At 33.7% G+C, this 72,089-nt stretch overlaps 2 pseudogenes; both read left to right on the top strand.

The window, feature by feature from the left end:
- The first annotated feature begins 39,358 nt into the window (after positions 1-39,358).
- LOC149552581 (U-box domain-containing protein 15-like) lies at positions 39,359-62,494 on the top strand (annotated as a pseudogene).
- Positions 62,495-62,502: 8 nt separating this feature from the next.
- On the top strand, positions 62,503-63,223 carry LOC149552580 (uncharacterized; annotated as a pseudogene).
- The last annotated feature ends 8,866 nt before the right edge of the window (positions 63,224-72,089 follow it).

Raw genomic sequence — 72,089 nt, 5'->3', positions numbered from 1 at the left:
AGATACTAGTTTTGTGAGCTTTGACAGATATTTTGCATCAAAACTTAGATTTCTCAAGAGGAGACATCCCTAGGATTCCATAAGCACTACTAGAATTGGTCACACCTAAGGACCATGCAAAAGGGCTATTATTTAGTCATAATTGGGGGGATATAATCTGTTATAATGTATCAATAGTAATAAGAGTATATGGCTTGTTGGGAAAGCCTCATGTGTTACCATTTCATGTGCCTTTGAAGATAGGAATAGCAGAGTTTTTGTGGAAGATATGCACTATTGATGAAAGAGATTTTCCAAAGAAGGGTACCTTCCTTCTAGTTGTTGCTATAATGCATGATTTTGTTTTTGTGAGGAAAGGGTGGAAACATCTCAATTTATTCCTAGATAGATACAACATGGTAGAATCTCATGCCACATTTATCGACCCTAAAGGATTCTATGACCTCTTAAGGGAAAGGAAAAAGGCTACCCACATGGTGCACCAGGTATACTATCCTGAGGATGTTATTAGGAATGTTTTTTCTTTACAAGAGCATGAATTGAGAAAAGAGAAATGGATAGTATTCAGTAAGACTCTAGAATTCATTAATTCTTTTGACTCCAATTATGACCCATTGAAAGATAAAAATAATTGGGGAGCCAAGATGCAAGCATTAATGAATAATTTTGCTATGATAATACAAACCATGAATGAGAAAAAGGCCATATATGCCAAGACTTATCCAGAAAGGGCTATAGAGGTACAAAGGAGGATAAACAATAGAAATATAGTGGCTCTTGGTCAATACACCTTATAGAAAAGGGTAGGTTATGTAATGGTTCAAAATGTGCAACAAGCTCCCCTTCAACAAAGACCAAGGCCAAAAAGTCCATCTGCAGCTAGTGCTCCAAAAAGGCAAATGTTAGAGCAAGGGTCTTCTTCTTCTCAAGTGGAACAGTACTCCCCAAGACAGTCCCCAATCCAAATAGATGATCAAGCATCTTTAAGGGAACAACTTAGAAAAATTGGTAGAGAAGGGGATGTAATTGTTACTTCCACAAATTTGGAGATTGGAGAACCACAAGAAACTCCTATACCTTCCTTGGATCTCACTACTGCTAATTACCAAGGTAAGGAGATAGATCCTATAGTTGCCCAAGCCTCTGAGAGGTTTATTAATGATGAAAATTTTGTCAAGTTGAGAGCCTTAACACAATTTTTGTGGAGATTAAACATAGGAAATTTTGAAAAGACGTGTGAAAAGATAAAGGTAGAGCAACCTGACAAACCGAACTCTATTATAAAAGAAGAGGTAAAGTCAAAATTTTTGAACGATTTTGATCAATTTACTCTTGAGGCCAAAAGGAAAGTGTTGGGTGATGCGACGCACTCCCCTGCCCACAGGTGGTTAATTATGTGGTGTTCCATGTTCACTAATAGTCATGGCTTTTGGTGCAATGGTAAATGGGCCCAAAAGTAGTATCAAGGACATCCACAATACATAATCCAATATCCTGCAAGAATAACTCTCATAACAAGTCTCCAATAGTCTCCCAAATTCTCCACAACTAACAGAGGAAAGAGAAAAAAATAACCATGTCATGTCTCACATGACATACATGAGCACAAACCAGTGATCACAATCTCTAACCAATCTCAAATCCAATGTAGGAAAAAAACTAAACATCCAGGAAGATAACCAAGACCAGAGAAACCATGCAAATCATAACCTATATCATGTCCTTCTACACACACCTCTAGATGTAAATTGTGCAAGTATGATATCCTCCATAAAACCCCAACAAGAACCCTCAACAACACCCAAACCATACCATATAACTAATCATGGATGTAAGCCTCTCACAAGAAGATCAAACTCAATAAACCCATTCCTAAACCAAGGAATAACCATTCCTAATCCAAGGAAAATGCCCAATTTAAAACCATCTCCTAAACTCAACCAGCATAACAACATATGCACATGGAGATAACCAATGCTTAAACATCTCTCAAATGAACCCTCCAGAACTAACTCATGTACCATAGCTCAAGATCCATATCCATGAAAGATAAGCATAAATATAATGCAACTAAGAGAAAATAATGGGCTATACCTCTCAAGTAGCAAACCGCTGAGTAGACCAAGAGTGGGGAATGAGAATGCTCATCAAGATACCCAAGTCTCCAACCAAGACTCATCTAAGAAAAATCTCCTCTCAAGTCCATATCAGGTGACTGCCCCTCATACTTCCTGTTGAAACCATCAACCGTCCCAACAAATTCTTCTCTAATCCAAGAGAAATCAATGTCACCGTCGTCTCTAAGTATCCATGAGCACCTGTAATCAATCAATCCATGCCAACTCCAAATGCAACATAGCAATATCATGAAGTATCCAGCTTATGATCAGTGTACTCAATACCAAGAAACTAAACCAAGATCAATGTCAAAGTTCCAACCATGGCCTCAGAAACATAAACATGACAACATGATCTTACCATCTCAACTAAATAGATAACATGCTCCATATGAACACACCATAACATGTCACAACTCTAAACGTGTATCAAGAGTATACCATGAAATAATAATGAAACCATCCTCACCCCAAGGACAACATGCCAAATAAAAGCATAAACCACACCTTTGCTAAGAACCCTGTGAGTCCTCAAGATGGAATGCATGAGAGGATAAAAGAAAGGGCAAGATATATGAATGATTTATTGCAGATCTAAGGCTTTTGGGTTTGCTATTATGATGGGATGTTAAAAGATTTGGGCATGGGAAATTTTTGGACAAAAGATTTTTTTTGGATGTTTCATTTAAAATGAGGGTTTTGGGGGGTAGCTTGCATAAATGACCTCCTGGGTAAAAAAAAGACCTCACGATTGGATCCGGGTCAACATTTCCATAAATTTTGATATATAATATGCCCTAGTTTGGCCATGTTCAGAGGAAATGAAAGAGTTTTTTAGTTTCAGCCCATGATGGCCATCAAATTTAATCCCGTCGGAATTTTCGTCACTGAAAAAATTAAAAATGAAAAATCGTACTGAAAATGGTAAAAAGACTGTCTTAGTAAAATGGCCATAACTTTCTCTCAGAATATCAGATTTTAGAGTTCTTATAGGTGTTGGAAAGCTAATTGAGAGCACTACAACATGGTGTAGGTTTGGTTCTATGATTTTGAAATTTTTTCAAGTTTTAAGAGCCCTAAAGTCAAATGTTTTTTATTTTGAGCACAAATTAGGGCATAACTTGGGCATACGGAGTCAAATTTTGGTCTTCAAGTAGTCAACGAAAAGCTCTTGGAGAGCTCTAAAATTGGTATCAGAGCCTGGTTTTGGCTTGGTCATGGGTTCAAATCTCCTCGGTGCCTTCCCGACCTGTGTAAGCACCTGTTATGTACGTCAAGGGGGAGATTGTTGGGTGATGCGACGCGCTCCCCTGCCCACAGGTGGTTAATTATGTGGTGTTCCATGTTCACTAACAGTCATGGCTTTTGGTGCAACGGTAAATGGGCCCAACAGAAAGTAGTTAGATAGTCAGGAGTCCTCAATTTACCAAAATGGGATATAGTGAATGCCATGATTTTTTATTCAATAAGGAAACAAAAGGATGTCTAGTTTAAAACTGAAGAATAGTTATTATAGGCTCATAGAGGAGTCAAGTTTAGTGATAACCACCAAGCCCTTGTTATTTGGTCTATTGAGAAAAGGGAAAAGACTAGAATGTAGGAAATTTCTACTTTAGAGCATATTGGTTCATTGACAATTTACAGGGCCGGTGAGGTTGGCATCAAGCAACTAATTGGGAGGGCTTCAAAAATGTTGAAATTTGGTAGTATGGTGTCTGTCTAGGAAGAAGATAAGTTTTCTCAACTCAATGCTAGATTTGAAGAAGTCTTGAAAGCATATGAGGAGAGAGGTATGCAAATACAATCATTAGAAAACAAAGTGACTCAAATGGAGAAGATTCTTGGGAAAAGAAAAATAGGAGAATCTAGTAGACCTAGGATTGCATACCCCCAACGGCCACTTCTTGAACCTTTTAAGTCAACACCAATTATTGAAAGACTAGATACCTCAAAAAGGCCTTAGTTCTACATTGTAGAGGATTTTGAAGTGGAGAAGAATAAGTTATATGCATTGCATGTAGAACTGAACAATCAATATGAAGAAAAGTTGAGGTAGGGTATAATATATTTAGTAGAAAAAATTGAATGGCCATCAATTTTTGACCTATTAGGAGGGATTGCAACTATTAGGGATGAATTAAAGAGAAATAAGGTTAAGTTCAGACCCCTTGTGCAGAAATGGACAGAAAGGAATAATTATATTACTATAATGTGTATATCTATCATCCAGCTGTCTTGTAATCAAATTGAAAAGATTTTTGATTTTTTAAATAAATTGCAAGGTTTTGATGACAAATGAGATTCTTTTTAGAAGAGGTTAACAATTTTTTTTTCTAAGTATATTGCTGAAAAGTTTGATTTGTTTCCTTGTGCTCTAAAAACTGTTTGATAAAGTGAAGGAAAAGGAAGAGTGGAAAAGAGAGTTGGATGAGATATTTTGTGAGAGGATAAATAAAGTCATAAATGTTATGGGAAATGACAAATGAGGAGTTGGTAAAGGTACAATTATTCTATGGTGTTGTCAGGAAAGATCTTGTTGATATAAAGGCAATTGCAAATTCTTTAATAACTATACAAAGTTCTAAATTTTGATTGTCCAAATGACACTGCCTACAATGAGTGGAAAGATAAATTCATTTCTATAGAGAAGATGGTAGAAGATGATGAGGCAAAAGATGATGTTGAAGTAAAAGTTACTTTTATAGTTGATGATGAAGACAAGGAGAATCCTCAGGTTAAAGTAAGTTTGCAGGTAACTGGAGATGACTGGTCACTTTCAAGCTTGATAGCCACTTACTCTGAGGAATCGAAATAATCAAAGAATTGGATCATAGTACCCTTATCTTTCCAAATGATTTAACAGAAAGGGACCCACAAAAGAATGTTTGATGTATAAGTCTTTCTGTTATTCATAGTTTTGTCTTTTTGTGATAGGTGTATGTAAATAACTTTTTGTAAAGGACACCTATCAATCACATTTGTCCTTTTCTTGTTGCAACTCATGCCTATATAAATGATTTTTCAAGGCAATGTGATGGTCCGATTTCTAATGCATTTTAGTATTACACTTAGGACGTTTTCAGTCCATTCTTTGAGAATACTTTATAATGTATTTTCTCTACATATTTTCTAAGAATACATCAATATGGAATGATCTTTATATCTTTTTCTAAGGTCATTTTGAGTTTACTCCAATTGTATACAAATTTTCAAGGAAAATTAAATATAAGTTTTTGAGCTGTCCCCATATCATTTTTTTATTGAATTTTGTCTCCTTTATCATTACCTAGTTATTTTGAGATTGTGTGAGTAAAGCTTGATCAATTGAATGCAATTTATTTAGGTTGTATGTCAATTCATTACTATGATTAATTCAATGAATTAAGTAAATGCTTTTGATGAATTTGATGGGATTTTCATGGTAATAGAAAGGGTTTAGGTAAGAATGAAGTTAAGTAAGAATGGTTGATAATTCTTGTTGTAAAGCAATAGATTAGATCCACAAACTAGAGCAGACTTTGAATCCCAATGGAATAAGCACTGATCAAGATTTACTTAGTATGCAGAATAGATATACTATGAAGAAGCATCAATTCAAAAATCACAATCAGCTTTAATTTACATGTCTTGAAGATTTTAAATGATGGTCAACACTTATTTGAAAGGAATTTTTTAGCCTTAGTTAACCACTATTACTGGGAACACTTGCAAATCTATAGAAGAAATTTGACCTAATCTATTATATGGGATGTGTTGATTCAAATGTTAGAATCATGCATGTATTTGAGGATATGAGATGAGAATTAGAATGAAACTAAAATAATTCTCATATAGTAGTTTCCAGTCTTGAATCATCCCTGGGTATACCCACCCTTGGTTTTGTTTAAGTTGGGTCCAATTGGTGTACACATGTAATTGTTAATGGGAGTTGTCTAATCCTTAAGTTGTGTGAGTAATATCAATTGGGTATTGAACTTTTGTTGTTTAGTAGTTTTAAAACACCAATAGTGCTTATGACTCATCTTGAGAATTTAGAAATTTTAAGGCTTGATTATCAAAATATACAAGAAATTATTTAGGCAATAGATAATACCTCTATTTTCTCAAGGCTTAGACCAAGGCATACAACTTAAGGTCCTAGGAAGATTACTTCCTTTTGGCTTCATTTAATTTTTTACTCTAAAATGCAACTAGCTTAACCTCCTGGCTAATTACATCTCCAATAGAAAGGTTACTAGCATCACACTAAATAGTGAATAACTTCTCAAAGCTAGGTAAGACCTATTGTGGGTCCATAACACATGCCCCATTCCCTGGAGGAATGGGGACCCCTACTTTTTTTAGATCGTCAAACTCATAATTCAAGGATTTGAAGAAAGGTTAGAGAGTTGAAATTTAAAAATTGTAAAAATCAGAAAAATATATATGTATAATATAATATAATTTTGTGCACTTGCACACTTGGCATGATGTGCAAGAGGCACACCATCCATGGTGGTTTGCGACACACACCTATGCACCTATGTAGGGGCATGCCACACACCCTGCATGGGTGATGGGGGTTATAAATACTCTGGGCACCCCATATCACTTCACCATTCCATGTTCTATTTTCAAGCTTCAAAACTATTTTATGCTCTCCACACTTGGTTCTTTCTTCACTGTTGCACTAGCAAGGTGTGTAAAACATGTAGCACTGCATGCATTTCTTTTGTGCCGCATGCATTACATAGCATGTGCCTCCCTCACCTCTTCCACGTGTTCACATATGCAATTTCATGTGTATTTCTTTTGTGCTACACATGCTACATAGCACGTGCCTCCCTCACCCCCACCTTGCACTTGCACATGTTGTGCCATGTGCCTCCTCCACTTCACCATGCCATAAAATTTTCATCACGCACATCATGTCGCTCACGTCCCTTTCCTTGAAGCCTTAACCACTATTTCTCTTAGTGCATTTCTTCAAAACCCTCCACCTGCTAGCATACTATTATCATCATGTTGTTGGGTAATCCATCGTGTGCCTAAGTGTCGCGCACCTTGCACCGCATGCCTTGCGCTTAGCTTTCCCTAGCGTTGTGTACCTAAGTGTCATGCACCTTGCACTTAGTTACCCCTAGCACCATGTGACATGCACCTTGTGCCTTTTTTTCCCTTACACCTTGCACCTTATGCATAATTGACCCTAATGTCTCACACCATGCACCTTGCACCTTGTTTGCCCTTACATCGTGAATGCACTACCAAACCGCATTGCACATAAAATTTAGATTAAAAAATTTTAAACCAATAATAATAATAATATTAAAAATTTAAAAACTTAAAAATAATAAAAAATATAATAATAAAATGAAAGATAGATTTAAAAATAAAAGTGCTCAAATTAAGCATCTCACTTTTGTTTTTCATGTTTATTTTTAAGTTAATAAAATTGGAGTGCTTTTGCATTATTTTAATTTTTAGGTTCTCATTATTTTGAGCTAGTAAACGTTTTCCTTATGTCGTGTAGGTTAAATGGCATCCACATTTGGAGAGAAAATAGAACCATAACCCCTTGTATTCAAGTTCCAAGGCATGTTGTCAAAGTTGAGATTTCATGATGATCATACAGAAATCAAAGACACTAACTTGGGACACATAAATTTGGGAGAGTTCCATAGAATCGACAATAAACTCATAGAAAGATCTGCACTAATATCCTCATTAATTTGTTCTAGGTTGGTGAGTGTAGCTTCACATCTTGTATTAGTGCAATCAACAGAGTTGATTATGACACTGGCACAACACTTTCTCCCAGAGGAAAGAATGGTTAAGAGCATGATTGGAGAAGTCATCCTCAACCTTTGATCTAACAAAATTGAGAGGGTCTTCCACCTCCTGAGGGAAAATCAATTCATCAGATTTTCCTATGAAGCAATAGAGAGGTGGTATAGAGATCACCCCAAAGAAGCATCAAAAATCATCAAATCCTCCTATCTCATTGAGAAGACTCCTTCGGGTAGGGTCACAGGAAAAGTGGACATGACTAAGGGATACATGAAGGAAGATATTGGTTATTCCATCATTCTTTTGAGCAGAGTCATAGGTTTACCAACAGCTGACCACCTTGGTACTTTCATGGTCAACTTCATCGAGACAATTAGGACAGTAAGGATGCCACTAGAATGGGCCACCACACTAAGTGAAAACTTGTGTGAGCAATTGGGGGTACTCAAAGACAAGAAGAAGTTCTATATGACTTCTTACATGGTGTATCTACTTGCAACAAGAGAAAAAAACTACCCTAGTTTGTACAAAAGAGGCTATATGCAAAATCCTAACGCCTGACTCTATATTGTCTACCCTCAGCTGGTAAGGAAAAAGCTCTTAGCATAGAGCAAGGAATATAGAATCATGAATGATTCATTCATCTTCATGATTATTTGATTCATTGAAGTTGATTATACAAAAAGGTTATTCGATGAGGCAAAAGCACAGATAACAACTCTATGGGCCTAATTTATTCAATTTAAGACATTCACGTATCTATGGGTAGCTAGTGCCACTATCAACCCCAAGAAGCTCCCCAGATATCCAAGTGACAAAATAGTGTTATTGGAGATTGCATGACAGATTAAATCTATGTATGAGAGGGTGAAGAGATAGAGGAGATCATGTTGGACATAGCCCTTTCTCATTGGACTGTATCAAGTTAAATGAAAGAAAGATATTCTATCTTTTGAGTGGGAATGGGAGAATTATCCCCTCAAAGAGTACGATTCCCCTAGGCTCTATTTTGATAATATCAGGAGAGTGGAGAGTTTGGCTAGTAAGGAGTTCCACCATGAAGATGCTATTAGAGATCATTGGATGAACACAATAAATGACTATGATGTCCTTATAAGGGATTATTGTAGGATGAATTTGTATCTAGTAGAGAAGGCTCTTAAGTTGAACATCCTAGAGGAAATAAGGCAACATGATTCATAAGAGCTACTAGACCCCTTGTTCAACTTGGACAAAATAGGAGAGAGGACCATCATGAATGCCAAAATTGACAGGGAGGAGAAGGATGATATTAATTATTGGGCAAGGAACATAGTCAGAATGACTAAGGATTAGATCAAGAAGCCTTTTTAGCTTGATCCAATACCTAACATTGTAGTCTTTCATGCTCAAGCTTGCCCTAAGAAAGGTCGAGGGAAGAAAGTCACAATTCCTACCTTTGTAGCTCAGTCTCCCATCAAGCCAGAGATAGTATACCAACTTGATTGTCCAATTGGATACTATCATCCTCTAGAGAGGAAGGGAAAGAACAAAAGGAAGAGGACCTCCCTTCAAAGGATTCAAATAGAGTAGGATAAAGTGCAAGCACCTTCCTAGTAGCAGGAAGAGAGTATTCAAGGATCTGAGGATACTGGTGCTTCCCAAGACCAAGATGACACTCAATTGCCTCCCTTTGTGCCTAGCCAATTAGAAGAGGAAGAGAGTTAGCAAGTTTCCATTCCTCCTTCACAAGAAGAGCCAGCATGCCCTTCTACTCCCATAAAACAAAAGAGGATCAAAATTCAAATGAAGAAAAGGAAAAGGGTGACTAAGAGGATGGTGCCTTTTCCATTTGTTCCTAAGACCATTCCAGAAGAAGAAGAGGAAGGGGAAGAGGAGATAGATGAAGAGGAATGGTTACCCTTGTAGAGAAGAACCTAGCTAGCCAAAGCCACCTAGCAAGAAAGGGGAAGAAGTGCCACAGGCATATTGTGATCCACCCCAGTAGGACCTTTGGAAGTCTCTTCTTTAGAGGATGAAGTACAACAATGGGTGGATGAGCAAAGTGAAGAAGGTAATGACATTTTCAAAATGTTAGATTTTGATTTTATGCCCATTGGTACATAACTAGTTGGGGATAAGATTAGGGATACCCCTATAGGTGAACCTCAACAAGAAGACTGGATGGAAATGCCACTAGATTCATCAGGTCCTAATCTTACTCCCCCATCTCCACCATAAGTCACAGTAGTAGATAAGGGATCAATTATCCCCCACCCCATAGTTCAGAAGAGGAATAGATTCAAAAGGAACCATCATAGGGGGGAGAACCAAAAAAAATGGCAATCAATGAAGTGCCAAAGAAGGGACAAATGGTGGAATATTCTCAACCACCTTCCCAAGACACAAAAAATGCAAGTTGCGGGGCCACTAAAACAAAGGATATTGAAGAAGAGCCCTCACAAACGAAAACAACTCTGAGGAGGAGCAACAAGGGAAAGGAGGTAGTAGAATATACTCATTTGTCCTCGAGAGGTGGATCTTCCACTAAACATATTCCAAGATGTACCAGATCTCAATTTTGAGATACTAAGGAAGACATTTTTGAGATTATAGATATTTTTAAAAAGACTGAGTCTCTGTTGCATGAGGCAAGACTGTTGGCCTTTGTTACCAATACATGGAACTAGGAATTTTTTTCTCAAGTGACCATCCCTTCGAAACATATAGATGCAGAGATCCTTAGCCCCAAAGACTATCAAATCAAAGAGGTCATGCCTGGGAGACCTACATAGGATATAGCCCGATTAATGGTGACTAGGGGAATTAAGGAAATATTTAGAAGCATGGAGTAGGAAGAGGTTGAAATCTGGACACTTCGAAGGTAGAATGAGATCTTGAAAGGATATTTAGCCAAAGTCGTTGGTCCTCTTGATCCTAAGCACCCCAAGGACACATTGAATACTATTCTTAGAGAAGGGGGAGCTATGCAATTAGATCCATTTTTGAAAGCTTGTTAGCAATGGCATGAAAGTTTTGAAGAGAAGGGAATTTTGATTATCTAGGGAAACCTAAAGTTACTACACGCTACATAGGAGAACATGTATAAAATGGTAGCAATTTTGAAGCAAGACTTTAACATCATGGATGAAGTAAGGGCCTAGGGTAAGGACTTACAAGTTTTGCAAGCCATAAAGGGGAAAAGGTATAGAGTTCTGATAGATGTATATATAGTAGAATAGTTAGATTTGATCAATGATTGGATAGAAAAGATCATTGATAGCAATAAAGTAATGGAAACATTACATGCAAAGATCCATAGGCTCAAGGACCAAGCCTGAGAGAAAATTTTGGATGTAGAGAAGCATTATAGCAATGTTTTTTCAGATATTTTTGAAGATGAGGAATGAGAGAAGTTGTTGCCTATAGAGGTAGTGGTAGAGAATTTTAAGAAGATTTTTGTGGAAGCTGTTGATGAAAAAAAATATTTGGCAAGCCTTCAGGACTGAAGAAGCTTTGTTAGAATTGGATACCAAACTTGGGAATTTTGTTGACACCCAAATTGAGGTAGAAAGTTATAGGCAAAAGGTCAAGGACAAGTATGAGGCTTTGGAATTACTGAAGAAGAGTGACATATCATATAATCATTAAAGTTTCTCACTGACAATTGCATCAGTGGAATTGAGGAAGCATTGCTCCTACTTTCATTGGTTACCTACCAATCTCTTTGAAAGCTAAACTCATAGACATGTTTTTTCCTATAGCTTATGTCCATTAGGATTTCAATTTCATCTTATTTGATTTGAATTTCATGTTATTTGCTTTAAATTTCTTGTTATTTTCTTTTTTAACCCCCTTGTTAGAATAGGATTTCATACTAGCTACATTGTTAGATTACATTCATAAAAAATATAAAAGTAAAAAAACATTGTTATTTTTTAGTGTTATTTTTGAAAAAATATGTAGATTCTTCATTTCATTCAAGATCAAAATGAACCAGCAAAGGCCTGCTTGTAAATATTCACATTTATCTTCAACTAAATAGATTCCAATAGGTTACAAGATCACCAAGAACCTTGGAGTTAATTCACAAAATCAGCTTTTCAAGAGAGGAGTTCACAAGAATTCCTACCATTTAGCATCATGTAAAATGATAGCTCAACAGAAGTGGTGCTAGAAGGAGGGCCACACTTTTGATTCTCAGAAAAGAAAGGAAAATTTGCCAAAGTTTTGAAACACTGTACTCTTTTTGCAAGAATCTGTGCTTCACACAAGTTTAGAAAATATTCTAAGCTCTAAGAAATTTAGGTGTGTAGGTGTGTAGCTGTGCAAGTCCATAGGTATGTAGGTACATAGATTTGTAGCTACTCAAGTTTGTAGGTGCACAAAACTCTATGGTGCAAAAAATTCAATGAAGTAAGAAAGTGTCCTTCTGTAGAGGTGTGCTTTTTCTAGAATTAATGCAAACTAGAGGGTTCTAATCTAGAATCCCCATTCCAGCAAGTGTTAAGGTCTTCATCAAGTGCACACAAGTTTCTTGAGCTTACCCACTTCTGCAAACCATGCAGTGACAAGGGAATACCCTAAATTCAACCACTTTCATTCAAACTTTCATCATCTTCTTCAACTTCACCTCCACTCCAACCACCTAGTGGACCAACACATATTCCAATAGCTACACCTCAACAACCACTGTTAGGTATGCCAAACCCTCTGATGGCCTTTTTTGAAAAATTTTGTAGACTCACCGATAAAGTTAAGAGGTGCACTCCATGACCTCCCTAAGAATCCCAAGAATTTTTGCCCAAGATTCATCTATGGTGAGACACAAACTATCAAAGATCACATCAAAGTATTCAAAGAAATTTACAACTGCAAGTAGGTTGCTAACGAGGATATGGTTCTTTGTTTATTCCCCTACTCATTGGGGGAAATTGCTTTCAATTGGTACATTAATTTGCTACTTGGATGTATTGGAGATTGAGATACTTTCAAAAAATTATTCCTAGAACAATTCAAAATGTTCATCAACCAAGCTGTGATACATCAACAATTCATATCAATTAAAAGAGATCTAGTTGAGATAGTTTCTCACTTCAACCATCGCTTTCAAATGGCATATCGCAAACTAGAGATGCCATACACTATACCAGTTGAAGCCACTATTTAGATTTATCTAAATGCTATCAATCATCTTATTTCTATTTTCTTGAGAAGGCTTCTTGTAAAAAATATTGACACATTGAATAAAGTCTTCGCAGAGGCAATTACCTTCACTAAACGAGAAAATCTAAATAGAGGAGGATTAATGCTTCCAGCTCCACCTATTAAAATGATGCCAACATACCTCACTGAAGTACCCATGATGCCTAGTTAATTCATATCTATAAACCCAATTCCATTGCAATAGGCACCTACTCCACAAAATCCCACTATGATGTATCAAGGGTCTAAACCTCCAAAAGCTACCTTCTTTGAGAAAAAAGAAACAGACAATGGATTTGTTTCTGAATTTGGTTAGATGAAAAAGACTGTGTCCCAAATAAATAATGAATTGACTCATCTAAGGTTTTCACAAGGATAGAACAAAAATTTCCAAAGAAACATTATTGGTCCTTACAACAACAATTATGGCCAAAATTATATTAGGAACTTTAGTGGAAACAACAACAATATTGCAAGAAACAGTAATGGAGGAAACCATTTCAATCCTCTTGATCATAATAATGGATTTCAAAGAAAAAACCAATAGTGGAACACTCAGCTAAATAATGGAAGCACTCCTACAGAAAACAACAATAACAATGTTCAGTATCCAGATGTTAATCTATATGACAATAGTCAGAATGCACCCAACCACGATGGTTTGTATTATAATCGGAATCAAGAGATGACTCAAGGCTCGCAAGTAAATGAAAATGCTCCTCTTGTGCAATTTAATGCTATGCTACTAGAATCCTATGATTCTACACAGAATGTGCAGGTAGAACATCTAGCTAGGAAAGAGTTCTCTTTTCCATTTAGTTAGGAACCTAACCTTCAGCATGAAGAGGTGTTTGTTTTTCGTAATGACAATCAAAATACTTATAATCTAAGAAATAGAAAGGAACCTTTGACAGATGGAATTTGTCTAGCTTTACAACTAACTCCTAATTCGAGAGCGAGTAATAATATGGCACCGATTAGGCCACCATATGGAGGACAACAAAATAAAAATCAAGTGAATGTGCCAACGATATTCAAAAATCTCACTTGGTCTACCAAAAAGTATAATGTCATCAAAGACTTGAAACAAACCAAAGAAAATATTTCCATGTTTGACATGTTGCAAAATTGTCCACAATAGTGAGAAGCACTCATGAAGACTCTGGATCATACAAAGGTACCCCATTATGAAAATATTGTCTCTCAGAAGGAAATATCTCAACAAGTCAATGTTGCAAAAGTAATGCCTACTGTGTTCAAAGACAAGGTTGAAGTACCCCCATTTTTTCTCAGCATCAGGATATATGGAAAGAATCTCCACAATTTCTTGATTGATTTGGGAGCCTCATGCAATGTCATGCCACTATAAATAGGGAAAAGGTTAGGGGTAAGTCCTCAACCTTCCAACTAGATAGTGTACAATTGGACAAAACAAAGGTGAAAGTCATCAATGTATTGAAAGAAATTTGAATATAATTGATAGTCAATCCCTAGATTCAAGATGTTATTAATATACATGTGGTTGATATTCCAATGATGTATGGGTTGCTCCTAAGTAGAGAATGGAAAAAATGCCTTAAGAGGATGGTTTTCTAAAGATTTCACTCAACTATGGTTACCATGGAAGGGATTGAACAATCAAATCAAGATAGATGTTGAACCCAAATTGAAAACAATGGTCATAGAATACAATGCTCCAAATGAGGTGGCATTCCTCCAATCAGATTTGGGCTCATACAAAGTAATAGCATTTGATACGATCCACACTAAAACATAAAGCAATCAAGATAAAGAATTCAATATATCAAACCCAAAAGATGAGATCGTGATACAATTCATAGATAAAATGGTGACTAATTTGTAGTGCTTGGGAGAAGAAGCTGATCCTAGTATCTAACTTCTCCACAGATTTTACTGATTACACAAAGTTAGCCACTCTAAATTCAAATGTTCATCATGTCAAGAACTAGTCACAAAGGTGTTAACACATATCATGCAAGGTAAGGATAACCATATTCTAGAAAAGGGACCCATGGGAGATCAAAGTAATATAAACTCAACTAAGTCAACATAGAAGATCAAAGAAGAAATTAAAGATTTGAATTTATCATATAGTGATACCTCTTTAGATGGTGGAGGTTTGTCTTCTCCTCCCCAGGGATGATTAAGATTCAAAGAAGAAGATAGTACATGAAAGGCCAAGGGTGGACTTTGGTCATCGTTCATCCTAAACCCAAAATAGATGAAATTAAAGAATTGATAGAGGAAATTCAAGAAAAACAAGAAAAACATACATTTCCTCTATCAACATGTTACAAATGGGAATCATCAGGCCCACCACATGACAAATTGTAGTGGATCACCAAGAACAATCTTTTAACTCTTGGACACTTTTCTTTGATGGTTCCAAATGCAAATTTGGACACTTTTCTTTGATGGTTCCAAATGCAAATTAGGGGCTGGCACAAGTATAGAATTGGTTAACCCAAAAGGTAAGTCTTTTTACATAGCATATTGATTATAGTTCAAATGCACTAATAACACTGCAAAATACGAAGCATTGATCTGAGGACTTCTCTTTGCACTCAAAAAAGGGTTTAGAGCTATCATAATCAAAGGAGATTATCAGTTGGTTATTCAACAAGTAAAATCATTATACTCTTGCAATGAAAAAAGGTTACTTTCTTATAGGAAAAGAGTATGGGATTTACTAGATGATTTTGAAGCTTTAAACATTAGGTCCATTCCAAGAAGGAAGAACATGGTGGTAGATTCTCTCACTATTTTAGCAAGTGCACTACAACCAGTCAAAAGAATGAAATTGAAAATATTTTCAGTAGAGTTGGTTGTTGTCCCATCTATTCTGGACAATATTACAAACTTTCAAGTCTTTTAGGATGATCAACACATACTTGAATTTATCATGTGCAATGGTCACTTTAAAGGGAAAAAAAATCATGACAATCTGGATGACAAGCCTAAGGATAATGAACTTGAAGATGAAAATGGGATCCTGAATTTAAAGACTAACACTATTCCCAAGGGGATGGTTGAGTTAGAATGCATTTTAACTATGATGAATTAGCACTTAATAAAAGAACAATCCAAGAAAAGGGGATCGAGGAGTGTGATGAATACAACTTAGGAACTGAAGAAGATCCAAGGGTGGTATAAATAAGGAAAGCATGCAATACACAAGAAAGGGAAGAAATGCTCAAGTTTCTTTACTGAGTATAAAGATGTTATCACTTGGAGCTATGAAGAATTAAAGACATATAACCCTGAGATTATAACTCATGACATTCTATTGAAACTAGATGCCAAGCCTTTTCAACAAAGAAAAAGACCTATTAATCCTATTATCAAACCACTAATAATGAAACAAGTTAAGAAGTTACTGGATGTCAAGATCATATTCCCCATCTGCCATTCTACATGGCTGGCTAATTTGGTTCCTGTGTGAAAGAAGACTAGAGAGATCTGCTTTGTGTTGATTTTTGTAATTTAAACATGGCATCTCAAAAGGAAAATTATCATTTACCCTCATGTGATGAGGTTCTACAAATTGTAAATGGTTCAAAAATGATGTCTTTCCTAGATGGATATTAAGGATATAATCAAGTGATGGTTGATGAAGGAGATCAACTAAAGACAGCTTTCACAACTAAATGGGGAACTTTTGCCTATAGGAGAATGCCTTTTGGACTAATTAACATAGGGGCTACATTTTAGCAATCCATGGATGAAGCTTTTAAGCAATTGGTAAATAAGTGTATAGTCATCTACATGGATGATTTAACCATATTTTCAAAATATCAAAGCACTCACATTGCTGATTTAAGATAGGTATTCAATAGATGTCACAGGTATGGCATATCCCTCAATCCCAAGAAATGTTCATTTGGGGTTACTAGAGGAAAGCTCCTAGGTGATATCATTTCTAAAGTTGGGATCTTTATCGATCCTAACAGAATTGAAGCTATTCTAAAGTTTTCACCTCCCCATAGTCGAAAAGAACTGAAGTCTTTCTTCGGGAAGATAAATTTTGTGCAAAAATTCATAAGTAGATTTGTAGAAATAGTTCATCCTCTTAATGATTTACTCAAAAAGGAAGCTAAGATAGAATGGATTTTGGAGATTAAGAAACCATTCAAAGATATCAAAGTGGCCATTTCTATGGCTTTGATCTTAGTAAGTCTTAACTACAAGTTGCCTTTTAAGATATATTTCGTTGCTTTAGAACACTCTTGTGCTGGGATCTTGATGCAGAAAAAGGAAAAGAAAGATGAAAGACCAATCACTTTCATGAGTTTCCCTCTAAATAATGTCGAGTTAAAATACTCAAACCTTGATAAGCAGTCTTTTGCATTGATCAAAGTTGTGAAGAAGTTTCGTCATTACATACTAAGAAGTAAAGTGTATGCAATTGTACCTGATCTAGTAGTAAAGGCACTTTTGATGCAAAATGAACTCATTGAAAGGAGAGGTAAATGGATGGCCATACTTCAAGAATTTGATCTCAAAATTCAACCTATGAGATTAGTAAGAGGTCAAGGGTTGTCAAGAATGATAGTTGATAACCAAAAAAGAAATGAAAAGGAATTCAAGTTTAAGAGTGAAACAAATGAGGATGATTAGAATAAAAAGATTGTATCTCAAGTTGATATTGGTTGAGGTGTGGTGATAGATGTTTGGTATCAAGACATTGTGTATTATCTTCTATAGGACCAATGTCCCAATTGGATGAATAGTTCACAACATAGGGGACTCAAAATGAAGTGTCAGTCCTACATGCTACATGACAAAAGTTATATAAAAGAAACTATGAAGGGATTTATCTAAAATGCTTAGGTCTTGAAGAAGCAAAGGAAGTCTTAGAACATTTTCATGACAAGTATGGTACAAGACATGGTTCAGTAGAAGCAATGACTCATGTGATTTTAAGATCAGGTTATTTTTTGGCCCTCAATATTCAAAGACACTTTCAAGCATGTACGCTCTTACCATATCAATCTAACCAGTGCCAATAGAGAAAGGAACCCAACAATGCCATTACAACTAGTGTATGAGGGGCACCCATTCACAAAGTGGGGGCTAGATTTCATTGGTATGGTTAATCCACCATTATCAACTAGAAATGCATTTATTCTTATAGCTACAAATTACTGCACATGATGGATGGAAGCTAAAACATTCAAAAACTGCACTGCTAAGGTGGTAACAAACTTCTTGGAAAAACACATTATTACCAAATTCAAAATACCATTCACCCTTATGTGTGATAATGGGTCTGCTTTTACATCAGCATTCCTAACCCAATGGGCATTTCAAAATCAAGTCATTATCAAGTTCTCTTCAAATTATTACCCACAAAAAAATGGGGTAGTAGAATCTACAATCAAGAACTTGATCATAGTAATAAGATGATTATTGAAGGAGAACCCTAGGGATTGGCATATGCAACTCAAATATGCCCTATGGATAGATCGAGTAAGAGTCAAAAATTCTTTAGGGACTTCTTCATATTTGCTTGTTTATGGACAAGAACTAGTATCTCAACTCAACCTCAGAATTCCCATTTTGAACTTCATGAGTGGATACGTTGAAGATGTTGACGAAGTACAAATCAGATTGATGAATCTTTTAGAGATGGATGAGAAACTAATAGCTGCATTGGAGCACATGGATAAACATCAAGCTATCATGAAGAGATGGTTTCACAAGAGATACATGATAAAATCATTTAGGATTTGTGACCTCATTCTACTGTGGGATAAGGTGAAAGAAAAGTCAAGCAATTATACCAAGTTTCAATGCTTATGGATGGGTCCTTATCAAATTGAAAAAATCCTTAGAGAAGATACTTTTAGGCTAAATTCCTTACAAGGGGAATTTCTTCCCTTGCCCATAAATGGGAAATTTCTAAAACATTATTTCAAAGCCTAAAAGAAAAAAAAATAGTTAGATTTTATTTTTGCATTTAGTTTAGATTTTTATTTTTGCAAGTGTGTTTATTTTCTGCAAGTGTGTTTGTTTTCAGTTGTGTGTTTTCTTTTAGTCATGGGTTTACTTTCAAAGTTGTGTCAGTCCTAGGGGGTAAGGTACACTTGAGATTTTATCTTGATATATTTCACTAATCACCCTTTGGTTTCAATTTTAGGGAGAGGTATTTCTTTGTCAAAATACCTGGACAACTATGTTTTTTGTACAAACTAAATGATGGATGTTGCTTGCAGAAATATGGAGACTTTATTTCCTAAGTTTGAGGTTCTGAACCAATGAGCTCCCATCACTTTGCAAACTCAAGAATTGACCATCTTAGGTGTTGTCAAATTAAGGTCAAAGATAGCAAGGGATGATTCAAACTCTAATTGGTTCAAACAAGAGGGGTCTTCTTGAAAGGTTGCTAGGATCATTATTTGATGTGAGAGTTTCTAAAAGATCTAAAAGAGAAAAACAAGGGATGTTCACAAAATATCAAATCCAAGAAATGACACCAATGTCCTGGCTACATAGTCTAAGCATAGTTAGGATATTGAAGATTAAAAAAGGGAAGAAAATAAAAGAAAAGAATAGTGTTAAGACTGAAGGATTCTAAAAGATATGACAGGAAAAAAGATATGTTTTCAAAATAAAGTATCTTGTATCCAAAACATTGCTTCATCAAAGAGAAACATTGGGAATTACATGGAAAAATTATTCAAAACTTTCCAAAAAGCGTAAAAGAAGGTGACATCTAGCTAAGAGCCTCAAATTGATTCTCTCATCTGGTCAAGTAGTGATTGATAAATTACCTTTGTGAAGATTCTAAATGAATGAGCCAGGATGAGTGGAAGATTATTTTTGATTTCTCTAAAAACTTTGCTAGATTATATCTCGAGATGTCAAAGGGAATGAACACATGAATAACACACTAAGCTTGAAGGTTTTGAATTCTGGATTCTTTGATTGTAAAGTCATCCAAAATATGCTCAAGGTGTTTGAAGTTCAATTGGTGTTTGACACACGTTGAAAGGATATTTGCTGATGAAGAAATGCCTTGGTCATTTCTTCCTTTTTTTGGGGCTATTTGTTGTGGGTCCACAACACATGCCCCATTCCTTGGAGGAATGGGGACCCCCTGCTTTTTATGGAGCCCCAAACTTACAATTTGAGGATTCAAAGAAAGGTTAGAGAGTCAAAATTTAAAAATCATAAAAATTAGAATATATATATAATATAAAATAATTTTGCACCCATGCACTTGGCGTGATGCACAAGAGAAACACCACCCATACTAGTGTGTGATGTGCACCTGCACACTTGCGCATGGGTGCACTACACACCCCCCATGGGTGATGGGGGTTATATATACTTTGGGCCCCCCATATCACTTCACCATTCCATGTTCTATTTTTGGGCTTCAAAATTTTTTTACACTCTCCGCACTTGGTTCTTTCTTTGCCTCCATGCTAGCAAGGTGTGTAAAATGTGCAACATCACATGCATTTATATTGCACTACGCATGCTACATAGCATGTTCCTCCCTCACCTCCATCACACACTTGCATATGTAGTGCTACATGCATTTCTTTTGTGTTGCACATGCTACATAGCATGTGCCTCCCTCACCTCCACCCCATGCTCGCACATGCTACACCGAGTGCACCTCTTCCACTCCATTGTGGTACATAATATATGCCATGTGCATCACACCTCTCATGTCCCTATCCTTGAAGCCATCACTTCCATTTCTCTCCATGCATTTCTTCAAAACCCCCCACCCGCAAGCATATTGTTATCATCATGTTGTTGGGTGTCATGTGCCTTATGCCTTGTGCTTAGTTTGCCCTAGCATCACGTGCCTAAGCACCACACACCTTGCACTTTGTTGGCCCTAGTGTCACATTCCATGCACCTTATGACTTGTTTGCCCGTGTGTTACATGTGTAGCACCATGTGCCTTGCGCTTAGTTGTCCCTAGCGCTGCATGCCATGTGCCTTGTGCCTTGTTTTCCCTTGAACCAAATAAACTTTAGATTAAAATTTTTAAAAAATAATAATAATAATAATAATAAATTTTTAAATAATAATTAAAAAAATAAAAAAATAAATAAAATAACAATAAATATAATAATAAAATGAAAGATAGATTTAAAAATAAAAGTGCCCAAATTGAGCATCTCATTTTTGTTTTTCATGTTTATTTTTTTGTTAATAAAATTGGAGTGCTTTTGAGTTATTTTAATTTTTTAGGTTCTCATTATTTTGAGCTAATAAATGTTGTCCTTGTGTTGTGTAGGTTAAATGGCATCCACATTTGGATAGAAAATGGCACCAAAACCCATTGTATTCAAGTTCCAAGGTGTGTCGTTGAAGTCAAGATTTCATGATGATCATGCAAAAATTAAAGACACCAACTTGGGACACAAATTTTGGAGAGTTCCTTAGAATCTGCAACAAACCCATAGAAAGATCTGCACTAGTATCTACATTGATTCATTTGGAGTTGGTGAGTGTAGCTTCGCATCTCGTATCAGTGCAATCAACAGAGTTGATTATGACATTTCCATAGCACTTTATCTTAGAGGAGAGAGTAGTTAAGTGTGTGACTAGAGAAGTGGTCCTTGGCCTTTGACCCAACAACATTGAGAGGGTCTTCCACCTCTTGAGGGTAGATCAACTCATCAGACTCTCCTATGAAGAGCAGAGAGGTGGTATAGAGAGCACCCCAAAGAAGCATTCAAAATCATCCAATCCTCCTATCTCATTGAGAAGACTCCTTTGGGTAGGGTCATAGGGAAAGTGGACATGACTAGGGGATACATGAAGGGAGATATTGGTTATTCCATCATCCTTTTGAGTAGAGACATGGGTTCACTAGTAACTGGCCACCTCAGCACTTTCATGGTCAACTTCATTGAGACAATCAGGACAGCAAGGATGCCACTAGACTAGACCACCACACTAAGTGAAACCTTGTGTGAGAAAGTGGGGGTAGTTAAAGATAAGAATAATTTCTATATGACTTCTTACATGGTGTATTTTCTTGTAGCAAGGGCAACAAACTACCCCAGTTTGTACAAAAGAGGCTATATGTAAGATCCTAATGCATGGCCCTACATTGTTAACCCTCAACTAGTAAGGAAGAAGCTCTCAACACATAGCAAGGAATATAGAGTCATGAATGATGCATTCATTTCACAATCATTCGATTCATTGAAGGTGATTATACAAAAAGGTTATTCGATGAGGCAAAAGCACAGATAATAGCTCTAGGGGCCTACTTCATCCAATTTAAGATAGTAACATATCTGTAGGTAGCTCATGCCACTATCAACCCCAAGAAGCTCCCCAAATATCCAAGTGATAAATTGGTGTTATTGGAGATTGCATGGTAGATTGAATCTATGTATGAGAGGGTGAAGAGACAAAGGAGACCCTGTTGGACATGACCCCTAGTCATTGAACCATATCAAGTCAAATAGAAGCAACATATTCTATCTTTTGAGTGGGAATGGGAGAATTATCCCCTTGAAGAGTATAATTCCCCTAGGCTCTATTTTGATAATATCAGGAGAGTGCAGAGTCTGGCTAGTAAGGAGTTCCACCATGAAGATGCTATTGAAGATCATTGGATGAATGCAATGAATGACTATGATGTCCACATAAGGGATTATTGTAGGATGACTTTGTATCTAGTAGAGAAGGCTCTTAAGTTGAACATCCCAAAGGAAATAAGGAAATAGGATTCATGAGAGTTGTTGGACCCCTTGTTCAACTTAGATAAAATAAGAGAGAGGCCCATCATGAATGTAGAAGTTGATAGGGAGGAGGGTGATGATATTAATCATTAGGCAAGGCATGTAGTCAAAATGACTAAGGATTGGATCAAGAAGCCTTTTCAGCTTGAACCAATACCTAACACTATAGTCTCTCATGCTCAATCCCACCCTAAAAAAATAAGAGGGAAGAAATTCATATTTCCTACCTTCATGGCTCTGTCTCCCATCAGGCCAGAGATAGCATACCAACTTGATCACCTAGTTGGATACTATCATCCTCCAAAGAGGAAGGGAAAGAACAAAAGGAAGAGGACCTCCCCTCAAAGGATTCACATATAGTAGGGTGAAGTACAAGCACCTTCCTAGCAGTAGAAAGAGAGTGTGCAAGGATCTAAGGATACTAGTGCTTCCCAAGAACAAGATGACCCTCAATTGCCTCCCTCTGTGATGAGCCAATTAGAAGAGGGAGAGATTCAATAAGTTTCCATTCCTCCTTCACAAGAAGAGATAGCATCCCCTTCTCCCATAAAACAAAAGATGATCAAAGTTTGAATGAAGAAAAGGAAAAGGGTGACTAAGAGGATGGTCCCTTTTCCTTTTGTTCCTAAGACCATTCCAAAAGAAGAAGAGGAAGAGGAGACAGATGAAGATGAATGGTTACCCCTATAAAGAAGAACCCAGCTAGCCAAAGCCACTGAGCAAGAAAGGAGAAGATGTACCACAAGCATATTGCCATCCACCACAGCGGGACCTTTGGAAGTCTCTACTTTGGAGGATGAAGTAAAATAATGGGTGGATGAGAAAAGTGAAGAAGATGATGACATTTTCAAATTTTCAAATTTTGATTTTATGCCCATCGATATAGAACTAGTTGGGGATAAGATCAGAGATACCCCTACAGGTGAACCTCAACAAGAAGATTGGATGCAAATGCCCCCAAATTCACAGGGTCCTAATCTTACTCCCCCATCTCCACCATAAGTCATGGTGGTAGATAAGGGCTTGGTTACTCCTCCACCCCAAAGTTTAGAAGAGGAATAGGTTTAGAAGGAACCATCACAAGGGGGAGAACCAAAATAAATAGTGACTGATGAAGTACCAAAGGAGGGACAAATGGTGGAATATTCTCAACCACCTTCCCAAGACACTGAGGTGCAAGTTGTAGTGTCCATTGAAATAGAGGCTACAAAAGAAGAGCCCTCACAAATGGAAATAACTCCAAGGAGGAGAAATAAGGGAAAGGAGGTAGAAGAACATACTCCTTTGTCCTTGAGAAGCAAGTCTTCCACTGAACACATTCCAAGATGGCTCCAAAAATAATTAATGATGAGTACCTGACCCCAATTTTGAGCTACTAATAAAGACATTTTTGAGATTGTAGAGATTCTAAAGAAGCCTGAGTCTCTATTGCATGAGGTAAGACCATTGGCCTTTGTTACCAATATACAAAACTAGGAATTATTTTCTCAAATGGCCATCTCTCCAAAAGATACATATGCAGAGAGCCTCGGCCCCCAAGACTATCACATGAAAGAGGTTATTCTTGGGAGACCTACATGGGATATCACCTGATTAATGGTCACTAGGGAAATTATGGAAATATTTAGAAGCATGGAGTAGGAAGAGGTTTAACTCTTGACACTTCAAAGGAAGAATGAGATCCTAAAATAATATTAAGCCAAAGTAGTTGGTCCTCTTGATCATGAGCACCTCAAGGACACATTGAATACTATTCTTAGAGAAGGGGGAGCTATGCAGTCAGATCCATTTTTGAAAGCTTGTTAGCAATGGCAGGAAAGTTTTGAAGAGAAGGGCATTTTGATTATCCAGGGGAACCTAAAGTTACTACACACTACACAAGAGAATGTGAATAAAATGGTAATGATTTTGAAGCAGGACTTTAGCATCATGGATGAAGTAACAGCCTAGGGTAAGGACTTATAAATTTTGTAAGCCATAAAGGGGCAAAGGTATAGAGTTTTGATAGATGTATACATAGTAGAAGAGTTAGATTTGATCAATGATTAGATAGAAAATATCATTGATAGCAATAAAGTAATGGAAACATTACATGCAGAGATCCATAGGCTCAAGGACCAAGCACGAGAGAAAATTTTGGAAGCAGAGAAGTATTAAGGTGTTACATGTTTGGATATTTTTGAAGATGAGGAATGAGAGAAATTGTTTCCTATAGAGGCAGTGATAGAGAATTTTAAGAAGATTTTTGTGCAAGCTACTGCTGATGAAGATATCCAGCAAGCCTTTAAGACTGAAGAAGCTTTGTTAGAATTGGATACTAAACTAGGGGATTTTGTTGACATCCAAATTGAGGTAGACAATTACAGGAAAAATTTCAAGGAAAAGTATGAGGCTTTGGATTTATTGGATGTGGCTAAAATTATTGAGATTATAGAGAAATTCAAGGGCAAACATCCAAACATAGCTTTGGGATAAAGAAGACCAAAACCTTGATGCCAGAATTTCAATTTTGACACTTAGTAAATTTTTGAGATTTTTGACCATTTTGAGGTGTGCAGCTCTGTAGATTTGTAGGTATGTAGCTCCACATTTCCACAGCTCTGTAGGTGCACATTTTTGAAAGTTCTACTAACAGTTGACTGCCAATTCCAAAAATAGAGCTTTTGTTGCATCGAGAACATATTCTAACGGTAGTTTAACTCTAACAAACATCCTGTGAAGAATCAACTTCCAATTTTGGCACTTCCAGAAACTTCCACTTTGACTCATAGCTTTCTCCTTCTCTCTTCTCTCATATTTCTTTTTTTAAAACATGTAAAAGGCTCATGCATTCAATTAATGAATAAAATATGGATGGAGTCTTGTTTAGCACCAGTTAGATTGTTAGTTTGTATATAATTAGTTTTTTTTTTTTTTGTTTAAAATCATTTTATTTCATGAATATATCTTTCACTCTCAACACAAATTGAGGAGATGATTTCTTATAAATACCCCATTTTAATATGTAATGAGGGCCATTTCATTTTTCAATAAAATTATGCTTTTGGTGCTCACATTTGGAGTGTAGTAATTGTTGCCTAAATGTGTCATTGTTTTGTGAATTTTGTTCATGGAATCATGATTGAGACAAATGTTTATTACTTTGTTTCTAGTTGCATGTTATTTTAGTTATGGTGTTTTCTATGGATTTACAAATTTTGCTGATGTAACGAGCTTGAGAAGAAATCATTGAATAATGCCTACATAACTCTATGTCTTGCATGAGTGCATTTTGCATGGTCTTGCAATTTTAAGAAGAGTGAAATATCATACGATCATTAAAATTTCTCACCAATGATTACATCAGTGAAATTGAGGAAGCGCTACTCCTACTTTCATTGGTTACCTACTAATCTCTTTGTAATCTTAACTCGTAAATGTGTTGTTTTCTATAGCTTATGTTCATTAGGAGTTCAATTTCACATTATTTGCTTTGAATTTCATGTTATTTTCTTTAAAGTTCTTTTTATTTTCTTTATTAACCCCCTTGTTAGAATAGGATTTCATACTAGCTACACTATTAGATTGCATTCATAAAAAACATAAAAAAATACAAAAACACAGCTCTTTTTTCATGTTATTTTTAAAAAAGTGTCTAGATTCTTCATTTCATTTGATAAAATGAACCAAAAAAGGCCTCCTAATGAAAATTCACATTTATCTTCAATTGAGCAAATTCCAATAGGTCACAAGATTGCTTAAAACCTTGCAATTGATTCACAAAATTAGCTTTTCAAGAGAGGAATTCGCAAGAATTCCTACCGTTTAGCATCATGTAAAATGACAGCTCAACAAGACCAAAATAAGTTGGTTTGTGATTTGTTGTTTCAACACTTCAAAGTTCCTAGGGGCTTCATCAGTCCATTTAAACTTGGCTCTAATCTCACCTTTTATGATCTCTAACAATGGTGCACAAATATGGATAAAATGTTGAATGAACTTCCTATAGAATTTTGCTAAGCCATGGAATATTCTTACCTCTAATAGAGACTTGGGTGTTAGCCAACTAATTATAGCCTCCACCTTGCTAGGATCCATCTTGAATTGTCCCTATGAGATGACAAAACCCAAGTAGACCACCTCTTCCTTCATAAAATCCCACTTTTCCAAGTTGATGGTGAGTTAAGCATCAAACAACCTCTTCAAAACTAGACTAAAATGCCATAAATTTTCTTCCTTGGTACTACCAAAAATCAAGATATCATCAAGATAAATTACAACAAACTTACCCAAGAAAATCAACAAAAACTTCATTTATCTACCTCATGAATGTGGAAGGGGCATTTGACAAACCAAAGGGCATCACTAGGAACTCATACAAAGCATTAGTAGTCTTAGAAGTTTTGTTTCACTCATCTCCCTCTTTTATCCTTATTTGATGATATCCACTCTTTAAGTCAATCTTAGTGAAGTACTTTGTATTGCCCCATTAATCAAGTAAGTCTTTAATTCTTGGGATTTGGAATATGTACCTAATTATTATTTTATTAATTTCCCTTGAATCTTTATACATTCTCCAAGTACCTCCTTTCTTTGGCACCAAGACAATTGACACTACACATGGGCTCACACTTTTCGTTATCAAGCCACGGTCTAACAACTCCTACACTTTTTTAGCTATCTCTTCATGTTGGTTAGGCGTCATTTTATAAGATTTCTTATTAGGAAAATTTTATCTAGGGATGAAGTCTATCTAATGGCTGATAGATTTCTTAGGTGGAAATGTGTGCTTCCCATTACTTACAATATCATCAAACTAATTCAGTAGGTCTTGCACTTCCCTAGGAAATTCTAACCTAATTATGTTTTGTGCATTTTGTGATTTGACAATAATTGCATACCCTATGTCTTCTCCTTCCGTCATGATTTTGAGGAACTCTATCTCACCTACTATGAGTCCATTAAATTCCATTATTGTGTTTCTCTACCCTTCCAACAAAGATTGAATGGTATAAGACCCTTCTCCTTTCTTGAATTTGTATGCATTCTTCCTGCCATTATATTGGGCTTCTCGATCATATTGCCATGGCCTCCCTAAAAGGAGATGCCATGCATCCATGGGTAGTATATCACAAAGGACTCTATCTTTATACCTCTAATATTTAATTCTACCCATGTTTGTTTCTTCATCTCTACATGTTGACCCTTATTTAGCCACATGACTATAAGGATTATTGTGAGGAAGCTTTTTAAGTTTCAATTTATCTACTTCTTCTTCTGACACTATGTTATCAATAGAACTAGAGTTAATGATAACCTTACATACCTTATTTAGTACCTTGAATATGACCCTAAATAGGGCTCTCCTTTGACTTGGATCCTCCTTCATGGGATCCCTAATGAGTGTCCTCCTGAACATCAGATTATCTCCTTCTTTTGAATCAAGTGGAAGATCTATTGCCTTCTTATTTCCACCATATTCTTGAGCATAAGATACCTTTCTTTCTCCTGATGTAGAAGCCTTCTTTGGACACCTATAAGATGGATTTCCTAGTTTATTATAGTTGTAACATTTCATGGTGGAAAATTATGATGGCCCTCTGCCTTGACTACTACTTCTATCCCTAAAGTTACTATTGCCTCTACCTCTTTGGTTATATCCTCCTCTTGGACTACTTGAACCACTTGCTTCACTTGGTTTACTATCCCCTTGGGGTCTAGTTGCTTGGCCTCTTCCACCACCAATGTTTCCTCTCCAATTACTTTTCTCTCTATCTTTACCTCTGCTTCTATTGTTGAAGTCTTGGTTCTTTTTCAACTTTTCCTCAACCTTAAGTGCTAACTAATAGAACATTTGCACTGTGTTAGGATTCCATGATTGAATCTCCTCTTGAATATTCTACCTTAAACCATTCACATACCTTTCTATCTTGATGCTTTTAGCTTCTTGCACCTTTGATCTTAGGCATAATTTTTGGAACTCTTCAGTATAACTTGCCCCATTAGTATCCCTCTATTTGAGATTCTACCTTTTTGTATGCATCTACACTACAAAGTCTTCTCGAAGTTAGGTTTATTTGTATTTGTCTCACCATACTCATCCAATATGCATAGGGTTTCTTCCCCTCTTTCATTCTTTCATCTTGAATAAAATTCCCATCATGCCCAACTTTTACAAGGAAAAACACAACAAATAAATTTTATTTTATTTTTTGAAAGGTGAACTAAAGGATAGCACATAAATAGACCTATTCTTTGTTATGAGTGTTCTATTGAACTACGGGGTGTCAAGAATATAACTATTCATATCCTTCAAGAATATCAAAATGTTACTTTATTTAGTCATTGAGTTGGAAATAACTAATTCTAGTTGTTGTGAGAGAATTTGTTTTTCATATGAAATTTTGGGCTTCAGTTTCTAAGGGGAACCAATGAGATTTTTATCATTTGTTAAAATTTAAGTTATAACATAGGAGCTAGGTGATGTTCTAACCTTAGTTTTATAATCCTATCCTAGTAGTAAGACATTATGTATATGAATGTGAAGTAAAAAATTTCATTAGTATGGTTATAATGATTCAATAGTTGTGAATGTGAAGATGTTTTATAATTGTCCTAGATGTTTATTATTTTCAAGTTGTCTTATCATATATATATTCATAACCTTAACTTGCTACATTCTATGCAAAATTCTATTCTAGTGTATAGGTACTACTATTTTAATAAGCTTCTTACATGTATCCCTTTATGAATTCCAATTAAATTGATGCCTTTTGACTAGGTGTTTTAAATTGATGATCATTTATTTATTCTCCAAATTTTCTTTAATGTAATTACCCTTTACTAACCCTAAATCAATAATTAATAATCATAAAATTAAAATAAAAATAAAAGTCCCATTTAAAAATTACAATTCTATTTGCAAATATTTCCTTTCACTATAACCACTTCTCCACTAGACTATACATGAGCTTTCCTAATCCTAAATAAGTTGTTTATTACACCCACTAACCATTCCCATCCACCTATACTTGCATGCTATCTTACTCCCACCTAACTACTAGTAACCTTACATTTAATCCAAACATAAATATTTAGTTTAGTGTCTAAAATCCTAAATTTACTTACTATGCTCCTATTTTACTATCCCCTTTTTCCTGGCACTTTACCCTTATCATATAACTACATATGTCTACAACCAACATTAACTATCATTTAAAACTAAAAATTCTCCCAAGAAAATTTCCAAGTCTTAGGGTCATGTGCCCCCTTTTTCCTCCTTCCAAGTTATTTGGCATGGGTTTCATTACCTCCCCCCTTAAGTGCCTAAGTGTAGAGCTTGGTCAGCATTTAGACATAGATGGTGTAGCTGGTTTTACCTTGTGGAGGTGATTAATACCAAAAATCTGTAGACATGGGTCCTTTCCAAGGCATCCCAACTACTCTCCCAATGATGTGAGATGTTTGGTGTGATGGGGACCACTATCCTCTAACATATTTTGAACCACCTAGCAAGGAGGGTTTCTGACTTATGTCAGAACTAAGGTCAACTCAATGTTTTGTTCTTATGTTTTACATTCCCAAAAAGGTTGGAAAAAAGGTGAGGATTCCTAGGGAAGTGTGGGGACCACTATCACCTCACATGTTTGATTTATGGTCTCTCCTTTTGAAGATGGTGCCTAGGTGTTTCAATGTCAAGTTTTGTTTTATATATAGTTTGGCTCAAGTGTGTTGTTTTTTTATATACATATATTTTTTGTTTGGTTCAAGTTTATAAAAGAGGAACACTTCCACTCACATGAATACACTTGAAGATGAAGTAGTATTATATAACAGTCCAAGGTGAATTTACATGGATTAGGTACCTAGGTAGGTACTTAGATTAGTATATTATTATGTTGTTGTCTTTTACTCTAAAGTGGTTATTTTAATTGTATCTTATAAAATGATTTTGGGTATATGTTTTCTAAATAAAATATTAGTCTGTAATAAGTGTCAACATGTTTTATTTATTCTCATACAAATTCCAAAGAAGTGAAATGCATCTACATCTAAATTTTCTTATATATTTTTAAGCTAAGTCATATAAGGTGTTATTTTATTTCACTTCAACTATTAAAATAAGGTATTTTGTTGAAAATTTTAAATTGATGTTAACCTCTATTCTAAATAACCTTATGGATTTAAATGATGAAAAATAATTCAAGGATTAACTCTTCAATATATAGGTTCTATTTTAAACATTTCCTAAAGGATGACTATTATCACATATGAGAGAAAAACATCTACTCATTGAACCAATGAATTCAAGGATAATTAAGATCATATATGGAACCATTATTCAAGAGAGACAAATGAATTCTTTACTTGCATACTTGTGTACAAATACAATCTCAGAACCTTTTATTCATGTTTCAAAAATCACATAACAAGAACTTTGCAAAACTCTCATTCACCCTACCTTGGGAAATGAAATATGTAACGCTAACAATCTAACATGAAATTTATACATAGTTTAGCTATGGATTGAATAAAGCAATCTACATGTGTACAATGAATCAATCTCATATCTATAGCATGAATTTTCTAGAATGATAAATATTACTTCACTTGATAATTTCCAACAAAAGATGTACATTCCTTACATGAACTATTTCTTTCTTCTCACACAAAACTGAAGATACTACATTCACAATACCATTTACATGCATAGTATAGCCCATATTATACATTTCCACCTTCCCTTTACATTTTAGAAACACAATAAGGAAGATTTGACTCTCCTAACTCATAACAAAATAACGCTAAAAAAAATGAACACATCACAATCCTTGATTCTTCCACATTGCCAAAGAGTGAAACCCTAATCTCTCCATAAGATCTACTTTTCCAAAGGACCTACAAAATGACACAAAACTTGGAACCATGGAGGCTCACCTCATATCCTAGGCTTCTATGAAACCACCCACCAAGCAGGGGAAACAAGATTCAAACCAACTTTCATTCCAATCCCACACATGCATAAATATCACATTACAACACTTGAACAATTTCACCCCAAGGGTATTTCACAATGGTTCACCAATACAACCTTGAACATAGGGTGAAGGTGTGCTTTCAAATAGGAGACTTTCCATATCATACCATATCTATAGTAACAATCTTCAAGCCCTTTTGAGGCTTTCACAAATTAACAATTTACATGCCCTTTCGAAGCTTCCACAAACCTCCTCCAAACATACTACCATCAGTTATAGCTTCCTTGAAGTCCATACTCCATAAACTTCCTTTCTACACCATCTTTCCCTTATCACCCCCAAAGAAAGATATGAATGAATATGACATATAATGGAGCCCATACTCCAAGGTTCACAACTATATTTCAAGCCCAACTAAACCCTTCGTCCTAGACTTCTCTTCCCTTCCCAAAGGGTGAGTGAAGCCCTCACACCTATAACAACAATCATGCACAAAATCATGGAAACTCAAAAAAAAAAAAAAGGACAATGAAAATCCAAACTTCATGCTCATCATAAAACAACACAACATGATACAAGATGATACCACACATTTTTCTTACAATGTCATTCTACATACCTACATGCTCATGAATGCAATACCAAGATTCAACTTCAAAATGGAAGAAGTTAACTACACAATAAGAACACCAACCTTGAATTCCTTTTCAAAATGGTAATGAAAGGTTGTAGAAGAGCTCCCTCCAAGCTTCCAAACCCTAAGAGTCTATAAACTTAGGGAGTGGGTGAACACCCCACTAGTTTGTCCAAGACTCTCTAAAAAGGCCTTCCCACTAACTATTTTAGCAAAAAAATCAAGCCACTTCCTCTTACAAACTTGTCTCCCCCCTAAGGTTTCTATTTTTGACTTAGTGGAAACATGGGAAATAGCTCATGTGACAACTCCATTTTAGAATTAATGGAAGAAGGAATTGGTAAAGGGGCCCTCTAGACTATCTAGGCACTATCATGGTCAAAATTAGGTCCCTAACATGTTATACTATCATATGGGTGGCTTATTTTCACACAAAAGGCACTTTGGGACCACCTAATGACCCTTAAAAACCCTAGTAAGGTATAATTTCGAATTTCCTTTGATTGTGACCCATCCTTCCCCTTTGTCAAGTGGGTTTAGTTAGTAATTAACAAGATGATTAGTTTAAAGATAAAATGCTACCATGACCAACCCTAGGTGACATGTTATTAACACACAAAAACCTACAAGTGTCAAGTGACACACTAAAGCACATTACACATCATCATAACATGTCTCTAATGCATTTTGATATTAAAAATTTCACACACAAGAAAGCTTACATTTACAAAATAAAATACATCATAACGAGGATTTTAAATCTTCCAAAGATTTGCCTTGGCCAAACTATGTTCACATAGGTTTGGACCTTGTTACCCACAATAATTTTCATGGTTCCACTTCCTGCACACTAAATTTGAGTATTAGTAGTCCAAGGAGGTCATATAAAACACATATCATAAATGCATATAAATTCAAATGTTACATATTCCATATTAACATGATTTAATTAAATTCCTTTTCTTAATCATTTCAAATAAAACATTCAAAATGTTAAAATATCAAAATCTACACATCACATATAATCATAAATCATCATAATCAATTTAACATTTCACATCACATCATTATACTTTTCCTATCAAAATGAGGAAATGTGGAATCTATATTGCTAAATCAGCCAACATGGAAATTAGCTCCAATTACATACCTCATATCAAAACCACCAAAATATAATCATCACAACTAGTATACTTGATTTAATTAAGTATAGTTTGATTACTAGCACTATCTTGTTATCATTATGAGATATTACATGATAAGGCATATGTCTCTAAAATCAATAATGTCAAGAAATTAGGATGTTTTTGTAATCATGTCTACATAGGTTCAAAATAAGTCATTAGGTAAACCCATCAACATAGTTTTCTAAGTTATAACATCTCGAGTCTTTATTCCATGGGGTCTTAGCTTGTCAACCAGATAAAATTTCAAATATGATACCTATGATACTAATGACTACAATGTATATCAGTATTAATAAGATCTTATGTCCTATATTAATAAGAAGGATGTCAATAATGATACACCTAAATCCTGGAACCTACTTATCAACATTCTATCATAAGGTGTATGTTAATAGCCTATAATTCACATGTCATGCATGAGAGACAAAGACATGACATCTCACCCCCTTATGCTTCCTAGTTCTAACCATATTCATGTTATTTAGGGTTTATTATATGGTACTAGGGAAGGGGCCTTACACTTCTACCATGTGAGAGTTGCTCCTCTCATTCTTGTCTTTGTCACTTTCACCTTTTAACCTTCTATCACATTCTCACCCTCAAAGTAGTTTTCCATGTCTTCCAACCATTCCAAGACATATTCTATATCTAAATTTCCACTAAAAAGTGGCACTCCTTCCAAGATTTTCTAATTTAATGCTTTTATAGCTCTAAGAAATGGTTCTTCTGCTATCTTAGGATTAGGTGTGGGTCACTCCTCTTCATCAGGCACTTGTTGCTTCTTCTTGCTACATTCCTCCTACTAGTCGACCTTATTGGTCATTAATTTAATCTTGAGAGCTGCTCTCTCAATTGTGTTATCCAAGGTTGTTATCTTAGCCTTCAAGTCCAAGTTCTCCTCATGCTACTCTTGAACCTTCTTAGCCAACTCTACATTTGTCACTGTGGTAGATCCTATGGAGGTTTCTCATTCACTATAGACATGTACTTCTTTTCCCAAAATTAAATTTTCTCTGATACCAATTTGATAGGAGTGTTCTAGGGTAATTTAGATAGTGGATAAACACTCCTAGTATTACATACTTACACAAGTTACCCTTAATCAACTAAGAACAACTTTTCCCTTTGGTTATCCTATCTATTCAAGCTTTCTCATTAACTTGAACTTCATTCTAGGCCTCATTTAATGGCTCACTTTTTCTTGAAAGGGTTGAAGGCTCTTCCTAGGGTGCCTTGGTATTCTTTTCATCCATTTCCCACACTTCATTCATTATGTTTCTATATGATCCCTTCAAACTCTTGAAAATATCCTATTAAGTCTAGTAGCCCTCAATTAGCCCTCCTAATTTACTAATTTTGGATTTGTGCAAAATTTTCCTCGAGCAAGCTCCAAACATTTCTCTAGCTCAAAATATCCTTTTCCAAGGTCTTTAAGATTCTAGGGGTCTTGTTGTTCAACAAATGCAACATTACACTTAACTACTTATCATACATTACCTTGATGTTCCCCATGAATGACTCCTTATTCCTCATAGGTCTCATATAGACTCTTATTTCTTCCTAATGTCTTATCCTAGGTTCTATTGCACCAAATGTTTAGGATCTAGGAATAGGGTTGGAGTTTATCAATTATGGTTAGAATTAGGCTTTTGAATTAAGGATTATAGTTAAATTTATAAGATTTAGTGTCATGATGGGTCATGGTATGGGTTTGTGAAATTATTAATAATTAACACTAGTTTAACATTGGGATAAGGTTTTTGCATTAAGAATTAGGATTTAGCATTTATGGTATATTATATAGGATTAGGGTTTACCACTTAATATTATGGCTTAGCCTATAATTTAAGGTTTAGGGTTTATAATTTAGGATTAGGCTTTATTAATTAGGATTAATATGGGTACTTTAAATCTATGATTTAGGGTTACAATATTATGGCTAGGGTTTCTCTTTTAAGAGTTAGGATTCACTAGTAGAATTTGTCTCATTTTCACCAAAAATTGGTCAATTTTTCTATTCATGTTAGTTGAATGATCTACAAATTATTTTGTCACTATTTTCCTTGTCAAAAATTTGACCAATCCTTATCAACATTAGAATTTCAATGTATAATTTAGTTGAAAATGACCTCCCTTATTTGCGAGAATATTCCTCAAATTTTTGACCAAACTTGGTTGAAATGGCTCCCTTGATTAACCATGATGTCAAACCCATGACGATATCCTAGTTGATGCTTTGGTCAAAAGTTTGACCAAATCTTGGTCAAATGTTTGACCAATGTTGATCCATTCATCGACCAGGATGCCAAACCCATAATGACATCCTAGTCGATACTTTGGTCAAAAATTTGACCAATTTTTATTAGCATTGGTCAAACTTTCATCCAACGTGATTTATTTTTAAAAAATTACCTAAAGATATATATCCAAAGTAATCACTCATGGAAGCCTAGTTAGTGATTAGTTTGGATATTTACCTTCAAGTCTTTAGTGGTTCTACCACCACCTTGAGATGATATTTCATAGACCTATATTGATGGTACCTATTGAGAGATGGGATTCTAGTATGATGCCATTCCATCTCCTAATTGGGAGATGTTGGGAGTTGGTCATTAAATTAGTAAACATCTATTAGATCCTATATATTCTCATATATGGGGAACAAGTTATGATAGATGACATATTCTATGATTCATGCATCTATAAGGTTATGGTAGGTTTTTGGATGATAAAGGACATCTCTACTTTTGGTTTCTTGAGTAAGGATAGTGCTAGATTCTATTAATGTGGTAAATTTTGATGACGATAGTGGCACTACAAGTGGCTACAGATGGATGAGGTTCCCATCTATTAGGGTGTCTCATTCCCTATATCTAGACCATGGAGAGGGAGAAAATATATGTTGATTTTGTAGCATGCTAGCCCACCTATACCATAATCGCAATTGCTACATACACCATGAGTACCACAAATAAAAACTTACAAAATATATTATGCATGGATGTTAGAGAACATCATGTACATTAGGCATGTGAATTAACCTTATCCTATTGATTCTTAGCTCCCTCACACCCACATATGTTCATAAAAATCAAGAAAAAGGAAATGAGGAACTAGTTTTCCTTTAGGTGAGATTGACATAACACCTGCTCCAAATCTAGTTTGACACCTTCATCCATTGAATTAAATAATGCTATATGTGTAATGTTTGACAAAACTGCTTTATATCTACAAAGTGATGCTCAAGACAAATATTTTCCTAATATAGATTTTGTTGATGCCTCATCATACTTATTGAATAAAACTAAACTCTCTTACATCCAAAATGATGCTTAACACATGTAGTGCCTTGTAGTAGAAGGTATTGATGTTTTGACTTAAGTATTGAAACCCAATTTTCTATTGCTATTATGTAAAATTATATGGTGTTTTCTTCTTCAATCCCTTATTCTACATATACTACTTCTACAATGATTTCCATGTAACACCACTCTTTGTTGCATGGATTATGTTTCTTATCAATGAAGGTTTACAATTCTTGTGAAAGCTATTATAAATTAGCCCTTCTTTTTGCATCTGTGTATAATGAAGGCCATACAATTTTACAATTCCTACAATAATTTTGAAAGTTTCCTCATCCTACTAGTATGGACATAGTATACTTTTGACAAAATATTGTGGACAATACAATAATGAAGTATGTCATTCTTATACACTAGGTTGTGGTTATGCTCATTTATGATACACAAATCCTCCCTTGCCCATACAAGTGGTCATATTATTTTCTCTCCTAATAATTACAACCAAGGAGATAGGATACATTATACAATGTTTAAAGCTCCAAAGAATATGTTCACATTGATGAAATTTCTTAATGAATATAATTAACAACACTTTCAACATCCAAAAATACTTCATGGTGATGTTCGTGCTCAACCCAAGGAGCATATATGTTTTGCAACACCCATTAGAAATTTCATAGTGCTCTATGTGCTATGTAATTATTGGAAACTACATGCTTATAGCACCCAAATGCTTCATAGTACAAGGCATGCTTGATTCCAAGAAATATATATTTTTTACAATATCCACAATATTGTCATAGTATTGTCCATATTACCTAATTTTTCATTATTCTTAGAAGCTCATTATCCTAACAATCTACATGCCTACAACATCCAAGAATAATTCATAGTATTTTCAATCCCCAAACAAGGGAAACATATCTAATTGCAACACCTACACATGTTCCATGGTGCTACCCATGTTCCAATTTCATGCTTTACCCCTACATGCCCATGCCAATAATTCCAAGTCTATGTAGGAGAAGCTTTTGAATCTCTACTAGATCTTTTACCAAAATAATATTAACCATTGAATGTCCTCTTTAATCTAATAATAGGTTTTATAAGAAGGTAGAATATATCTTAGAACTTTGAGATATATCCTTAACATAAAATTTTACCCTTTAATTTATTTTTTCTCAACAAATCATTTCTAGCTAATGTACAATTAAGTTATACATTTATGGTTGTAAGATTTTGGTAAACTATTTTTTCTTAAAAGTAATTGGGCATTTATAATTTAAAAATGTACTTTTCTCTTAATTTCTAGGAGTAATATCCTTATCCCCAAACTTTGGCAAGAAACTTGCATGTGGAAGGTTTTAAATGTGTTTGGATGATTGATCTTGGTATTAAAAAAATGAGAAAGGGTATTTGCTCTATGATAGTGGATTCTTAAAAGATGTATAGGTTCTATAGGCAAATGGTAATTTGTATGTAGGTGGTTATTTTTGTAAGCAGTTCTAAAAAAGGTGACATGTTATTTGTATCTTTAAGTATTTAAAAGTTGATAACTTGATACATTAGATATTATTGGTAGGGGAAGTCTAGCTTGAGCGTTGTGTTTTCCCTAATTTTATCTAGGCCACAACTCAAAAGTGGTGGTCAAAATTAGTTAGCAATTTTTGTTTCAAATTTTGTTGACACTAAATGGAATGATATGAATAAACCTGTCATTTGCAAGGTAAACTAGAGAGATTCATGAAGTATTTTTTGTTTTGACTACAATATTTATGATTATTTTTAAAATTTTAGGTCATTAACTTATAAGATAGAAAACAATTAGAATAATGGAGATTGTTGTTGGAGTTAATTACTTTGGAAGGTGTGATGCTACACATACTATGAAAAAAAATGCTTGAAAGCTACATCCATAGAGGGGATAAAGAATTGGGTGGACAAGAGAAGCATTCTCACTAGCACAATGTAATGTGTAATGTTGATGCAAATTACTCTTGTATAAACCATTCTAATATTTTGTTGGAAAGGCTTCAAGTAGGTTCCTTCATATTTTATTTATTTTTGGTTGGTTATGGTGGGTATATGGCATATTGATGGAAAGGTCCACAATTGAAGGAATGCTATTAGCAAGTCCCATCTAATGACCCTTTGTTTTAACAAGAGTTGGATACATAGGCAATCAAAGACATGCTACAACATGGATAAGAGATAATCGTTCAACTTGGGAACACCTACATATGAGTATTGCCATGGCCTTGAATCTAGTATGTGTCTTTAGTTTCATCTCAATTGCACAATACTCTATAGTTTAAGTGGTTATGCTTGAACTTCAAATTATTATAAGTCACTATTCTCTCAAATGGGAAAAACACACAAGAAGTGAATACTTTGACAAGTTTTTTGATACATGAAACTAATAAGTATGCAAGGAAGTAGCTTAAAAAGGCCATAAATCCGTAGAGATGGAGATACAAGCTGAGTATATCCAAGGAAATTTTTTAGGATGTGCGTTGGATGCAATAAGAGGGCTAGTTGCAAATTTGTTACCAAATATGCTATACAGGTTTCTACAAAAGTAGATATGAAAATCTCATTAAGAATCCACTTTATTTTATTGGTTTAGGATAAAAAATACTTTCTTAGTTTTGACTTCCTCTAAATCTCTCAAAATAATTTTTATCATATTTTGTGCACTTCAATGCAAAACATTCCTAGAAGGAAACACTTTAATGATACCTACATGCATGCATTCAGGTAATCATGTTAAGAATTGATCCAAAGAATGATAGATGATATTGAAAATCTATTTGAAAGGATATGAAATAGAAAAATCACAAAGTACCATTAATTTCTCCAGTGAAAGGAGTTGTAAATTTAGTACTCTATATCTTTATGTTCATGAAATTCATGATGGATGCCTATGTTTGTGGCTTAATGCTTCTTTTATATCTATCTTTCTTTAGTTATAAAACTAGTATGTGTCTAGTAGTAGTAAAATGGTAATGTGTAACTGTGAAGTATTAGATTGGAGAAGGTTCAAGTAAATTAACTGTAGTCCAAATGTGTGTATTCTTGTAGTCATATGTTGGACACATTTTTTGATGTTAAACATTACTATGAAAGAAGTAATGATGCAAACAAAAGGGATGAATGACTAGGGCCAAAGGCTCACCCAGCTATCCAAACCACCCTGCAAGAGTTAACACAACAAAAATGAACACAAGTGGATAGCAACCAAAGGAGGAAGAAGAGTGAATCACTTTTATTGATTTATCAAGATATCTTCATACATGCCCAGTTGTAAGGCCTTTTGGGTTATGGCCAATTACAAATACATTTACATTCAAAGATCCAACTACAAATTTGCACTTTCAGTTATTTTCTCTAATCTTCTTCCAAAAACTTACCTAAATCTAAGCCTAAATACTCTATTATACTTTCCAAAATGGCTTACAGATCATTCTAGAATCATTGCATAAGAGGAAGGATGACCCAACAATGGTCAGGACTCATCCCAAGAAAATATCTCAACATAAATGTCATGAATGAAATAAATCCCACAAGTCAACTTGCAAAATCACATCCAAATATTGACACTTGGCATACACTAGGTAACTCGACACATGAAGAAACACTCGACATGCATTGAGTAACTCGGCACATGAAGAAACACTCGACATCCACTAAGTAACTTGGCACATGAGGAAACACTAGGCATCCACTAGGTAACTCAGCACATGAGAAACACTCGGCATACATTGAGTAACTTGGCACATGAAGAAACACTCAGCATACACTAAGTAACTCGGCATATGAAGAATCACTCGGCATACATTGAGTAACTTGGCACATGAAGGAATGCTACAGTAACTCGGCACATGAAGGAAAATAGGGTTACTAGGCACATGAAGAAAATTGGGTTACTAGGCACATGAAGAAAATTGGGTTATTAGGCACATGAATAAAATTGGGTTACAGGCACATGAAGAAAACAGGGTTACTAGGCACACGAAGAACTGCTAGGCACATGAAGGAACTGCTAGGCACATGAAGGAATTGCTAGGCACATGAAGGACTGCTAGGCACATGAAGGAATTGCTAGGTGAACAAAATGAGTAGGATAACAAGGCAACCCAAGATGCTCCTACATCAAGTAATTATAAGAATTTAAAACTTGTGTTACAATATTATTGTCTAAATGCTTGAGGAATGTATATTATGATTGTTGAGGCAGATTTTTTCCTCTTGTTTTAGAATATGAAGATTTTTTTTTTTCATTTTCTTTCCTCTTGACTATGTTTTCCCACTATATACCATGTTTTTTTATCATGTGCACCATCAAGCCCTTGATAATGGTGGAGGTCTTGAATGCAGCAGTCAACCTATAAATTAAATTCGATAAAACTAATTTTAACTCAACACTTTTGTATGTTTATTTAGATTATATTTGGGAGTCTATTTGAGGTCTCCACCCTCTGGATCTTTTCCTTGGGATTCTCTTCCCTATATATCTTCCTTATAAAAGGCCCAACAATCTACTAAAGCTTCACTTCAACTCTTTCCTAATGGGAAAAAACTCTATCTAGTCTTTGAGAGCAAGGTAATCACAAGAAGGTTTTGACAATTAACTTAGGAAATGAATTAAACTCTAGATACCTTACCCAATGGTCAGTCAGCTAAATACCTTAGTAATAAAGGATTGGACATCCTTCTACATTGACTCCATTACTAGATAGAATCATGTATTTTCCTAAGGATAACATATTTACTTCATTTTATTTGTCAACCCAGGAGCATAAGACCTCCACCATTGTCAAGGTGTCATGCCCAAAAATACGAAGGCAAAACACACAATTTTTTTTTTTAAATTAAAAATTGAAATTCTCTAAGTTTGATATATGTGTTCATAGCTAAAGTATAGGTTCTCTACAAAACATCTTAAGTTTAAAATCTTGAGGAGGAATAAATCGTTAAATTTATACTCTCATTATTAAATTGATATCGACATTAGTTACGTTACTACATTAACTTTATAACAATATATTAAAATTATTTGAATAAGAAATTAAATGAATTTGGGTTTAATTAATTTGAAATATCCAATCAAGAACTAATTAAAAGAAAAGTCACATCTAATCATACACACAAATATACTTTATTTGGCTTTGATCAATTATTAACCTCTTAGATGAACATCAATTGACAATCTAACCGATTTATTGAAAAGTCCCATTTAATAATCGTTAACTAAATTGAAAAGAAAATTAAAAATATAAAATTAAGACATTAACACTACTAACTTAATAGTAAACAATCTAATACTAATTTAAATCAAACTAAAAGAAAATAAACTAAACTAATTTAATACTAACCCAACATGCATACTAACTAACAACTAAAACATACCCCAATACTATCTTACCTAAAACTACATCAACAAAAACTAATTAATATTCAAAAACTAAAACCAACTACACTTTACTTTTAAAAAAACTAAATTCTAGCTAACAAGACTAACTACAATTAATGTAACATTTTAAAACAATTAATAATATTAACGTTCACTAAAAAAATATATTAATTTAGTTAATAAAACTAACTCAAACTGCATTATACTAGATCTAAATTGTACTAATTAATGATAATGAAAACATTTTTAAAAAATTAGATTAATTATACATAACACTAAAAAACAAATTAAATATTGATGCTAATTAAAATTTAATACTAACTTAAAAATAAATATTAACTAAATCAAAACTAAATTTACAATACTAATAAAACAACTAACTAAATAACTTAACATTCTAACTTAAATAAATTTTAAAACTAACCTAACATCTAATCCTACTAAATTAATACTAACCTTAAAATAGATAAAATTAAACTATACTAAAAATAATTAATTAAATAACTAATAATATAAATATATATAAAAAAACTAACTAAAAATTTAAAACTAAAACTAATTAATACTACTAACTTAAAAACTTAATAAAATAAACTAACATATACTAAATCCTAACACTAACCCACTTACCAAGAAAAAAACCCACTTATCTCCCCCCTACCACATGATACATCCCTCTTCTAAACTCAAGCGCTTCCCCAAGTTGCACACTGCCCCAAACTATACTCACGTCAGTCTGTCCCCCACCTTGCCCTGCGTGAGTAGTCCAAGTTGGGTGCTCAAAGGGTAAGTGGTGGGGATGGATAAGGTATTTGATTTTTTAAAAAACAATTCAAAGTGTTGACTTTAAACTAGTTTCCCTCCTATCCTCCTGCCACCCAACAAACCCATTAAATGAAATCTATATTATATTATGTTTTCTTGGTCAAATAAGCCTGTGCCAAAGGGGATGGGGGTAGAATTAATGACTAAAAGTTTTATGGGTAGATTCTAGGATATTTGGATATTAAGTCATAAAGGTTTAATAACTTATGAAATTTTCTTGTTATTATTTACTTTTGATTTCTAATTTTAAACTTAAGAAGATTCTCAAGAATATTTTCTGTTGCAAGGGGAAGAATTAATTTGTTTCCCATACAAAATCTAGAGAGAGTTTTTACTCCTGGGGCAATTTTTTTTTTTGTCATATTTTTCTTAGTGTTGAAATTTTAAGAACAAAAGGCATAAATATAAACATTTGTCTAAGTATGAATACCAATTTTATCTATTATTGAAAGGAGGGTAAATATATATATTCTTTTTTAATGCTATTGAATTTTGTTAAATCATAGTTAAGCCAAGAAATTGAATGACTTCCTTGAACAACATTGCAAAATTAAAATTTTGTTTTCAATAATCATGAAAATGAATCTACATTCATAACATAACTTTCATCTCAACATATATGGAGATTGAATTTTTCCTAATTGAACATCACCATTTCATCTTATTTTTTATATACATCCATATAACTAAAAAATATGAAAATCTCATGAGAAGTGATATTGCTCAATCACTATTTTATTGACAACCTGATTCAAAGGCTCCACTAGGAAAGAACTAGGAACAAAACCCAACATCATTGCCACTAGAGCAAAAGTTTTTAATACAATTTACATAGGATTTCAATCCCAAAATTACAACAATCAAATTAAATTTCCTTCATGGCCCTTAACAAGGGACCCATTTCATTTCCTAAAATACATCATTGAGGTCGTGGAGGGAATGAAATCTGACCAGGTAACAAACAAACATAAGAAGGAGACAAAATCAAACATTCATATCCATACTAGGTCTTCACAATAGGATTCAACATTGAATCAAAACTAGAGAAAGGTTGATTTTTCCAATAGGAGATGCCAGACACAGCACCAAACTAGGTGCCCAATCGGGGCTATAACTCAAGAAATTTTGTTCTTCCATTTTTACATGCCATAACTCATACGTGGTTTGTGCTGATAGGTAGGGTCCCATAACACCCTACCCTCTCTCCCTCTTCTCATCCTGAGAAGAGACTCTACACTTTTGGAGTCCAACTAAAAAGACCTTTCCCAAAATTGGCCACTTCTACCCTATTCAAGGGTGAGTAATGCCAAAACACCCATACAAGAAAACTTTAAAATTCAAACAAAAACATGAAAGAAAAGCATTCAATAAAACATTTTTTCAATCCTTCCCAAGCATACCCAACATACATACAAGCATACCAATTAACAACACAATAGCATAAGCATTCACCAAGCATGAAACATCATGAGAAACATGAACAACATGAACAAGGAGATGAAGAACTCCTACCTTCACAAAAAGGTTATGGTAAAATGAACAATTTTGAGAAGAGCTTTTCCTTCCTTGCCTTCAATCTTCCAAGACTCCTGTCTAAAAGTAGAGATTGGGTAACAACAAAAACTTCTCCAAAAAGGGCCTCTAAATAATATCCAAACTCAACCACCAAAAAGGGCAATAACTTCCCCCTACTCACCTAAAACTCTAGAAGTTTCTAACTCAACCAAACCTAAGGTTAACTTCTAAGTGGACTTGAGGTTATTCAACTCATGGTAACAACTTCCAATTTTCGCACAAAGGCAAAAATAGACTTTTTGAGTGATCTCAAAAGTCAACAAAAGGGGCTTAGGGGGTAGAAAATGCCACCAACCCATACCCATACCCCTTGGGTAAAAAGATTTCATGATTTAAGGCATTAGGAATTGATTTGGGACCCAACAAATGCTAGGAATATTAGGACCATCTAACAACTCCAAAATGCAAATTAAGCACTAATTTGGATTAGGGGTGACTCAACTCAATTAAAAAAAAATTAGAAAAATGACACTAACTTAGTCTGACTTAGGTCCAAAGGCTACATAGTTAACCCTAACTAGCATGCTAGAATGCATATGCAAATTCACGAGTGTCAAGTGACACTATAAGAACATAGTTATGAAACATTAACATTTACTGATCACGAAAAGATACATTCATACATCTCACAATACAATTAAGTTATGAACAACAAGGTTTCCACAAATGGCACATAGGGATCAATTTCATTCCTCCGTCAAGTTTCTTGACTAAAATATCCTACACACTCATTGAACACATCAGTAGCCCCATAAAATCACATGCACATATGTATATACGTATCAAGAAATCAAATAAATTAAAACATACATCTTTCAAATCAATCAGGGTTTCTCTCATCCTACTCATATTCTTAATCATTACAATTTCATAATCAAAGTGTTAATCTTACATTTACTTACTTCATCAACATACATGCTCAAAAAATATTAAATGACGAACTCAAATATCTAAAAGTAAACATCACACAACATGAAATAATATAATATGTTCAAAGCATCTGATAGTGTCTCGACATCTCGAGTCATGAGTATCAAAATAATAAGGTACCAACTATGCTAAAAAGAGTCTTGGTGAGGCCTCACACAAGGGATCAATGGTGCACATAATAAAAATATATAGGAAATAAAATGAAAAAAATAATCTTCATATTCTAAAACAAGAGGAAAAAATCTACCTCAACAATCAAGGGTAAAGAGTTAAGATGGTTAGTATTAATATAGTTTAGTAGGTGATAAGAAATTAGGGTATGGTTTAAAATTAATATTAGTAAGTTAGGAATAGATGTGAATGTAGTTAGTAGCTAGTAGGATGAAGGTGATTAGTAGGTATTTAGTGTTTTAAACAAATATAGATTCATTGATTTGTAGTGAATAGACATAGAATGGTATATATATATATATATTATTGGATTGGTAGGTATATGTATTAACAATGGTTAAGTAGTTGGAAATTAGGTAATTTTTGCTAGCTAGAAACATAAATTTACTAATTGGAGGAATAATCTAAGAATTGTAATTCTTAATTGAATTTTCATATTACCTTATTTATTTTCATTAAACAGTAATGGCATATTTTCTAGACAATAACAAGGATTAGTAAACTTTAATACATCATAAAATTTGGAGAATGAATAAATGACAAATGTTTTAAAATACCTAGTGGTTAAACATCTAGTTGGTGGAAGTGGTTAAAGGATATAGTGCAAGACTTTCATCAAGATAGTCATGTTGTAACCTAATAATTTAGGATTAAAAAATTGGACATGGGATGTAATGAGTTGTCTTTTAATAAGGGCAATTATAAAACATCTTCACAAAAACAACTATGAAACCATTATAACCACACTGATACATAAATTATGTTTCACAATCACCTAAGTAATGACTCACTTTGAGGATAGGATGTGAATTTTTATATGATAACATTACTAAGCTATTATGTCATTACCTAGATATTTAATTAAAGATAGAAAAAAATTGACCTCCCGTTAAAAGTTGAAGTCCAAAATTCCAAATGAAAACCAAACTATTCCACCTCAACTAAAAATAATTTTCTTCAACTCCATCATCAAATTAGTAAAATTCTAACACTATCAAGAAATTATGTTTTGTTATATCTTGTCACTCCATCGTTTGATGGAACATTCATAAAAAGTGTAGATCTATACATATTATCTTTAGTTCACCTTTCAAAAAAAAAAAAAAAATTTGTGTTTTACCTTGTTAAAATTAGGGCATGACAGCTTCTTTTATATCTATCTTTCTTTAGTTATCAAACTAGCATACATCTAGCAATAGTAAAATCGTAATGTGTAAATGTGAAGTATTAGATTGGAGAAGGTTCAAAGAAATTAGCTGTAGTCCAAATGTGTGTGTTTTCGTAGTCATTTTTTGAACATATTTTTTTATGTTACACATTACTGTGAAAGAAGTAATTATAAGAATTTCAAACTTGTGTTACAATATTATTATCTAAATTCTTGAGGAATGTATATTATGATTGCTGAGGTAGATTTTTTCGTCTTTTTTTAGAATATGAAGATTACTTTTTTCATTTTCTTTCCTCTTGACTATGTTTTCACACTGTATACCATATTTTTTATTATGTGCATCATTGAACCCTTGACAATGGTGGAGGTCTTGAGTGAAGCAGTCAACCTATAAATTAAATTCTATAAAACCAAGTTTAACTCAACACTTTTGTATGTTTATTTAGATTATATTTGAGAGTCTATTTGAGGTCTCCACTCTCTAGATCTTTTCCTTGGGATTCTCTTCCTTAGAAAAGGCCCAACAATCTACTAAAGCTTCACTTCAACTCTTTCCTAATGGAAAAAAACTCTATCTAGTCTTTGAGAGAAAGGTAATTACAAGAAGTTTTTTACAATTAACTTAGGAACTGAATTAAGCTCTAGATACCTTACTCAATGGCTTACCTTAGCTAAATACATTAGTAATAAAAGATTGGACATCCTTCTACATTTACTCCATGACTAGACAAAATCATGTATTTTCCTAAAGATAACATATTGACTTCATTTTATTTGTCAACCTAGGAGCGTAAGCTTGAGAGGATGGCTGCAAAGTATATGCTTTGATTCCTCTTTGAGTCATTACAACTTACAATAGGAAAGAAATGTTGAAGGAAACTAAGCTAGGAACTAAAACAACAGCTGCCTTAAAGTTTAGAGTAATGTTGTAAATAGTAAATCTATTTAAACACCTATGATGTAGGAATAGTTCAATGATTATGTTATTAATGGTTGCAGGAATAGTAGAAGTCTACTTTTTAAGGAAACAAACTAAGAAAGGAAATATATTCTAAAAATGCAATTCACTTACCAAGTGGGCCCCCTTGGATGAGTGAACAAAAAATAATCAAGTCTGAAAGTGGAAACTTGAACTCTATATTCTATTCATTCATAATAAGGAATTACATTCAAAAAAAAGATTCTACTCTATTTCCTTCTCGTCAAAACCAAGAAAAGATCAAAATCAATAATTAATCATCAATCCCCTTTTCAAGGTTATAGCAAAAATTATTTAAAGGAAAACTTTAACAACTTTCTCCTCCTATGATCACTCCATCAATGAGGATTAATTATAGATTATAAAGTCTACAAAAAAAATACTATTAACTACACCTTAACTCTCCCAGGAATATGGCAAGTTGAGGAAGCTATCTTCATGCACTACCATAACATAATTTGCACTATGATCTACCTACATAGTGGTTCATTAATCATTTGGTCAGCTTTGACTTAGCATTGAAATGTTGTCTTCAATATGTCTAGAAACAAAACCTGTAAAGCATTAAATGTAACAACTTCCACATACATGAATTCATTTCATTATTAATGTTAGAAATGGTATAATGTTCAAATTATCACTCTTTAAAATTCTACGGCTATAAGAAGGAAGCTACCCAAACATAGCATGAATGAGGAAATATTTATCATCATGTAATATCCTTCATTAAATCATAAAAAACCATAGATTGAAGAAAAGACAACATAACTGATCCATCTATAGTTCAATCTCCATGTCTTAACATATAGATAGTATATTCATAAAACGTAAGTTCTTTTTCTTAAACCATAGAGTCTTAAACTATTTATTGCAAGATAACTAATAAAATCAAGATAAAAAGTAGTCAAAATAATGGCCTTTTAGAGGCTCATCATTCCCCACAACTAAACTATTGTTGGTCCCCAAAAATTATGAAGTTCAAGATCTTGGCTGACACTCTCCATTCACTTAGTGTCCTTTCTCCTGGCTCATTCTTCACATAGTCAAAGTAACCATAATTTTCCTTGAGTCTCTTCCAGTGCCAAACTTCAGTAGTCATGTCATGATCCTCTACATTGTCATTTACTACTAGTAGTGGTTGCAGGAGAATCAGAGGTTGGTACCTTAATGGTAACCAATGTTTGCACTAATTTCTCCCCAAGTCAATATGCCAAGGAATCCTTATTGTAGCAAGAGTGAGATTTTTTGGAGTGGGGTTCTCTGATTTTTAAATCATGTGGCATTCTCACCCATTGTTGTCTTGAGGCAATGATTATTGTTTCAACATTTTGAGATAAATATTGTTCCCAATCTATAAAGGCCTTTTTTCTAACTCCACTCACATTACCAATTCTTATAGGATTTCCCAAAATAGAAATCCAATCTAGATATTTTCATCTAGAATATTGGACTTCTAGCCTCATGAACAAGGGTGTTGTCATCTCGCTTTCCCTGTAGGGTGTGGCTTGATGTTCTCTTCATGTTTAATTTTGCATCCATGACATTTCTTCCCTTAACCACACATCCCCTACATATAGGACTGGGTTCCATTTAGTATCATTAGGCACAACCAAATTTTGAAGATACAATTCACACATTAAATTTTTCAAGGTCATAGGAATAGATTTAAATGTATCATAAATTCATGTGTGGTAGAGACAGAGAGGTTAAGTCCTTCTAAATTCTAGTGAACTTATAATTGGAAATGTGTTCTTTAAGAAAAAATGCATATACTAGTGATGGTGACCTACATTCCATTAACTAAGAAATCAATCCTATAATTTTCTCAATTCTTATCTTTAGAACTTCATTTTGATTTGAACTTTGTTTCAACTGGCAGCTCTACTCATCAATAACACACTTCAACTTCTTTCTCTCTAAGTTCAATTGAGCTCTTTCCCATTATAGTTGTTGAAACAAAACTCATCAGCTCTATCCATTCAAGCACCAATTGATGAGTTTTGTTGGCATTCTATAGTGCTGATTACCCACTTTTCCTTGTGACAATAGTTATTTCCTCTTTTTCCTCCTTAATGGATTATGTCGCTACTATAGCTAATGTCTCCAACCCTTCTTGATCTAATTTTTCAAATACTTCTTTAATAATTTGAGGTCTAAATTCTAGATAATTCTCTGAAGGGAGTTCTGTAGAATTTTCACTAGTCTTGCATAGCAGGGTTTTCTTCAAATTCCTCAAACATTTTAATCTCATCCAATTCCTTATCACTATTGATAAGAACATAATTAATACTATACTCTACTTTAGGTGGTAGATTTTGACTTTTACTATCATTTTCATTTCAGTTTGTGGCAGTTTTCCCCTTGGAGAGGGCTCCTTTTCACTTTCAGACATTTGGGGCGTAATTAAGGGAATAGAGGCCTCTATAATCCTACTCTTAGAGAGTCTTATACTTTTCCTCATGGGTGGTGTTGATAGGCATGGGGAACTCTTTCATTTCTACCTACTTACAAGTGTTTCTATCATGGGTTCTTAAGGAGGTTTTTGTAGGTCTTCCTCGTCTTGAGAATGCAAGGGTTCATTAGGATTACTCTCCTCATCTGATTGTTCTAGCCTTTCTACTTGAGGTTCTAAAAAATTTCCTTTTTCCTTCTTCATTAAATGCATTCAACTTAAGGAAATAATCTAGCCATCCCCTTCACCAAAAAAATTCACAACTAGCTGCATCTCCCAAAAGAACTCAATGATCAACAAGCTCATTCCTCTGTATACCTCCACCCATGGTCAATTACAACTAAATTGTAGAAAAAATCTAATATTAAAATCTTAGAAAATCAAGGCTTACAATTTTGGCTCTAGTTTTTTATAAAAAATGGTGTGTACTTGAGAAGTTAAATGCACCATATCATATAATATCCTTTTGCATCAAATTTCATCATTTTTGCATGTGTACAAGCTCGTCACCCAAACACATTGTAAACCATCATTAAAAGTTAAATTTACCATTTGATGTCCTTAATTTCATAATGACACAATCACAAGAGAACAAGTTACCAACATCTGATATTAACTATGCACTTATTTCCTGTCATCTCAAGGTACTTTGAAGGTACATGTGATTTTTGAAAAATTGCATTTTAAAAAGACAATCAAACATCCATTTAAATATTTACCTCCCTCAAACTAAATGAACGAATGGGTCCCACCAAGCCAAGATAAGAAAGAGTGAATAAATAAAAAGCAATACTAAATTTTAACAAAGCATGAATAAAATAAATTGCATGCAGAGTTATGTGAAAGGTACCTAGTGACTACTGCAAGAAAGATGTTCTAAACTAATCATTGGAATTGATAGAATGATGGGATGGAATTGTAAGATGGAAGAGAGAGAAGTGGAAGTAGAGTGGATCCAAATAAAGTAATTCAAAAAGAAGTGTTTATTATGAAGGTCTTGATCAGAGTCAAGAACTAGTAGGAGTTAGGGTAGAAGACCCAGACTCAGTGGCTATAAGAATGATGATATCCTCATTATGCTAAAGTTTCTATTAGAACTCTTCATGACTAGTTTCCTTATGGTAAATCTTGAGGTGATGCCTATTTACAAATAGTTTGAAGTGGACAGGATCAATGATAGATAGTTGTACCACACTGTTTGGAAATACAACAACAATCTCATAGGGTCCTAACTGGCATGTTTGGAAATTTCCTAGATTATGCTAGTATCTTGAGTCATAAAGAACTTCCCAATTTCCTACAACAAGTATTTTCTACTTGATAAACTTATTGTTTCATTGTTTCCTTTGGCATTGAATGAGCTTGGTATTGTTCAATGCAGATTTCCTCCATTCATAGAGATTTTTTAAACTCAAGATTTTGTTCTATTAGAAAATATTGAGCTCTATTCCAAGCTCTAAGGTATTCCTCAATATTTAATATTCAAACTCAATAGGAATCACAGCTAACTTACCATAAACAAGCTCAAATGGAGTAAAACTAGTTGTGGATTTCTAGGTCGTTATATAAGCCTAGAGAGCTTCAAGAAGGCATGTTTCCCACTCCTTCCTATGAAGTGCTATAGTCTTGGTGAGAATAGATTCCAACTTCCTATTAGTAACTTCAACTTTACCATTAGCTTGAGGATGATAAGGTGATTATTTACCATGCCTAATGGTATACTCCTTTATAAGAGCAATTATCAAATTTGATATAAACTAAGTTCCTTGATCAGATGTCAATTGTCTAGGAACACCAAAATATGTGAAAATGGATTCATATAGAAAAAATTCCACATTCATATCCCTTGGGTGTTTCATAGTTTTAACTTCTACCCATTTGGAAGCATAGTCAACACACACCAGAATGTAGGATTTTCCTTGTGAAGTGGGCTCAGTAGGTCCTACAAAGTCAATTCACCATTTTTCAAAGGGTGTGACAACTACTTGAGGTTGTAGGGGCATTTTATCTGACTTAGTGGGTTGTATCATTCATTGACACTTGTCACATTTCTTTGTATATTCGACTACATCCTTGTGCAAGCTTGGCCAATAATATCTAGTTGTTTAAATTTTGAAGGTTGTTCTTTTAGCTACAAAGTGACCTCTATAGGGTTCATCATGGTAGGCCTTCAAGACATCATATGTTTCATCTTATCTTAGACACATATGCATGACTTGATTAGGACCAATATAAAACATAAATCCAACAATCCATGAATAGTTAAAGCTCTTTTCAGCTAAGAGCTTTCTAGCCTGAGCAGAGAATATACTAGTATTTTTCCTATGGTGAGGTATTTAGCAATATCTACATATCAAGGATTTTTTGTGGCTAATATAAAAAGGTGCTCATCTAGAAAACTATCTTCAATGGTTGCAAGATCATCAAAGAGATGCAACTAAGAGAGAAAGTCAGCTACCACATTTGCCTTACCAAGTTTATCAACTATGGTGATGTTGAATTCTTACATGAGCAATAGCCATCGATCCAATCTCCCTAAAATTGTAGGTTTGTTCACCAAATATTTGATAGTCAAATGGTTAATGTGAACAAATATCTCATATGCAATGATGTAATTTCTAAATTTATTGAGAACATAAATGACTACAAGTAATTCCTTTTTAGTAACTATGTAATTAAATTTTGCACCTTGCAAATTCTTATTGATGAAATAAATAACATGTTCAATAGAGTCTACTTTCTGTCCCAGCACAACACTAATAGCATAGTTTGAGGCATCTATATGAATGTGAAATGTAAGTCCCAATTGGATCATCTCAAAATAGGTATTGTGGTAAGAACTTCCTTAAGCTGCAGGAAGGATGCTACATAATCATAATCCCAAACAAATTAAAAATCCTTTTTGACTAGGTTGTAAATAGGTGTTGCAAGTTGACTAAATTTTTTAATGAATCTTTTATAATATCTAGCATGTCCCAAAAAACTTCATACATCCTCCTACTTCTTTGGTGTTGGCAAGGTTCTAATAACTTCACTTTTTTCTTGACCTACTTGGATACCCTTTGATGAAATGAAATGGCCTAGGATTATTCCTTCCTCCATCATCATAAAAAATTTCTCACTATTTAGAGATAGGTTATAGTCCTAGCATCTTTTAAGTAATATTTCTAAACATGTTTTTTCTTCTTCAAAAGTAACACCATAAATAGTGAAGTCATCCATATAGATCCTCATACAATGAGCAAAAATATCTGGAAAAAAATTTTGATTAAAACTCATTGGAATATGGTTGGGGCATTATACAAGCCAAAAGGTAATATTGAATAGGAAAAAATTCCCCATGGGAAGTTAAAATTTGTTTTCTCTTGACCTTATGGTGATATTTGTATTTAATTATAACCACTAAAACCATCCCAAAAAGAAAAATACTTTTTACCAACTAAGTTGTCAAGGACTTGGTCTATAAATGGTAATTGAAAATGGTCCTTCTTAGTGGCTGAATTAAGCTCCCTATAGTCTACACAAACTCACCATTTTTCTCCCTTCTTGGGTACTATGACCAAGGTGAGACCCACTAGCTATCAAAGGTGGGGTATATAAAACCAACATTTAATAGTTTTTGTAATTCATTCTTAACAATATCTTTTAAGATAGGATTAACTCTCCTTTCAAGCTATCTTGTTTTGAAATTAGGGCTGATATAAATCTTGTGAGTGTAGACCATAGGATCTAATCCTTTCATGTCCAAGTAATCCAAAGCAAATGCATTTTTATTTTCCTGTAGTAACTACAACATTTTTTCTTGTTGGGAGTGTGATAGGGCATTGTTTACATTCAATTCCTTACCTAGACCAATTTCCATCTTAATAACCTTATTTTCCATAAATAATTGAGAAATGGGAGAAGAATCCATCTCATGAGGTAATCATGAATGGAGAAACTATGAAGCTTTTGAATGATATAGTGAATTCAAAGTTGGCACAATAGTTTCTAGGATACATTCAACTTGAGGACATATTGGAGATTGTGTACCATATTCATTTAGAATAATGGATGAAATGATTTCATCTTCTTCTCGAGTAGCTATGAATGATTCTCTTCTTATCATCATTAAATAATGGATGGAATTGGCTTCTAGATCATCATCATCCAAGTCTAGCCAAACTACTTAGTCATCTAGTAACAACGGTTGAGAAGTGGAGTATAAAGTCAAGTTTTTGGTATGAAATCCATTGGATATTGTCATTTTCTTAGATCAGCAAGCTATATAAGCATCTATAGTGACTAACCATGGCCTCCCTAAGATTAAAGGATATCCTCTTGTACTATCTTTTTGAGAGAGAACCAAAAAATCAATTGGATACTCCCAAGAATTTAGGGTGACTATAACATCTTCTATTATCCTATCTAGTTTAATGGTAGAGATATCAACAAGTTGAAGGATAGTGGGTGTCTCTCTAAAGCCAACAATATGCGACCAAGATAATACCTACTTTTTCATGATGTTAATAGATGCTCCTAGGTCAACCAAAGAATTTTGAACTTGGATGACATGAATAGTAACTATTACTACAGGAATCCTACGGTTAGAGTATTTGGGTATAGCTAATTTCTCTAGCAATAGGTCAAACAATTGTCCTAGGACATAAATGGTCTTTAGATCTTTCCTCTTTCTTCCTGGTTGCTTACTGCATGTTTCCTTAATAGCCCTAGTAGAGGTAGGGACTTCTTTAATAGCATCCAACAATGGTATTTTTACTATCATCTATTCCAGTTGATTAAGTAATTCAATGACTGCATGGTTATCCTTGGGCTACCCTTGTTCTATCAACCTATGGGGAAATGGAGGTTCTTCACCTACAAGAGAAGTATGTTGATTCGATTTCTCTATATGTTCAGTTGGAGGATCCTCAATTTCAATTATTATAGGTTTTTTGAGTGCAACAAGAGTGGTGTCTGATCTTAAGTGAATATCATTCAATTAGATGGTATAGCTTTATTGTTGAGGCTATTGTTTAGTATTATTTGGATTCAGGTTGGGTTGAACTAGTAGTTGGGTCTACTTGGAAGGAGTATTAGTGGCTATAAGAGGAGGCATTAGAGCTTGCTACTAAGTTGGTGGCAATGTGATTGGTTGACTAGATTGGGGACACTAATTTTGAGGTTGTTACCAACCCTATTGAGGTTGCTACCAACCTTGTTGGTGTTGTTGCCAACCCTACTGGGGTTGTTGCCAAATATGATTTCCACTAATACTAGTATTTTGAAAAAATTTCCATTGATTATTATTATGATAACTTTAAAGAGGATCTTGTGGCATACCTTATCTTTGAGACCATGGCCTTCTTTGAGCAACATATAGTACCTCTCCATTTTTTGTTAATGGCTTTGAACTTGGTTGGGATTGGTTGTGTCTCCATATTTGCAATAGACTTGCATCTACAATGCTTTTTCTTTTCTCTACAATGTGGACATAATTTAGTCATCATGGCATCAACTTCATCTTTCTTTCTTCAGGCTTACATGGTGTCTAGCTAAGTAGCTACATCATTAATAATGTCTTTCTTGAAGTTTAATAAAAAATTAGATAACTCCATCTTAGACAGTCCTGAACTACCATTGGACTAATGTGGTAGCTCTCTAAGTCCCCTACCTTTCTTCATAGTAGCTCTAGAATAGTTTAGGCATATGCTCTATATCTTAGTCCAAGTTTTTTGAGTAATGTGTCCTCTTGCCATAAGTTCTAGAGCTTCAATGCTTCCTTCATTTTTACCTCTCAGAAAAAGATATTTCTTTGACTCCTCATTCAATTGATGTTGTGTAATATGTTGCAGGTTGAACATGAACTAGGAAACATAGTCTTCCAATTTTTCATCATCCTTTTGGGACATTTTGAAAATGTCATACCCCTTCAAATCCTAACCCCTACAGTATTCTTTACACTTTGTGACAAATAGATTGCTCATTGAAGGCCAATCTGCTATAGCATTAGCACCCAACCCCATGAACCATCTTAGAGCAGCTTCTTTGAGAGTACAAGGAAAAAAATTCAATTTATGGGAATTAATTGTATAATTTCACTTCTACATAATATGTAAAACTCAAAGAGAAAGGTTTCAAGGTCTTTAGTTTTCAAACCATAAAACTTGGGAAGTGCAACAACAGATATATTTTTCAAATTTTGGTTACCTTGTTGAGGAGGGATAGGAAAGGGAAATGTTGGTTGAGGTTCAGCCATTCTTAGAGAAGGTACTAATAAAGGTGCTTGATATATGACAAGAGAAAGTGGATTATCTTGGTATTTAGGTTAAGAAAAAGCTTATTTAGATGCAAGGATTCATCAGAGGATGAGGGTATATATTCTTGAGCAATAGCAAATGGATTTTCAAAAGGTTCTTCTTCATTCTCATTGTGTGGTTCTTCAAGTTCAGGATTAAAAATGTCTTCCTAAATATTACAAGGAAGAAACATCCCAAAGAGATATTTTCTTTTATGCATGCAAAATAATGCAAAATCTCATCTAAAATAATGACTTCAAGGTTGAATTAGATTGACACCTTCTCGGAAATGGTGCCAAAAATGGTCGATCAGCTAAATATCTCAGTAATAAAGGATTGGACATCCTTCTACATTGACTCCACGACTATATAGAATCATGTATTTTCTTAAGGATAACATACTAACTTCATTTTATTTGTCAATTGGGAAGTGTAAGCTTGAGAGGGTGGCAACAAAGTATATGCTCTAATTCCTCTTTAAGTCATTACAACTTACAATAGGAAAGAAATGCTAAAGGAAACTAAGAGAGGAATTGAAATAACATCTGCCTTAAAGTTTAAATTAATGTTGTAAATAGTAAATCCATTTAAACACCTATGTTGTAGGAATAGTTCAACAATTTTGTTATTAATGGTTGCAAGAACAATAGAAGTCTACTTTGCAAGGAAACAAACTATAACATGCTGCCAAGGGATCCAAAAGAATTTACCTAAAGTTTTTACTAAGTTTACCGAACATTTTTTTTTAAAGAAAGAATAACATACACATCAATCTTAAAGCAATAGAAGCAATAACATACAATCTTACATAAGCAAACATAATAGATTACATTCCTTAAGGATCCCAAGACATTTAATCATGTTTAAATTTAATTAATATTAAGTCTAACAATTACCACATCCACATGAAAGAGTAATTAGAAGTCCAAAGTCCATTTAAATAATATACATTTGTTCTAAATGCCACTTGGCAATAAAATTTAGAATGCTCAATCATCCACTATACATGTCATAGGGTATGAAAGGCTAAAAGAATATATTATAAAAATAGATTGCATCACCCTTCAAAAAAGTACAATACAATAAGTGAAACCATCCATCATAAAGATATAACCATCCATCATAATACACAAGAATAGAATGAAAGGAAATGCAGACAGGGAAACTCTAGCCACAGTATCAACAGATAGATCTCAATGGTAAGAGTAAAAAAAGCACTACCACCTAACTATGTGGTAACCCAAGAAGGCCCACTCCCACCATGCTAAGGAGATAGTCTCAAGTCCTAAATAGGATATCAATCCAAATATCAAAAATACTCTCCAAGTCTAAGAAACCCTAAAAGTAATCTAACTCAAAGGTTCCAAGACAAATCAACATCTAGACCCAAAGGCACACAAAGACATGTAGGGAATCTACTATATAAGTGGGAAAGTGTCATCACACAAATCAATGCTAGAGTTACCCTGGCAGTCACTCAAGACCCCAATCGCCTAGTGACCCTATGCGGCACTAGTATCCTCTCATACTAACAAGGCATACTAACAAGGCATGGTTACAACCAAGTGTTCTCTCTACTCCCATCCTAGTCTATACTAGCACATGAGGCATGGGCAAGAACATGCAAAGACTCTTATTATTATCATTTTACTCCCATTTAGTATAGTGTTTTCACTTTACTAAACAACTTACAATGGGTTACCCTAGTAGCCACTTAGGGCCTCAGCCTCCATTGCAAGCCATTTCCCAACATTGCATATAGATAACCTACCCTAAGCTCATTAAAGCACAAATCAAATAATCATAATATTTTACCTTAGTCCTATACAATGACTAGAAAGCATCAAAAGATAAATCACAACAACCCATAAGTTCTCTACAAGAAACTAGAAAGTATCCCAAAAATACTGATCAAAGACTCAAAATCGTTAAGTCGAGTAGGTCATAACTCTCATCCTGTTATCCCATAATAACATTGAAAACAATAACCAACAATATAAATAAACTCATCAAAGAGCATACCAAAACATTACCATGGATGAGTTTAAAAGATCAAGATCAGTTTAGCATAATACTACAATCACAGAACTCTCTAGCCTCTGGTAGACATCCTAAAATCGGTCAACACTCTAGTCAACACAAACCCAAAACATAGATAATAGTGTAGGTTTCATAGTTTGGTTTGATTTTGAAAACATAATGTTGAGCTAAATGTAAGGTTTCATTTTTTGTTTCAATGTATTTTCCAAGTAAATGAGATTCTCAATTTACCCTACAAATTATCCCATTCATTTATTTGAATCAAATATAGAATTACCCTCATTATTTAAAGTCAATTTCCTAAAAATAATCTAAGGGTAATTATTTATTTATTTAAATTATTAAAATAATTCTCATTGATTTCTAAATAAAATAATTTGCAATTTTATTAAAATCAGAATTATTGATAATTAAGTAAATCCACAATGCTATTAACTAATTTCCATTATTAAATACTTTAATTAAGTTATACTTATTTATATGAATTAATAATTATACATATATAAAATAAATATATTTTAATTAATTATTAAAATTAAAACAGTTAATAAATTTCTATAATAAATAGTATTTAAAATTAATAACAAATAAAAATTAATACTTTAAATAAAATTAAAATTAACAAATTTTATAAAACTTCGGCATTTATTTTAACAAGGCCTATCAACCTTCCAAACATGGCACCCTGCTACTGCAGGGCCTGTGGTAGCAGTGACACTCTGTACCACTATTGTTAGAGTACTTGCGACAGTAGTCTATGACTGCCTGCAATAAAGAAGGGGGGTGTGTGTTTTCCCCACCAGTTCCCATATTTATTTTTTAAAATTTTATTATATATCTTTTTAAATAAATTTTTCATTAATTTGTTTTAAATAAATAATTATGAATAAATTTTTTTAAAGAAAACAAATATCCTTCTCCATTTAAATTATATTTTTTTAATAATAGTTCTAGCATTAATCTGATAGGGAAAATACGACCAACCAGTCAGATTTTCTCTTTAGATTTTCCTTTTTAAATATCAAAACCCTTCTCGGTCTACTATCTAATTTGCAAAATTACTAGATGAGGATTCTAAGATATTTCAATCTCTACATATATAGAAGAATTAACATGCATACCAGAAATTCACAATATTGAATCACTCGTCACAAAGAATTATTCAGATAACCGTTTCACAGACACAAAGAAGATAGGAAAAGAAATAGCGTAATTAACTATGTGAATTAATCACAAGAATCTACCTGATTCTGATGCTAACAATGCAACACCCAAAAAGATTTGTGAGAGAAATTTGTCCTCTCAAAACCTTCTCTCTTTCAAAAATTCCTTATTCCAAAAATTCATTATCCTTAGAAAATGAACTCTCAATTGTGATATGGAGTTCTTTCCTAAAATCGGGGCACTAATTGTGCAATCACCTGAGAGGACTCCTTGCTAACTAGACTTTAACTCTTTTTATCTTTTCTTTATCTTTTTCATGCATGTTTATTGAAATATAAAATATCTTAATTAAATTCACTTGACTTCTCCTTTTAATTAGTTTATTAAATTTTACTCTCATGCACACTTTATGCAATCTTAAAACTTTTAATAAATTAATATATTTTTTACTTTTTAATTTATTTTCAAACATTAATTGATAAAATATTTATTAACTTAAATAATAATAGTAGTACTTAGCATTTATTTAAAAATGAACTCTAAATAAATTATTATTAAATTAAATAAATATTATCACATTCTAAAATTAAACTTATAACTTTTATCTTTAAATTTAATTTTTTTAATTTAATTAATTCTCCAAATTAATCAAATATTATTAAATATTAAAATATCACAACACTTTTCCATTAAATTAAATCATTAATTTAATCATTTAATTTGGACTTAATTAATAGAAAAATCACCAAAGACTTAAAGGATGAAATATGAAAACCCATTATAGAAAAACACATACAATATCAAACTAAAGGGTTATAATCATGAATTTATGTCATATGACACATTCAGAAGGTAATGAACACAAATACTTGTCCTAATTTTCTAGGACAAATGGGTTCAAAGGTTAGGATTTGGACTTAAGAATTTTTCTTCCCTCTCTTACCATTGAGATAATGCAATAGGGTACGCTCATCCTAGAAATTTAGGAAATTTGATACCTAGTACTTACAATCTGCATAAAATCCATGCATGTACAAACACATATGTACTAAGCTAAATAGGCAATGGCAGGAAGTGGTGCATCATGTAGATCCCTACTAGTAGGTGACTATGACTCCCTTAACTACATCACAAATGTCATACATAAAGAAAATATACACACACACCATACACATGTAGTATGGGGTAAGTATCCATTAAAAAACATGTATAATAATCCATCTAACTAATCATCACCAATAACTGAGATAAGTGTAATAATCATCATGCATACATGAAGTATAGACTAACAAGTAGTTCATCATAATATCAACTAAATATGAAACAATATTTGATAATCTGAAGGATAATGCTAATAATTTTCAAGCATAAAACTGGCCTGAAAGAGTTTAGCAATCAGAACAAGATGTAAACTAGGAGCAGACACTACACAAACTAAGAAAGAAAATCTATTCTAACAAAGCAGTTCACTCACCAAGTGGGCCCCCTCGGATGAGTGAATAGAAAATAATTAAGTTTGAAGGTGGAAACTTGAACTCTGTAATCTATTCATTCATAATAAGGAATTACATTTGAAAACAAGATTCTACTTTATTTCCTTTTGGTCAAAACTAGGAAAAGATCAAAATCAATAATCAATCATCAATCCCCTTTTCAAGGTTATAGTGGAAATTATTTAAAGAAAAACTTTAACAACTTCCTACTCCTATGATCACTCCATCAATGAGGATCAATTACAAATTATAAATTCTACAACAAAAATACTATTAACTACTTCTTAACTCTCCTATGAATATAGTAGGTTGACGAAGTTGTCTTCATGCACTACCATAACAAAACTTGCACCATGATCTACCTGCATGGTGGTTCTTTGACCATCTAGTTAGCTTTGACTCAGCATTGAAATGTTGTCTTCAATATGCATGGAAACAACACCTACAAAGAATTAAATGCAATAGCTTCCACATACATGCATTCATTTCATCATTAATGTTAGAAATGATATAATGTTTAAATTATCACTCTTGCAAATCCTGTGGCTACAAGAAGGAACCTACCCAAACATAGGATGGATGAGAAAATATTTATCAGCATGTAATATCCTTCATTAAACCATAAAAATCCATAGATTCAAGTAAACAAAGAATAACTAATCAATCTATACTTCAATCTACATGTCTTAACATATAGATAGTATATTCATAAAACATGAGTTCTTTTTCTTAAACCATAGAGTCTTAAACTATTTCTTGCAAGATAACTACTAAAAACAAGATAAAAAGTAATCAAAATAATGGCCTTTTAGAGGCTTATCACCCAATAATTCACTAAAAGTTTCTAATGAAGTTAAAGAATGGGTTTAACTAATGCACCTCCAATCAAAGAGATCCAAGGGGAGAGATGATACACAAGATATTTAACTTTTTATAGATATTATGATTTCCCTTTCACATAAGGATAGTAGAAATGTAGATGTTATTGTTCTATAAATGCTAGCAGACATAGTTTAGCTATCTACTATTCATAATTTAGCAATAGAGTCAAGAGCACTAAAAAATCTCAAGAAATAAAGAGGTAGTGATATGGGTGAAACTACTAAACATATAGTGACATGGTTGAAACTACTAAACATGTAGTGAAATTGTTATCATTAAGTGATGCAAAGATTCAATAGCATGTAGTGACTACCCCTCTAGTTTATTTATTCATAGTAGTAAAAAATGGTTGATTGTTCAAGAAGGATCCATTAGTTATGTAATAGAAGTCTTAAAGCATGGTAGCACAGAAGAAAGATAAAATCTTGTTGTAACTCTTTTTAGCCTATCTATCATGGACAAGAACAAGATTATAATTGAAGCCTCTTGAGCCATCCCTTCCTTGGTTGATTTACTACGTGATGGAACACCAAGAGGGGGAAAATATTTTTCTACTGCACTTTTTAGTTTGTCAATTTATCAAGGAAACAAACCTAGGGTTGTTCGGGCTAGATTTTTTCCTTCTCTAAAAGCATTTCTTGTTGACCGAAGCATTGGAATGGTGGATAAGGCTCTTTCTATTCTCACAATACTTGCTACTAATCAAGAACGTAGGATTATTATTACAAGGAAAATGTTGTATGTATTCTTGTTGATTTGGTTTGTTTAGCTTTGGCTTGCAAGAATGTTGTTATTTTTCTTACCTTGGCTATAAATGAATCCTTAAATTTATAGATAACATTGTAGGTTGGTGTATACAAAGCCTTAGTTGAAATTTCTTAAAATAGCATTGCTAGAGCCTGATGAAAGGCAACCACTCTTCTATATCTCATGAGTAAACAATAACATGTTCCATAAGTTTGACTTTATGTCATTTTTTTCCCATTATAAACCTAATAGATGAACTCATATTGGATGTGAAAACCTCATGCTCCATTTGTAATTTGGTATCATTTGGTACTAAAAAATTAGAAAAGACTATTTTACTATTTAGAAGTTATTTAGACTAAATGTGCAAACCCAATACAATTTTACTATTTAGACTATTTACCATTGTAAGCTTACCAATAAGAATGAAAATTAAAAAATCCAGTTTCTGTCAATATGTCATGTTCCAATTGCATCAAACTCATCTATAAAGATGGCACAAGGGGCTTTCTCTTTCTCAAGCTGAAATGCATCTTGAACAAGTTTTACACCATCTCCAAAAAACACTTAAATTGCAAATGTGTAATCAAGAATTAGCATTAGCACTCTTATAAAGAAAATGCAGACTGAGGAGTTTTATATAACTAAAAAAAATCATTACTTTTGGTTACAATGAGAATAATTAGTATAAATTATACTTTATTGTGACAAATAAATCCTAATGTGTTCTACTTAACTCTAAAAAACTGTCATAAAAAGTGCAAACTTAAACTCATTCTGTCATTTTTACTTTAAATTCAAACCTTAAAATTGTCCAGTATATTTTGTTAGATGTACCTAGGAAATTTTTAGTGGAAGACAAAGAATACAACCAAAAAAAGCTATGTAGAGAAGTGCAACCTGTGGAGAAGAGTCACAACCATTAGCAATACAAAACATCAAGAACACAGAATCTCAGCCAACAAATAGAAGTATCAAGTTCAAGTGTTTGGAACTCATGAAATGTAGTGTTGATTGATTAGGGTCTCGGATGTCAAAAGTTGTTAAGTTGTCAAGTAGTTTCTCAAATGGGTCTAGGGGAAAAAAGAGATATATTGGTTACCAGGGGGGAAATTATGCCTAAAAACCTCTATTGAACTTGTTTGGTTCCATTCAAAAAGGTTTCAAGGGTCTAGAAGACAAAAATGAAAAAATTGCAATTTGGTTAGCAACTTTTAGAAGTTGCTCCACAACATTTTTGTACAACTTTTTAGTTATGGTTTTGAAGGAAGGCAATATGGTTGGTTTAACTAAATGCATTCCTTGGGAGGTCCTATAAGACTTAGAAGAAGACAAATCTACTAGTTGGATTTTGGATACTTGGCTAGGCAATCATAGTTCTAATATGAAGAGTTTGGGTGTTTGAATGTAGATGAGAGTTCAAACTAAATTTGGAGAAAGAAGGTTAGGGTTAAGGAAAGAACCCTATCAAGCTAAACATAAGCCTAAGAAAGTCTTGGGAGAGATAGGGCTGAATTAAGTGACCTACCTTGTGTTACATCAAGTTCCTAGCTCCAAGTAAATCAATTTGTTTGAGCTTCACTTGGTTTTGAGAATATTTTAATATTCTCTACATAACAAGGCCAACCATGTGAAGGTGGAAGCTCATCTAGTTTATTAATGGTGTCATTTTCTATTTTTGGAATGACCGCCTTTATAGCTCTTAACAAAATGAATGTATGTGCAATTTCACACTATTTTGTAGTGGTAATATTTAAACTTTTACCCTTATCTAGGAGAAATAACATACCATATTCATCAATTAGAGCATCATAGTCATAGCTTGTAGTAAAAAAGGGGCCTCATACTATATGACCAAACATGGTTCCTCCATGATACTATAAATTTTGCAACTCAAGCATTAATTCTACATATGATGTTGATGAAAGAGTTCTAAATTGGTAATGTTGTATGCTCCAATAAGTATCTCACATCATTCACATAATAAAATTTTATTTTTATTTTGACAAAAGATGACTTTCTTCCACAAAAAATTTTTTATAGCCACAAATTCCTCTAATGTGCACAACCTATTGATACCATATAATAATTTTTCATTATGCCACCCTTTTGAAAGAAGCATACAACATTAAATGCCACATCATCCATAGGCCTATATGGTGTTGCACCACTAAATGCTTTGAAACTATAAATTAAATGATTAATATATGTTTAAAAAGTGTTCTATCTAATATGTTTTAAAGATGTAATATACCTATATATGGAACATAAATGAAAATGAACAACTTATACATTGATTATCTAATGAAACATGTTTTGGGGTTGAAAATCAATTTGTACATACTAGCCAGTCTAGTTTTTTGTACAACTTTTTGGCTTTTTGTTAGAATTGAGAGTAAATTTGTCATAATAAAAATCATTGCAAGTATTTATCTGCAATCCAAATATACCATCATATTATTTTTATAACCAAATACAATTTTTTATATCTTAGAATTAATGTTTCAAATTAATTGGATTCCATTTGTGTGGTTCAACATGAAATTTCTTAGATGATTGGCTTCATAAAACTTTTATCTAAAGGTCCCTAACATTATAATTTTACATAAATGAAATAATAAAAGTGGAAATGAATTTGAAGAAGTGAAACAAAACTCACAACTGGATTAAGAGCATCTTCCTTTTTGCACGTTACCCAAGGGACACTTGTATTTTGTCTAGTAGCAATGTTGTTATCCATTTGACATATGATTTTCTAGATTCACCATAATAGAATTCATAAATTTGATACTCATTTTTAATTTTCAATTAATATAGTAAGCATGTAGACTTAACATGATCAAATCACTCTTCTCAAGAAATTATATCTAGAGATTAGAAGGTGACTTGTATCTTGCAAAGGTTTTCGATAAATGGTATAATATTGTAAAGTTTTAACCTATGAAAGGTAAATAGATACAAATATGAGACAAGAATGATATTGTGCAAACCTTATCTTCCATAACTAAAGAGACTAGAAAATCCCCTTGTAAGTTGAGCATGAAAAACATTTTTGACCATTATTGTTTCTATATTGTCAGAAAATGTAGCACCTAGCCTTTCAAATTTCTAAATGTAAATGTTGCATTCAATTGTTCACAATTATACATGATTGAGTATATTTCATATCTATTAAGATTTGGACATAAATCTTGAAGACAATGGATATAGTCATACTCCAATAAAGATAGTCCACCCTATCTATTTTATTGTGACAATTACAATGTGAATTTTTACATAGTAGTTAGATTCTTGTCTCTATTATTTTACTAAAAAATTCATTGTTCATACCTATACCATATAGTATCATCCCATCATTCTAGACCTACAATGAATAGAATTGGTTAATTAATGAAGGTATGTTAGTTTCAGCTTCACTTGGTTTCAAGAATACTTTAATATTTCCTACTTAGCAAGGCCAACCACATGAAGGTGGAAGCTCATCTGGCCTCACCACCCTCCCCCCAACATCAATCTAAATTCTCCATTAACATATAATTACATACTTCATTCATTCATTCATCCATCCATTTATGAACTATAATATTCAATCAATACAATCACATAACATTCATTAATATGATATAAAATTCATGAATATGCAATACTAATCAAGACTTCATTAACACATAACAATATTCATTAAAATGACATAAAAATAAATATTAATACACAACATTCATAGATAATTACTTAAAACAATGTCCTTTCATTATCCAACAAAGTTTATCAAACAAGGTTTATCAAAGAGCATTTTTTAAAAATCATTTCCTTTTTTTTTGTTTTTCTTAACTTTCATATGGAACAGGCTAATATAAGCATCAATATTTTCCTCATTATCCTCATCTTGAGGCACATGTAATGTCAAATTATGATGCCTCCTCCTATTTTGATGAGAACAAGATTGGTGCACTAAAGGGGGCTATGTTGCAATAACAAGTAAAATTCCTTTAAAGACATGAGATCCAAGTTACTTCCTCTGATAGACTTTCAAAGTTGTGTATCTCCAAAGTCACTCAAATTGATCAATTTTCAAAACAGAAGTTTTTCACTTTCATTGCTAGGGCAGTCTATTTGGTGCCTCTCTATTCATCCTTCTCCTGTGATATTGACTTTTATTTGTGATCAAATTTTGTCTGAAATTACCACTTCTATTATTTTTTATATTTCCAAAGAAGAAGGTTTGCAAGCTAAGGATTACAATTCACCTATAATTAACTCCCTGCTTCAAGAATTTTAATTTTGGAATAAATTGTCTCCTTGTCTCCAATGAAAATCATTTCTTGGAATGTCAGAGGTTTAAATGCCTCTGACAAGAGGCAAAGAATCAAAAAAGTTATTGATTCTTTGTAGGAAAATATTATTTTATTACAAGAAACTAAATTTTCCCAACATAACTTTGATAAAATAGTTGCTAGCTGGAAAAAATGGAATTCTTATCATATGCAAGGATTGGGTGCTTCTGGAGGTTTAGCAGTTCTTTGGAATCCTCTTATAGCTAATTCACAACTCCTCCAATAAGAGAACAATTGGTAGATGCTTCATATAACTGCATTTGACATATTTTTTATCCTCATTAATTTTTATGGACCTGCTTCGTCTAAGGATAAAGCTTGTTTATGGGATTCTATCACATGTTCTCTTCAAATACAAGAGCATCTGCAAGTGGTTATTGGAGGTGATTTTAATGCTTTATTATCTCAATCTGAGAAAACTAGAGGTATTATCCCCTCCCCTCCCCTAAAACCATATAAGATTTTTATGCTTTTGTGGATAATAACAATCGGATGGATGTTCATCCAAATAATGGCTCATTTACCTGGACTAATAAGTGTAGACACCTAAATCTGATTACACCACTTCAGTAATCCTATTTAGTTATCTCTAAAGGCATCATTAATTAAATCCTTATTTAATTAATCCTTTTCCATCCCCTAGCTGATTAATTTAATTAATCATCTATAAATCCTAATTGATAAATCAAATAACCCATTATTTATCAATTTAATCCTATTCTCCTATCTAATTCCAAATCCCAATTTATTAAAATCACTTTAATAAATAAAATCCCTCAAATCTAATAACCCCTAACTTATCCCTAACCCTCCATTTAGCCTAATCCACCCCATCCACCCATACTAACCAAGCTTAGCCACTAGCTCACCGACCCTCATGAATGCCATCCACTTGCACATCTCTAACATCCTTAATCTAATCCTAACCCAAGCCTAATCCCCACCCCCCACCCAACCTTTTCACATTCCCTAAGTGAGCTTAAGACTTTCCTAAGCCAAACCAAAGTCTCCTCCCTCAAAATAACTCAACCACCAAGACATGAATGCTCTTACAAAGCCATAAAAGGCTCTTACATCCTCACTCATGACTCTTACATACTCACCCACCCTCATCAAGCCTTTGACCAACCCTTATCCCATCCTCTCACACTCATCCTCCTTGTGACAAGTGTCACCTCCCTATTGGTGCTAAAATAGCACAATCCATGTGCTCTCCTCTCATGCAATCTAAGCCCTCCATAAGCTTTCTCCTTTTCTTCCATCTTAGCCCTCCATCCCTCAAGACTCTTGCCTATAAATTGAACCCTCTCCCTTCACTTAGATCATCCACCTTCCATGCAAAGCTATAATGCTATTTTGAGATCTCATAAACTACCAAAATACCATTATAATGGCAAAATCACTCCATGACTCCATTTTTGAAACTTTTTTTCACTCATCCCATCCATCCATTTGAAGTTTGAACAATATTATGGAGCATACACCTACATCAAAGGACCCATCTATAACATCAAGGAAGCTTTTGGAGTGATCTTGCACTCTCTTACACCTTCTTTATCTAATCTTATATGGGAATATAGTTTTATGTTTGTGAATTTTTTCCTTATTTCTAATGTTTTTTGCACACTAAATCTTATTCTACATTTTGGCACGTCTGGTGGGACCCCGCAAGGGTCATTTCAATCTCCATTTTGTTAGTTTCACATACTTCTTCATGTTTTTACTAACCATGCGAAACTAATGTTTTGTGCTTTAAATTTTGTGTCTTTATCTTGTGGGTTTTGTTTGCAGGGTACTATTGACTGTAACACTACTACTATCCACAAAACAAATAAAAAAGAATTCCAAAAACAAGTGTAAAGTACACAATTTTTTTTTTTTATAACTCCTCTTATTACAAGTACAAGTACACAGATTGAGCCATTCTCAAACTAAAAACCTCAAAATACATGAAAACATCATCCAAATATGATTCCATAAAGATTCTAAAACATATTGAGTTCAGTACAATAATGAAGTACAATCTCATCCTTAAATGCCTATGTCCAAATATGGACCCTACAAGCAAATGATTAATGATTCAGGAAGAACTTCATTAAGCACCTTTAGCTACTTGTAAACTCGAAGCACCTCGAAACACACAGGAAGCAACACAAACAAAAGAGGGCTCAATACACAATGAGTTGAATAGCATAATCCACCTGCATGCATGTTAGACCAAACATATACATAACCATAATGCAGATATCCATTTTACTACAACATAGTGTAGTTTCAAAATTAATATGGAAGAAGTAAACCTTTACTTATTATTGCAAAATTAAAATTGCACTAAGAATAACACATAAATGAAACATATATATACTGAGGTGTCATCGTTATGGCACTAAGATACTGCATCCCTGTATGGTATGCTCATAGTCAACACATAACGAGTTTCTCTATTATACTTGTCAATGACAGAATAGAAATATGCCTTGTTCTCCATACTTAACCATAAAGGTCTAAGTCATAGGTAAGGCCAACTATCTTTTATATATGTAATTAACCCACCCAATTCTTTTTATAGTTATCACTGAATTAATTAACTGAATAAGATAAACCAAATTCAACCACCTTGATATGCGTTCATTATAGCTATCCTTAAAATACACATCAAACAGATATTCTAAGAATGCACAAGCAATGAATAACCAAAACAGTTTACTCATGATATTACATTCTTCATCTTAGAAATATCATCTTTTACTACCAAATTCAAAAGTAAACTTAGATTATTTTAACAACAGAAATAAGTACTATAATATTATGCTCTCGTAACTATAACTAAACTAATACATTTGTTTAATGATAATTACCAGTTGTAACACTATACTACTTACTCCTACTATCAAAATAAACTAAACTTATCTGTGAGGGCTCGCCCCAACCCATCCTAGCACTAAGGATACATTATTATTTTGATACTCATGCTTTGTTATGTCAGAACATTATTGGATACACTGAAAATTGTTATGCTATTTTACGATGTGTGATGCTTACTTTAGTTATTTAATTTTGTCATTTAATGCTTATAAATATGTATAATGATGAAGAAAATGTATGCAACACTAACACATTTGGTTATGCAAGTCGAAAGGTTAGAAATATGAGTAGAATTAGATAAACAACTATTTATTAAGAAATGGATGCTTTAATTTATATAATTCCTCTAATATTTAATCCACATTATGCATGTGGTTTTTGGACCTACTGATGTGTGCAATGAGTGTGCAGGAAAATTAACTGAGACAACTCAATGGAAAAACAGAGCTAAATTACTTGCTAATTTTATGCTAACCTTGTATTGTAATTCTTTAAAAGGTTGTAATTTGATCTTACTACTCCCCTAACTTTTAATTGTTCCTAATAAGTCTTTAAAGGCTTAGAAACATTAAATTTAAGTACCCATATGGGTAAGGGTATGGGTGGGGGTACTTTCCAACCCTTTAGCCTCCTAGGTTGACTCTTAGGGTCACTGAAAAACCCTATTTTATGTTGATTTCGAAAATGGGTTGTTTTTTACTTGGGTTGGTGAAACCAAACCCCCATCTTGAGTTACTTGAAGCCTAGTGGAGTTAAGGACCATACTTAGAGGCATTTTGGGAGGAATTTTGGTTTTTTGTCACTCAATCCTCTAGTTTTGGAGGAAGTCTTGAAGATTGAAGGAAGAAAGGGAAGCTCTTCTCAAACCACCATTACCATAACTCTTTCATTAAGCTAGGAGTTCTTCACTCCATGAATGGTTCTTTATGTGTGTTCATGTTTGAAATCTTGCTTGAATCATGTTGGAGACATTGTGTAGTTATGCATTCTTGCTTGTGTTTTGGGGGTGGATTTGGGAGGGATTTTATCTTGTTTTCTTTTGATGTTATTCATATTCCTTCTTGATGTTTTGATTGTTTTTGAGAGCTTTTCATGGGGATTTTTTTGGCAACACTCACCCTTAGATAGGGAAGAAGTGGCCATGTTTGGGGAAAGGACCTTAGTTGGACCTCAATAGTGTAGAGTCTCCTCTCACGGTGAGAGGAGGGAGAAAGGGTAGGGTATATGGGCCCCTACTTGTCATCCCATACCTTGGTTTTATTGAGAATTCTTGAATGTGGAAAAGAATGAAAATCCTTGTGGATGTAGCCTCGAAAGGGCCTTGTGAAAGAATGGAAGTTCTTGAAGTTTTAGCCCCAAAAGGGCTAAATGAACGTATGGTGATTGACTTCTCCTATTGATAAAATCCACCTTTCCCCTATATTGGTTCATTGTTGGACCTATTGTGCAACCGGGTGGGAATGCATGTTTAATTTGCTTATCTCCTTGTGTTGTTTATCTCCATGTTGGTTCTTGTCTCTTCCATGTTTTTTCCCCTTGATGCCATGAAGACATTTGATAAAAGTTCTCTTGTGAAAGCCTTGAAGAAAACTCAATGAATTGTAATATTATGTAAGTTGTAATTGAATTTGATGTAGTGGCAAAGACATTGGGTTTTCTTACTGGTTCTTTCCCGATGGAGCCTTGAACCAGGATGCATAATAGAGGAAAGAAAAGATTATGAAATTCTCCTTCCAATGCTCTAATGTGGTTCCAAATTTTGGCATATTTATGTGAGAAATTAGAATGATAGTTAATGTCTTGAATTGGGAAATTTTGAGTTTCAATTATGATAATGAAAGGTAATGGATGTGTTGAAGTTTCAATTCAACATTTTG

This window comes from Cupressus sempervirens, chromosome 6 (assembly GCF_028749045.1).
Source record: "Cupressus sempervirens isolate cs-2001-9-10 chromosome 6, ASM2874904v1, whole genome shotgun sequence".
Classification (NCBI taxonomy): Eukaryota; Viridiplantae; Streptophyta; class Pinopsida; order Cupressales; family Cupressaceae; genus Cupressus; species Cupressus sempervirens.
Note: the sequence above shows the minus strand (reverse complement) of the source record. Positions and strands in the feature narration are given on the sequence as shown.